The sequence below is a fragment of the Gossypium arboreum genome, chromosome 5 (genome assembly GCF_025698485.1).
Source record: "Gossypium arboreum isolate Shixiya-1 chromosome 5, ASM2569848v2, whole genome shotgun sequence".
Taxonomy (NCBI): Eukaryota; Viridiplantae; Streptophyta; class Magnoliopsida; order Malvales; family Malvaceae; genus Gossypium; species Gossypium arboreum.
This window is the reverse complement of record NC_069074.1, coordinates 12148403-12219727: the sequence shown is the minus strand read 5'-3', so window position 1 is coordinate 12219727 and position 71325 is coordinate 12148403. Positions and strand designations below refer to the sequence as shown.

Here is a 71325-nt window from a genome sequence, read left to right as displayed (position 1 = left end):
GAAACGGAAATTTGTGAATTTGTGGCAAAATGTTTAATCATCAATGGTAAAAGTTGAACATCAAGTGCCTACTGTGTTTGTTACAACCCGTAATGATTCCGAATGGAAGTGGGAACATGTGACGATGGATTTTGTATCTGGATTGCCGGTGACTCAAGAAAAAGATTCGATTTGGGTGATAGTAAATGATTCACTAAATCAGTAGCATTTTATTCCGGTCGTAATGATTTTTCACTTGATAAGTTAGCGGAATTATATGTGTCGAAATTGTGAGATTACATGGGGTGCCGACATCAATTATTTCGATCGAGATCCGAGGTTTACTTAGATTTTGGAATAAACTACAGGAAGCCTTAGGTACTAAGTTAAAATTTAGTCTGACTTTTACCTCGCATGATGGACAATCGAGCGAGTGATTCAGATTTTGGAAGATATGTTAAGGTGTTGTATACTGAGTTCGGTGGCGGTGGAAAGGTACTTACCTTTATTGAATTTGCTTATAATAACAGTTATCAAGCTAGTATCAAAATGGCACCGCTTGAAGCTCAGATGGAAGGAAGTGCAGAACCCGTTGTATTGGTCGAATTAAGTGAATCGAAATTAGTCGAGTGGATTTAATTCGAAACCAAGAGAAAGTTTAGATTATTCGAAAGTTTGAAAGTCGCCCGATCGTCAAAAGTCGATGCAGATTTGAAAAGAAGAGATATAGAGTTCAATGTGGGTGATCGTGTATTCTTTAAAGTTTCTCCGTGGAAGAAAGTTTTACGGTTTGGTAGAAAAGGAAAGCTTAGTCCACGATTTATCGGACCATACGAAATCATTGAGAGGATCGGTCCGGTAGCTTATAGATTGGCCTTGCCTCCAGAACTTGAGAAGATCCATAATGTATTTCATGTATCTATGTTGAGATGATATAGATCAGACCCTTCACATGTGATTCATCATACTGAGATAGAGCTACAATCAAATATGACTTACTCGGAGGAACCAGTGAAAATATTAGCTCGGAAAGTTAAAGAACTACGGAATAAACGAGTACCGTTAGTAAAAGTGTTATGGCATCGACATGGATTGAAGGAGGCAACCTGGGAAACAGAGGAGTCAATGAGATCACAAGTATCAAATCTGTTGTGTAACAAATTTCGAGGACGAAATTTTTAAAGGGGGAGAGTAGTAATTACTAATTTTCAATTGGTGTCGAAATGGTGATTTGAGATCACTAAATTCGACAAATAAGATTGAACAAGATAGTAATTTAATATTTATGAGTCAAGTAAGAATTTAGAAGAATTTGTGAAATGGTGAAATTAGTGAATTAAAAGAATTTATTAGGTCAAACGGGTCAAAAATGAGGTATCGAGACCTAAAAGTTGAAAATCGAGCTATAAATATTTTTATAAATATTTATGGAGTGTTATTGAGTTAGTATTAAAGTTTCGTTAAAAAATTTTAACGTTTGGATGGCTAATTAATTAAAAAGGACTAAATTGAAAATAGCGCAAAATTTGTTAAATTGTGAGTAAATAGCTTAAGTATTTAAAAAGATGGATTTAAAGAGCAATTAGACCCAAAGGTTAATGGCTGGACGGTTTGGGTATGAAATAAGCAAGAAAACAATGTGAACAAGGGGCAAAATTGGAAATAGCATAAAAGTTAATAGTTAAATAATGATGTAATTGAAAAATCTAGACATTTCTTCATATTTTCTCAGCCAAAACGCCATAGAAGGTCTGGAGAAAGCTGGTTTTTCATATTTTTACATCATGTGAGTTTAATTCTTACTTTTCTTGATAATTTTTATGTTTTTATGACTTTTACAATTAGGTCCACTTGTAGAATTCATTAGTTTTTGATTTTATGGGTGAAATTGGAAGTTACCCTGGATGGATAAGGGAATTTTGTGATGAATTATTATGAAATTTAAGTTCTAATTTCATATTAAGGTGGTTTTATTAAGTGATTTTGATAGGAAATGATATTTAGGACCTAATTGTGAAAAAGTTGTGAATTGAAGGTTTCTGTTGAAATTAAGAATATAAAAGGTTTTTAAATAGTTTATAATGATAAAATAAAGTGTTAATTGAGAAAAATTAGTTCAATTTATGGGTGAATTGAGCAGGGACTAAATTTTGAAAACTGTAAATTTTGGGGTAAAAGTGTAATTTTGAAATTTGAACAGCATAAATTGTGAAGTGAAATAGAATTGAAATGGATGCTAATGAAGGAATGATTTTATAATTATAGATCAAGAAAACGAACTGAATCGTGGAAAGGAGAAAATTCAAGAATAGTCCCAATTTCTACGACTTTTGCAAATTAGTCCAGTAAGTTCATATGGCAAAGTTCAATGTTTTGATATGAAAATCTTATGATTGTTAAAGTATTTTATTGTTGATGAATACTATCAATTTGCATTAACTAATGAATAATGTGTAACTAAAAGTACAAATTAGTAGGAACAATGGATTTGAGTGCTTCTCTCGTGACCTCGATGAATTGACGAAAAATATGTGATAAGTGTGCTGTTTAAGACCATAGCTGGGCTATGGCATCGGTGCAATGTGATAATGTGACTCAGATAAGACCATAGTGGGCTATGGCATCGATATAATGTGATAATGTGATTCCGTATAAGACCATGTCTGGGATATGGCTTTGGTATGATATGTGAACCGTGTAAGACCATGGCAAGGCTATGGCTTCGGTGTGTGATGCGTAACAATGTGAAAGTCCATAGTTTACTATGGCAATGTGATAATGAAGCACTCAATTCCCTTATTGTTCCTTAATTTGACAATGAAGTAAATGAGAAATGGGCCTAATAGAGTTAAATTGTGAGTAGCCATATGGAAATTATTCCAATGAGTTATTAATGAAATTGTGATTTGGAGGATGAAATAGTTAAACTAATAGATATATGATTGTGTACGATATTTGATATGATTTGTGTTTATATGCCTATGAGCTTACTAAGCTTCAATAAGCTTACTTGTGTGTGTTTAATATTTTTATGTAGATTGACTTGAAGTGAAGTGGGTAGATCGGATCAACACAACAGGGCACACTATTCAGATCAATTCTGGTAGTTTTTGTTTTATGTTTAAAGATTTATATGGCATGTGTAGAGTTTGAATGAATTGAAGTAAAGATGTTATGAACTAGTTAACAATATTTGTACTAAAACAGTTTTTGGTAAGTAGCAGTAGTTTGACTTTGAAAATTCACCATAAATTGTGGAAATTGAGTTAAGGGCTGGGAAAAGAATGAGATTAAAGCCTAATGAGTCTAGTTTCATATAGAGGAAACGGTGCATGCAATTGGATTTTATGTTATGAGATATTTAAATTGTGGTGAGATAGAGTCTGAATGACTTCGAGTTCCCCTGTTCTGATTTTATAAAATCATTAAAAATTGCACAAAAATAATTATGAGTCATACTGTATATGTATGGATTCCTCATTGGGTCTATTTTTAGGAGAAACAAACGGCATGGTTATTTGAATTTTGTACAGAGATAAATTTGGTTCGTAGTGCATAGGGGTCAAAGTAGCCAAACCCTAAAACAGGGGAGGATTTAACTAATAAACTGTACTAATTGGACCAACCAAAAATTATAAAAAAAATTGGTAAGTAGATATATGAGTATAAATTAGGGGAAAATTTACGGATTTGGGTTTCGAGTTTTATAACTCGAGATATGAATTATTTAGCAACTATGACGCAGTTGGACAGCTTGTCTAAAAAGTATGATATAAATTATCTAAATTTGGTTAAGTGCTCAAATAAGTTTAGTAGTGCCTTGTGCTCGACTCCGGAAACGGTCTCGGGTAAGGGGCGTTACAAGTCGGATATAGTTGGCATGCCATAGGATATGGAAGAGTACGGGTTTTTTCTGGCTTACTAATCAGGCATTTATTTGCCGACTACTGTTACTATTACTGTTACCGTTACAGTTATCGATTCGACACTTTGTGTGTCGAATCATCGTTATCGTTATCTTATACATGATTCAGCACTTTTGTGTTGAATATATTATCATATCGCTACCGGTAATGATTACTGTTGAGGTATTGTGTACCGTTAAGGCACAATATACCGTACTGGTGTGTTGGTTGGAATCCGTGTATCCGTCGAGTCTGAGTCAAGTTAATAGTGACAAATGAAATAAATTTATTGATAAAACTAAATTTGAATGATATGGCATATGTGAAAGTTGAGAATTGAAATAAAGAAATAAGAATGGTATATATAACCAAAAGATAGCATAAAAAGATTGAATTGTTCATTAAGTGATGATAATTGTAATGTAAAAGTATGTGTGTGATTTAATGTATTTAATTATAAATTGAATTATAGTGATACCACTGAGTATATGTATACTCAGTGTACTGTTGTTTCCGTGCGCAGGTTATAGTAGTCAAGTGCTGAACCAACATCCAAAGCCAGACCCGACTTCAGCAAACTTTTGGTGATGCATATTTTCTTTTGGTAATGTGGCATGTACATAGGATGTGTATAAAGGTTATTATGTTTTGAATATAAATGGTTAAAAATGTTAGTATTACAAGTCTAAGAATTATAATGAAAGAAGTTTATCCATTTCAATTTAATTTAGTACATTGATAAATTTAAATTGATATTATATTGATTGAGTTTGATTAGAAGATATTTAGAATAGAAAATGAGTATGTGAAATGAGTTGGTTAAATTGGTTACGTTTGAAATGGATACGGTTTTAATTACAGGGGATTTTATGTAAAAATAAGCAGAAATGCTATCGAAATTTATAATAATAAAAAATTCTGGAGTACTTGAACGAGTCCCGTTTCACTTTTAATACATGTTTTAGACTTCGAGAGTTCATTAGAGGGACTTAGTTATTAAATTATATTATGAATGTTAGTTTATTTGTGAATTACTCGTAAGTTGTTTGATATATCCGATAATGCCTCATAACTCTGTTTCGACAACGGTTTGGGATTAGGGGGTGTTACAGTACCAACAACTGAAATTAAAGTTTTAAATTTAAAAAATTAAAATAACAAAACTCTTTAAAAATATATTGGAATTGAATATTAAATGCACAAATATTAAAGCATATTAACCTAACACAAAAATATGAAATAAAAGCGTAATCCCAGGCTCAACCAAATGCGGAGTTGAGAACTTAACTCAGTCACTTAAAAAAATGACATGAGCAACATTATTATAGTTAAATTATTATTATAAATACCGCTGACCCATTGGCTGGCAACCCCAATAGCTGCACCATGTCCATTATTGAAGAGCAATTAATCTGAGAAGAGCACCGCCATATTTCTCCCCTCTACATGCTACTATTACTTTAATTCCAAACTTTTTGTTGTAATTCGAGACTTAAACAAATAAAAAGAGTGTGATGTTTTTAAGGTTGATTATTATTTTTATCAAACTTCAATTAAAAACTCTTTTGTCTCGATAAGAATTTAGGATTGATGTAACCTAATTAGACGTCCTATGCAAATACATTAAGAATAATAACGTAAAATACTATCACTTCCAACCTTCATAATTAAGAACCATAACAACATCCAAAGGAACGAACGACCAATAAGGTTATTCCTTTGAAATATTAAATTTAAAATTAAAAAAAAAGAAGAAATGTTATTCCTCTGAATCTAAGAGTTCAGTTTAATTAATTAATATAATTATTCTTAAAATATAATATTTTGTAAGTTTAATAGTGGAAACATATCAGCTACATTTTCCCTATCTGTAAAAGAATATATATGTATAATTTAATTACCTCTACAATTTTGATCCCTTAATCAAAGGGAATAAGAATAGAAGTTAAGACGAATTACATCATTTGATGAAATTTTGTCAATTAATCATGAATTAACTGACGTGAATACTAGACATAGAAATTATTATATCCAGTTTTCTTCCAAAATGTCACAACCAGCCCTCAATCTTCAACCTCTCTTTCTTTTTAAGTTCCTTTTGATACTTGTTGAATACCTAATTCAAAACCTTTTTCCTAGATTTTTCTATTTGTATGAAAAAGAAAATGACTGTATCAATAAAAACCTAACAGCCAATAAGTTACACATATAAGCTAGTAAGGCATGAACCAAACCAAATATAAAAACAACAACAATAATAAAAGTAGCGACCCACCAAAAATTGAATCATTTAAAACGTGAACCATACTTTTGAGTTAGCTTAGCTAATAGCTAGAGTGAAGGCTCCAATAACTCGAGAGTGCTTCAAATCAAAGTGGCAACCAAATCCTCCAACCAAAGACATATATATATATATATATATATATATTAAACTAGTATCCAATGAATCCAATAACTAAAAGCAAAAGCATTAGGAATGTCTCAAAGATGATGGCCTCCATTATTTCTGCACTGAGTACGAACCCATTTTTTTGTCCATATAAAAATGATGGGTAGGGCATGGAAGTTGGTTATTTAATTAAGCAAAGGTCACATGCGTTGGTATTGGATTTGATAAATTAATTAATTTTAAACCTTATGATATATGGGGATTAAGGAAAGAAATGATGATTCTGGTTGTACCATAATTCTCATCCATTTCGTAGTTGATGTCCCCCTCCCCTCCCCTCCCAATATCAAAAACCAAAATAATATTATAATATTGTTACTAATGAGGCAAAATGAAAATTCGTACCCGCAGACGTGTTCCTCGCAATCCAATGTCGGTTAAAAAGGAGCCAACCCTTAATCTAATCACCCTAGCAGTAGCAGAGAGCCACTCTCTCATAATTACATCATTTTAAAAGACTGTCTACGTTTTAATGTATATTTACATTAAATTAAGAAAGTAAAAGTGTAATGTTCGAGTAGTTCAATAGAAAAAGACTGGGAAAGAAGCAAAGGCACGTGTCATGGTTACAGAGGGCGTGCAATCTAGCTAATATCAATGCATTTGGCTGACTTCTCGATGCCACATTCTGAAAACGAAAACAGAAACAAATAACACAGTCATGTTATTATTATTGTTTTCTAGTTTGATGAGTCTCTGTCTCTCCACCACTTTCTACTCCGTTTGCAAGTGTCATGGTCTTGATGAAGAAGATGTAAAAAAAAAAAAAAAAAAGCAGTAGTCCAGAGCTTTTAGCTTCCTTTCACTCAGGGTTTTCACTTTTAGCTCAAGTTTTTACAGTTTTTTGTTTTACCTGCCTGCCTTGGTCAACACTTAATACCGCTCTGACATCCCATGACACCATGGGCTAATATTTGCTAAGATTTATGCTTAAAATGTACCAGATAGCAAGGACGAAGCACTAAAATAGATTGGGATAAAAATACAATTATACTATAATTTTATTAAAAATTAAGAGATTAATAGTAAGTTTATTATTTTTAGGAGCTAAGGTTATTATTTACCCTTTATTATTTCCTTATCATATCAATCTTAAATCAATATAAAAATAATATTTCCTACCATAAATTGAAGGCATGATATTTAGCCATGGTTGAAATCCGATCCACAATAATGAATTAATCATCATTTGATATAACTTGTGTGTTGTGACCATCGTTTAATTTTGAGAAAAAAGGTTGAGGGAATTGTCGAATGATACTATATCATCGAGGTCGTCGATGCATTTGGGCAAACGAGAAGTTCATGTTCTTTATGAACATATCAGGCTTTGCTAATGAATCCATTACAATATTGTTATTTTATTGATCACTACATACCATCATCTCAGACATCATCATTATCATCAAAAACAACTACATAATACTCACCTTAGTAAATAAAAAAAATCTACTTCAAACTAAATATTCTCTTAATATCCCTAGCCTAAATTTACTTATGAATCCTATTTCTTCATTTTATTCAACCTGACATTATTCCTAAACATTATGTTAATAGAATATTACGATGGAAAGATTATTTGGTCATCTTAATTGGATTGGTTTGAAAAATTATTGAGTCATTGTATAATGGATTGGTTTGAAAAACTATTTGGTCATCTTGTTAATTGAGAATATAAGATATTAAAATTATGAGCAATAGTAACAAATTTAAGAATTTTTAATAACATATCATAAAAAAAACACTAATTTTATACTATGACAATAAAAATAACATAACATGTAACATCTCAAAAATATTAATTTTTACTTGATGATAGTTTAAATTTAAATTTAAATTTTATTTAATTAAAAATGTTATATTTCATATATTGGTTAAAAGTGTTAGAGTTAGCGATTAGTACCTAAAGTAGTACAGAATAAAACTTTAGATACTTAAATGAAAAAGAAATTATATTTAAATACTTATTTTCATATAAACCCTAAATAAAAGCTCAGCCAAAACAAATACAACGAAAACATGAATGGTTTTGATATATATATTTAAATGAATCTCTTCCAAACAAGAACTAAAATTTAAAAGGAACTTTCTACTTTGAGGAAGGATAGTAAACGTTAAACTGGGAGAAAATATAAAATTGTTGATTACTCAACAAACACCCTAGCTTCAGACTCTAAAATAAGAGCAGAATCAAAGATCTTTATATAATGTTAATCATCAGGGGATGTAGCTCAAAGGGGTAGAGAGCTCGTTTTGCATGTGAGAGGCATTGGCTTCAATCCCCTGCATTTTCATTGTATTTTATTTTTCTATTAACAAATATTAATTGGATGTGAATAAGTGTTTGATATATTATATTTTGGTGCAATAACAAGAAGAATTGTATTATTAAAAAAATTATTTTAATTTAATCTTTAAAGATAATATTATTAAAAGAGATAACTACGAATTTTGAAAATTATTAATAATTTTATTAAGAGAATTTGGACATTAGAGGTATAGTGTGTTTGGTGTTGGCTTTTGCTGTGAAAGAATGAAAGATTTATGCTCACTTTTTAATTCAAAAATGATGATTTGAAATATATATATTTATGCACCCAATTTATTTGTTTAATGTGTAATTAGATGGCATTGGGAGTTCAAACTGAGATTAACAGACTTTTTCCTGTTGTTTTGAACAATCATTTGTTAATTTGCAGGCAGGGGTATCTGGGAGAGGTAGCCACTTGCTGGCTTTGGTTGAATGGTATAATTTAATTTAAGTACTTCTCAAATACATATTATTTAATTTAAACGCTCTTAGATTATATTTAAATGGACAAATTGCAATTTTGGTCTTTCTTATAAGTTTACAATTCAATTTAAAACATTTAAATGTAATCTTTTTAGCTTTGACCCCAATTTTTTTAAATTTTATCTCGACACTATCATATAATTCCTGAATTTGACTTTGTTTACGAGCTTCTGCGTGTTATAATTTTGTATGGAGAAATGAAAATTATATGTTGATAACTTAGTAGTTTGGATGGTGTTCCCAGGCTGAAGAAATTGTTTTAAAGTTAAAAAACATATTTATATTTATTTACCTAAGTCGAATCACTAACATTGCGGGGAACTTCACACACACTTGAAGCTTACAATTAGAAATGGGTAATAAATATTGTTTCCTGGTGGTGGGTGGGGAGGAAAGCTAAAATTGACAAGTGTGGGTAGCTATGCTATCCGCCACAACTGTAACAGTGTAACTCCATCAAAAACTCTATAGGTTTTTTTAATCTTTGCCCACTTGCCCACTTCTTTGCATGAGTAATTTATGATGTCGACAAACTTTGATGACGTAAGTCAGTGAGTGCAGGGTTTTGATTTCGTAAGAATGTTCATATCTAATTCAAAATCAAGAATTTGTTTTTATTTTCATTGATAGACTGTTCAGCGAAAAGGGGAAACCTTTTTATTTGAAGTAATTATATATAATGTGTTGGGCTAGTCCTACTTAAGCTTGAGCCCAAACCCAATCTCCTTCTTCCTTCAAGTCCCGACTTCATAGTCCTAGGGTTCTAATTTTTTCACTCATTTTCCTCTTTCCCTTGTTTAAGGCTGTCGAATTAAGTAAAAAGCGGAAGATGGCTGCAAGCTTAGCTTCCAGATGCTCCAGGGGTATGTCATGTGATTTTTTCCTGGTGTGGGCGTTTTTAGTTTTTTTCTAAGGGTTTTTGTTGTCCTTTCTTTCTGTTAATGGACATTTTCAGATTACCACCTCTTCTATGAATAGCTTACAGAGCATTCCGATCCAACTACGTCCATATGCATATAGTTTAAGTTTTTATTGTGTAAGTTTTTCTTTGATTGATATAGAGGAAAAATTCTTCTAGTTAGCTATAAGTTTGGACCGAAATGAATAAAGGTTTTTAACCATTGAACCCTGGAAATTCAACGATATTATTTTTTGGAGGGGTTGAGATGGGGTTTGCTGGAACTTATTGAAGCTTATCTAGTCTCAATAGTGTTGCTTCTTGCACATCTTCATATGGAAGTCTACAATTCTGTGTTTGAAACTTTTTTCACTGTGTTTTATGATTCTTTTAGTCACTTATGTTTCGTTTGATGAGGATAGCTTTAAGAAGACTCTTACTATGTGGGATTTTAGGATGACCTGTTTATGAATTTTGTTTGTATCTATTCTATCATGCTGGGTTTTTCTTTTTCCCCTCTTCTTACCTGTTTACGTCTTCTAGATAAGTGCCGGGAACCATTGGTTAGGTTCTTAATGCTTTTAATCTGACTATCCGCTGAACTACATTGGTTTTGTTCCTCCCACAATTGATGTAAATATGTTTTTTTATCATAAGATTAAGAGACCTATATGTTCATAATTCATTTTGTATCTAGTCTTGTTTCTCTAGCTTTTGTTTGACTCTATGGTATATGCAGTGGGACGTTCATTGATGGATGGCCTTCGAAACAACTTCTCTAATTTACCAATCACATCAAGAGAGACAACATTTGGCAGTTTCCTGTATCAGGTCAGCAAGGTTTTCTAGCATGATGTTTCTTTTTAAGCTTGTACTGCAATTGATGGAATCATTCACGTGGAGCACTTGCTAGTGTTCATCCTATATTAATATTATCCTTGGAAATTTAGATCAAGTTTCCCAAATCTCCGGGAATAGACAAGCCTGTGGGAACAGCTTTGACAAGGTTGGTCATGATGTCACTTTTTATGGGCTAGTCTGAAGTTATGCATGTCTCATTAGCCTAAATGGTTCAAAGGGATGAACATATTGTTAATGAGCATCAAATTTTTACTAAAGTTTTCCCTTACTTCCTATCTGTTTCTTAAGCATCAAACGTGTATAAGAAGTAAGAACCATTGAGACAGCTTTTGAAGAGCTGCATATGAGCCCGATAGGATGGCAGCCTGAACTACTTAAATATGATTTCATGATGTTGATAGGAGTTGAACCTATTGTTAACGAAAGTTATATTTTGAGTCTTATGTTAGGATCCACATAGCTTATTGGAATAGGATAATTATTCTTGTAGCTTGATGTGAGAGTGAAGAGAATTTTGTTGAATGTTCAATATTGTAAGTGTATGGTTTAAGTCCTGACAATATTCCATGGTTCTATGATAATTGCCTTCGTGATATTTTCTTTGATAGGTAACCTTTATATTTCATTTCATTCTGCAGCAACAAAGGACTTTCATACAGATGAGAACTGTTCTCAAAGTAGTGGACAACTCAGGGGCAAAAAAGGTAATGTGTATACAAGCATTGAAGGGGAAGAAAGGGGCAAGATTGGGAGACACCATAATTGCATCTGTAAAGGAAGCCATGCCTAATGGAAAGGTGAAGAAAGGAAAGGTGGTATATGGTGTGGTTGTGCGTGCTGCCATGCAGCGGGGTCGTTGTGACGGGAGTGAGGTCAAGTTCGATGACAATGCAGTTGTTCTTGTTGACAAGCAAGGCCAACCAATAGGGACCAGAGTTTTTGGGCCAGTTCCGCATGAGCTGAGGCAGAAAAAGCATGTCAAGATCCTCACTTTGGCAGGGCACATTGCCTGAGGCATGGATCCATAATATTTTTCCCCCGAACACAAGTTTTTTTTAGCAATCCAAGCATTTAGATATTTTCATGTTGTCCCAATAGCAGGAAAAAAATGGGAAGAGGGAAGAACTAATCTGTTGTTTCTATCACAATCCTGGGCAATGATTAGTAGATGTTTGCCTTATCTTTAATGAGAATGCAATATATCTGATGAGACAAAATTGCATTGATGACCTCATGCTGTTCATACCTGGTTGAATAATTAGGAGATGCTCAGAAGTCTTTTTGTAGAAAAAAAAATTATGATATTGGAAAGTAGTTCGCAGTTACATTTGACAGTTAATTCATGCCCTTGAAGTACTGCTATTTACCGTATAAAATACTTTATACTTAGAAATGCCTTAAAGAAGAAGCTTGGTACAGAACATGTATGGCCATTTTCTCACACTGAGATCAGTTCTGTGGAGAGAAAAGAGAGGAAAATAGCAGCTTTATTATCAAACTAATTGAAGATGCAATGCCCAAATTCAAGTAGCTTGGCTCTTCTCATGTGGTTTAGTACCTTTCTCCCAGAACTTGTAGTGTAAAGCTCTACCCTCCAACATCTTCTCAATCTCCTCGATAGGCAGCCCTTTTGTTTCTGGCACATAGATGATCACAAAGAGTAAAGCCACCACGGAGATTACCCCAAATATTAGGAATGTCCAAGATGTTCCTATTGCTTCTGTAAGTGATAGAAAGGACTGGGCCACTATGAGATTCGAGATCCAATTAGCTGTTGCAGCAATTCCCCCACATAATCCTCTGAACCTGAGTGGATAAATCTCAGAGTTCATTATCCATGGGACACTTCCCATTCCAGGTGAGAAGAATATGATGTAGAGAGCCAGACCGATCAGCGCGAGCCATCCATATTTGCTTGGACATCCCCTTGTGTACCATAGCCTAGTTTCTTTATGGCACATATCCTTCGCTGCGTCATTTGAGATCAGACAAGCTCCTGGCAGCAACTGAAATAACGAGAACTGATTAATGAAGGCAAAACATGCGACTTTATCAAAAGTTATATTTGGATTTTTTGTTTTTCCATGTGATTTACCTTGTTTGTTGGTGAAGAACAGAAACCACAATCTGGAAATGAAGCCTTCAAACACGTCATGCAATCCCAAGCACCGGAGTTTAAAGCTGAACTATAATCCGGACATGTAATGTTTGAAAAGTGAGATGTTTCAACCCTGCTAACCATTGGAGAATGTGTTGTGGTCTCATGGAAAACTCCTGATAATACACCAAGTGAAACCACCACTCCAATTAAACTAATTATTAGCAGCTTCTTCCTCCCTGTCCTGTCAATAAAGTAAATGCTGACAATGGAGCCAAAGGCATTGAGGCCTGCAGTGACAAGGGAAAGGAGGAGAGCTGTCCGGTTAGAGGCAAAACCAGCTAACTGAACTATGGTCGGACTGTAATACATGACTGTGTTTATGCCAACAAATTGTTGGAAAACTTGGAGTCCTACGCCAGCAGTGAGCCCTCGCCTCACTGCTTTGGTTTTCAACAGTTTAATAATGTTAATCGTTTCGGAAGACCCTTCTTCCTTGATTTCAGCCTCCACGGATTCCTTTAAATCTTGAATTTCTTGTTCCACTTCATGAGCTGGGTAAATTTTCCTCATTATCACTTTGGCTGCTTCTTCTCTTCCCTGTATTTTTTATTAAGACGACAAATAATCAATATTTAGAAGCTTGAAGACCAAACACATGCAACATTAGAATTCAGGGAACCTTGCGGTATAGCCAACGGGGTGATTCTGGAAGAAGTAACATTAGAATGAACTGCAAAAGTGCTGGAAATCCTGCAACTCCAACCATCCACCTCCATGTCCCTGGTGCCTGAACAAAAACATTTATTCAGTTTTTTGGGGGCGAGGGCTATCATTTGCTAACATGTTTTGGTAGCTTACTTTGGTAAAAGCCAAGTTGATAAGGTAGGACAGGAACTGGCCACCAGTGATAAGAAATCCGTTGGTACTAACAAGGGCACCACGGATTTTGACCGGGGATGCTTCTGAAATATAAAGAGGAGAAGTCATTGACGCCATTCCGACACCGAGTCCAACAAAAATTCGGCCGACAATCAAAAAAGCAGCACCAGGAGCAGAGGCCATGATTACAGCTCCAACAAAAAACAAGAAATCAGCAATGATAAGTACTCTTCTCCTTCCAAATCGATCATTCATCCACCCACCCACTGCAGCTCCAATGATGGCTCCAGCAACTGCCATGCTCACTATGCTCTCCTGTTACATGTATACATCGAAAAAACTGGTCATGTAATCAAAATGGCTTAAGTAGCTAGTAGTAAATTAGTTGCTACATGGCGATGGAAGGACCCAGAATTCGTTTCTGCCAAGTTGCCTCGGCGCTTGAACGAAATTCCCTGATAGTAAACTGTTCCAGTTTCAAGGGTGTCTGGGTTTTGAGAACATTCTCTTTTGTATTGAACAAAAGCCCAATCTCAAACAGCCCAAGTCATGTCTTTTATATATATAGTTTTATTGTATATCTGCAAGTGAACTTTTCAAGACAACAATAATCAATTCAAGTCACGCGAACTGCAGAAATTTGTTGAAAAGGTTCAAATGTCAATTTTTTGTAAAGGCAAAAATGATTATAAAAGAAAATATTTCTGATGAAATCCAAGAAAACGTTGACGACAAACAGTTTTGCCAAATCAGAATAAACAAGCTTGGGACAAGGACTTTAAACGAAACCAGAGGCCCCAAAGACTTGTACTTAGCTATAGAGAGTTTACAGTGTTTAAGCCAACAATCCAGTGGGATTATCACCAATTTACCAGCATTTTTAGATGAAACAATGGTAACCGATTGCTTAGCCAAAGGCTAGTTTAGCCATTTCAAGGGTCTACGTAAGAGCGGTTGGTGTTGTATCTACTTGGGATAAGTAAAGACAGATCCATTAAACGGACAATCATTGTCCAAAAATGGACAGATAGACCAAGAAATTTAGACAAGAACCTGGAAACATTTACATCAAAAATTTCATAACATGAAAGTAGAAGCAAAATATGTAAAGTTATGTGACCTGTAGAACAGTCTCTCTATCCACAGACTTGAAATCATCTCTAATGTAAAGGAGAGCACCAGATATCACACCTGCAAGAAATATATCTATATATATATTTCCAGTGTCGTAGAAAGAAAAAGGAAAAATTATATCAAAGAGATGCATAAAAAAAAAAGGAAGAAAAAGAACCAGTGTCGTAGCCAAAGAGAAGGCCACCAATTCCAGCAGAGAAAGCAAGGCGAAGAACATAAGGGTTTCTCCATGGTAGAGAGAGACATTCCTTGAAAGCTGAGGTATCAGTGCTTGTATGTATCCCTCCTTCCATTTTCTCCCCTACAAAGGCTAAAAGATTTCGCAAATTACTTGAATATTCTAGCTCCCAAAAACACACCAATATATATATAGCTTATAATTTCCAATGGAATTGTTTAGATGGGCAATAGAAAGATAGAGGGAGTCAAACAACGGGGTTTAGTTTTGTTTCTGGTTTCCTAGAAAATTAGAGAGAAAGAGAGGGTGAGTGAAGAAGCAAAGAGAAAAATGAGGGAAATCGGGGAGATAAGAAGGATTTGTGTATTTGAACATCTCAGCCTAAGTGAAGACTGAAGAGTCGACCAACTTTTTCGTCTGCTTGCTTAAGTGCATGATCCCTGTGAAAACAATTATAAACGCTAAGTAAACAAGATTAAGAAACACGCCCTTAATTGTTATACAATTTATTTTTAGAACAAATTTCACCAACCGTCCCTAAACTATGTCTCATGTTTTAAATTGGTCTTCAAACTTTAAAATATTCTAATTACATCTCAAAACTTGGAGGTTATAGCAGTCAAGTCCTTCCGTTACTAAAACCATTAATTCACCATTAAGTGACACCTCCTATCCTATGTGGAATAATTTGAAATTAAAAAATTAAATTTATTATCCAAGAAAATAATTTTTTAATTAATCATTTTTAAAGAGAATTAAAAGTTCACTTGTTTTCTATCGATTAAAACAAAGTAAAGTGAACCATCCCAATCAACATGATTGACAAATATTTTGGGAGACAGCAAACTCAAAATTAGGATATTCTAAACATTAACATCTCGAATATAAACTTCAATCGTCTTTTTCTTTTTCTTCAAAAACCAATTATATATAATCCCAGCTTTTATATGGAAAGCATATTTTAGAATATTAATATATTTCTATAATTAAATTTAGATAATTAATATTTTTATTAATTAGATGATGATCATAGTTGAACCTTGCTCTGGAATATCATGTTTAAGATCAATCATTGAGTTTTCAGCCTTTTTTTTAGTATGACTAGGTATTAAGATCATTAGGTCCATATATTGAATAAATTGAATTATCGATGGCATTATTACGAAATAAAGCTTCCTAGTATTTTCCCACAAAATAAGATTATGAAAAAGAAATTCACTTTCCATCTTCGAGCTTTAAAAAGAATCTACCAAGGGATAAAATTTCTGTACTATATATAGTATATTTTTGTTCGTTCATTAAGTAACATCAGCAGCACGTAGTGTGAAGGAACTTTGTAATGCGGTCCTTGGATGTTCAAAATGGACGTATGCTATTAAACTACATATTATTATCATCATTCAACTTTAGCTATGAAAAATAGCAAATGACATTGGTTCATCATCCAACCCCAGTTGCCATGTATTGACCTAACAGTAGCAAATGGCAAGTTGGATTTTGCAGTTTAATGGAAGAAAAATATCGAAGTCCCAGATTCCTCTGCCTTCTTTTCTTAGCGTGCTGGTATTCAACTTTTAAGGGACGGATCAAAGTTTCAGTCCTAAAACCTTTTTAATTTGTAAGACAAAACATGTCCCTTTCATTTGCCTTACTTTTTATAAAATGACTTTTCAGCTATTATCATGAAATATACATTTTATACACTGAAAAGTGGGATTTATGGGAACTTTTGCCTTGTATTGTTCTATGACCACAGAGACAGATCAAAGTTGCTAAGCACTTGCGGGAAAAAATGGATCAATCAGGCATACATAGAAATAAAACTAAACAAAACAAGAATCATATCATTATTTGCTAAAAACCCATGCATGTTAACTTGCATTTGATTTGAGTAAATCCCAAGCAATAATTCATTTATAACGATTAAAATTCAAGCCTTTTAAAAGGAATTGGATAGACAATTCAAAAGGATGAAAAAGCAAAAAGGAAAAAGAACAAAAAAAAAAACCATTTCATTTTGAGGATTATATATTCTTATGCAATTCATCTGGACTTTAAAAGCATGTAAATATACTTGGGAAATGTTTTCCTATGAAATTAAGCCTCTCTCAAAGAGATTCTTCAACACAATCATGGTGGGTCACTTTCAATAATATTTTCTTAGCACATGCCGATGTCTAAAAGAGGAATGGGAACCAACACAGCTTTATATAATTACATGAGCTTTGACAGTTCTTATGTATGGATATGATATGATATGATTCAGGAGTACTGACAAGAAGTTTCCTTAATTTCTCCTAAACCATATGGGTATCCTACCATCTCACATCTTTCTCTTAATCTATTCATTTAATGTTTATTAATTTTTGCATGTTTGTTGCACGTGAATGATTTAAAACATTAGTATTGTTTAGATTTAAAATACTTAATTCTCTAAAATCATGTCTTTTATATGTGCTTTTTAGTTTTATAATGCAAAATTAATTTTTTTTATCGTATAAACTGACTATTCAAATAATCATACAATCCAGACTAAAGTTGATGAACTGAACTAATTAGTAATTAGACTAAAACCTACAAATAATAACTATACGTCATAAAAACTCGAATAGATGTGTATATATATATATATATATATATATTATTATACATAATAAATTTCAAACTTAAATATTCAAGTTACATAAAATAGTTAAAATTTTAAATCACCTTTCTTTACCATACAATAAATGGAGGCCAATTATGTTGAGAAGTAATTTACGGGACAAATTAAGTTATATGGCTATAGTCTTCAAGATTATAAAGGTCGGGATACTAAAATGTAATTATATTAAACTTGTTTTGGTATATTATCAAAAGGAAATTATTTTGGTATTTTTTTATTTTGATTTTTTTATATTGTAGTCATTGATTTTAGGTTTCAATCTGAAATATAACACATCCAAAGTTATATTCAATATTTCTATTATATATATATTTTTGAAGAATCATTCTCGAAATTACTTTCAAATATGTAAAAAATTAATTTTGTTTATTAAAAGAAGAAACATAAAGTGAGAGAAAAGATAAAAGAGTGTCTAAAGTTGATTCTTTTCCTGAATCTATCCACTACTATTTTAGTAATGTTTTCCTTAAATTTATGATGCGATATTGTGGACAATTCTTAACCTTGAAGTGTCAATATCAATTAACTTTGTTTACTTAAATAATTTTCCTCCGCTCTTTATGCCGTCATTTCTTTTTTACATATAAAAAGGAATCTCTCTTTTGAACAATCAAGCTTTTAAGATAATAATTTTAATTATTCTAAGACTACAAACTAATCCATATAGATGCTTATATCCAGTCATTTCAATGTGAGGTGTAGCCCATGACCCAGAAAAACAACACAGGCTAGCTCACTAGACCCAAGAACTTTTTAGAGATCTACTGTAGAATATAACTTTCATTTGTATGGGATAACCACCATTTATACTACAAAAATTAATTAATAATGTATATATATATATTTTATGCTTATAAATAAAGATAAATCTATATTAATGTTAGCGTACATAGGATTAGTATGCATAAAGTTGTTAATATTATATAACAAAACAAATTATTGTAGTTCTACATCGACAGTTTTAAAATCTAGACTTTAAGTCCCTACAAGGTCATTCATCTTTGCTTACAAGGATAAATAAATAAACTATTTATATATCAGAAATTTAGTATAAACAACCTGCGCTTTATATGTTTTCTAACGTCAACATAATTTTATGTAATTGTGTAATAAAATATTACGTATCAAAGAAAGAAATTTTTTATGCAATATCTATCAACCATTTTTATCTGAGTTTGAATACATTTTGTATATCGTAGTATTAACTCATTAACGGTTCTTCAAAATAAATTTTTATAGAGAATTTTGGGTCCAAAATCATAGAGTGCAGCGACAACTAGTTTTAGATAAAGGTACAAAATTTACTTTTCCATGTAGATGAAAAGTAAAAATATACTACTAATGTAAAATTATCATTATTTTATTTTAATTCTGAATATTAATTTATTCAACCCTATCTAACAATTTAATTCTTTTACATAAATACATGGTTATATTTAAAAACATATGCAAGAAAATAAGAGATTAATACAAAAATGTTGAAAGAAGTTCTATATAATTATTTCTCCCTTATTGACTTAGTATTCATATTCGTCCTTGCAAAAACAAAAACTTTTAAAAATACATTTATATTATTAATTATTTATTATATATTAAACAATATATTTAATTGATTGGGGTGCATTTTGAGCCATAAATTGATTTAGAATCCATACATGACCAAATGATGGAAAAAAAACTACTACCCTATGTGAGGAAATGTTTTCAATTTAGTTTTAACCTATAATAAATAAAATTTCATATATATAATATTATAATATTTAAATAAAAGGATCATAAATTTTATTTTTATCTCATTTAATAATATTAACTTTAAAATATTCATTATTAATTAAATATTAAAATAAAAAACCCTAACAAGGTTATAGGTAGGTTGTTTATTAATTGGGTCGGATTTTGATTAATCCTAACCATAATATCAATATTATATATAATTGCTTAGATCTAGCGTGAAATATAGGTCTAAAATTTTACTTAAATTTGTCTGTATTTTTAATTAATTAATTCAAGTTCGTTTAGACCCTCCCATGTTATTTATACTTGTATGGTTCCATGCTTCACAATGGGTTTAATCAATTTTTTTTAAAATCTGACTGATAGTTGAACCTGTCAGGCCACCAATTCATTAGTCCAATTAAAAAATTACTAAAATTAAAAAAATTTAAAATTTTTTGTTCAATCAGTTCGTACCAATTCTTAGTCTAGCCAATTCAAAGCCACTTTTTGGACTGCCCCCTCAGTCGGATCTCGGTCCAACTGGTCCGATTGACCGGTCCGATCGTGTTCAAACAACATTGACAATTACAAATAAAAACTTGAATGTTAGTGTAATATCCCGAAAATTTTTACAGTAAAATATTATCCTTAATATAGTAAAATAAAGAAATAAAGTGACAAAAAGGGAAAATTCTAAGTTATGTCAACATTGGGAAGTATATTATGATATATTAATTCAAGAAAGGACTAAATTGTAAAACTGAGAAATGTTTTCTTGCACAAGAGTAAATACTCAAAATTTGAAGGGTTAAAATGTAAATATGAAAAAGTTGAAGGACTAACAGTGAAAATATTTTAAGGGTGGAATGATCTAAAAACTAAGAAAATGGATGAATTAAGACTAAATTGAATAGGAAAAGAATTATGAGGGACTAAATCATAATTTTACCAAATTATGTGATAATTCAATGATGGAATTTTAAAAGATTACAAAGGGAATGGTCAATTGGAAGAGAAAAATCTAGAAAGTAATGATGATGTTGATGATATTTTATAATTATTAATTAGATAAATATTATTTTATTAATATTTTAATAAGATATTTTATTATTTTATTATTATTTATTAAGTATAAAAGGAAGGAAAAATGAAAAATTTTCATCATCTTTCCCATGCAAACCAACGTGAGAAGAAGAGAGAAAGAAAGAACGAAAGTTTCGCTTTCTTTACAATTTGGTCCTTTCACTAAAAATCCACCATTTTCACTTAGAAATCAAAAGAATTTCCATAGCCATTAAGAGAGAAAGATCACAAGGAGATTATGGGGAGCTAGAATATAAGTTAGATTCAATAAATAGAAGCTGTAAGAGAGAGAAAATTAAGTTAAAGATTGAAATCAATGGAACATGGTAAGAACATCAAGATTTCAATATATTTTTAAGATTAATATTATTGAAAAAGCATGGAATTGATGTTAATGTAGAGCTTTCTTATATATGGTTTTATGTTCTTGATATGTTAGTGAAGAGAAAATAAGAGAAAGTAATGAGAAATAATGTAGAGAAAGAAAATAAGGGTGGTATAAACATAGTAAATAAACATTTTGCACTAAAATAGTTTTGGATAGCAGCAGTAGGCTAACTTTGAAAAATCGCCATAAATTGTGGAAATCGAATTAGAGGATGAATAAATATGTAATTAAAGCTTATTTAGTCTAGTTTCGTATAGAAGAAACAGTATAAGAAATAGAATTGTGAATTGTGAGATATAATAAATTTAGTGAGACAATGTCAGAATGATTTCGGGTTCCCCTGTTCTGACTTTGGAAAATCATCAAAAATTGGAGAAAAATAATTAAGGGCTTGAATTTATATGTTTAAAATACTTAATGAGTCTATTTTCAAGAGAAATAAGTGGTAATCTTGTACAATGAGATAATTAATTCTTAGTGAAGAAGGGTCGGAACTATCAGACAGCAGAACATGGGTAACTTTAAAGAATAAACTGTACTTATTGGCTAAACCAAAAATTCTGAAAATTTTATGGTAAGAAGATATGTGAGTATAGTTTCAGGGAAAATTAGTGAATCTTAATTTGGAGTTCTGTATCTTAAGATAAAAATAATTTAGTGACTATGATATGGATGGATAGCTTTGAATATACATATAAGTCAATAATGAAATTATAGACAATGTTACTTATAAGCATGATATATACATCAAGGATGTGGAATGGAGAGGAGGAGGAGGAGGAGGAAAATATATATGAATATTCAGCTAGCATGGCTAATTTGCATGTTTTAAGCTTAGGGACTAAATTGAATAAAAGTAAAACTTTATGGGTAATTTTGTAAAAATTTCAGAAGTGACTAAATTGCATGAAATGGATTATCTTATTATTTAAATTACAAAATTGAATGAAATTATTAATTTAGATCAAGATCGGGTGAAAACATGTTTTAGGGATTAAATTGAAAAGTGTTGAAATTATGGAAAATTTTGTTATTTTATAGAATTCATGGGCTGTCATCAATATATAAGAATAATTAGGCTCGAAAAAGGATTAAATTGCAAGAACTTTATTTTTCTGAGCCTAAGGATGAAATTGTCATTAATCAAAAGTTTAGGGGTAAAGTGGTAATCTTGCCTAGAGCATTAATTGAATGTATCAAAATATGAAATAAATAAAAATGATGATCAAATTTATTTATGAAAATCCGGGCAGCTCAAATATGAGACTTGAACGTGGAAAAAAAAAGTTTTCAGATTAGTGAAATTATAAACACGAACAAGCAACGAAGTAAGTTCGTGCAACTTGAATTGAATTATTGAACGTCTGAATTGTATATTTATGTGAATTGAATGTTTAATGTATGTTTTGGGCTTCGAGGGCCCATTGAAGGACGTTATGATTATTTTCAAATATATGAATAATAAATGATTCAGAATTATCTGAAAATGTTCAGTAAACTCCGGTAATGCCTCGTACCCTATTCCGACAACGGATACGGGTAGGAGGTGTTACAGTTAGAATACGCTCTAAGTCTCTATACACTTTGTCATTTGAAATTTAACCCCTTTACTTTTATTTTTAGTAAACTAGTCTCCATACTTCTCAAATTTAAAAATTAAAGTCTAGCTATTACTACCATTAAACTTCTTTTATTAAATTCACTGTTCTACAATTTTAAAATTAAAAAACTTGGTGGTGATATAACAAAAAAAATTTGCATTGAAAATGTCGATTTAATTTTGTTGGAATAATGTTAAGAAAAATGACTTGACATTAACAATATTAATCATTTAAACTAACTAATCACATTATAAAAGTAGAATGACCAAATTTTGTAAAAATTAGAGTTTATGTATTCAATCCAAATTTCAGCATAGAATAAATGTTAATGTTAGAAATTTGATTATTGTCTTATAATGTAAAAAAAAGCAAAAGAAAAAGCAATGTAAACTCGAACGATATGTCAATCTCTAAAACCTTTGGAGCATTCAAATTATATATAGTCATATAATATTTTAATAAAAATGCAACAATATTAATTACTTGGACTAGCTAACAACATTACAAAAATATAAGAATCAAATTATGTTAGAAATTAAAATATAAAAATCAAATCTTAAATTCATACAAAATAGTGAGACTAAAACTACAATGTAACACTGTCTTATAATGTAAAAAAAAAATCACTTAATTTTATATATAGTATATAGATTTATTTAAAAATATAATTATTTTTATTTGATTCTATCTATATATTTGTTAAGATTTCAAACCTAAACAATTTAATTTATTTTTAATATTTATGTCATAGTATATTTAATTTTGAAGGCTAGTATTATATATTTAATTTAATATAATATAAGTTATAACATATATATAATTAAATTAGATAGAATTTAAATTTCAAATATTTAAATACGAGCTCAATCTATATTAGAAACCTATTTATTTTTGCTCGTTAAATATTTTTTACCTAAACATTTCCAAAAATCTCAAACACGATTTGAAGAACAAAAAAAGAAAAATATTATGGCATAAAATAACTTTTAAAAAACCATTAGAAAAAAGTAAAAATGACAAAGGTAGAAATTAGTTGCATGTTAAAAAAATGTAGGATTCGGAAGGGCAGGCCCAGGGGTAGGGGTAGCGAATCAGAGCCGTAGGGATGATGTTAAAATAACAGACAGGGCATAATCTGACGGCGCCACTGCAAGCAAAGGACAAACCCCTCCTCCTGCGGCTGCCACTGCGTATAAGGAAAGCGACGTACTGGCCGCCCCTACGACGGCGTTTCAGTCGTTCCTTGTCGGCTTGTCGGTTTTCCCTACATGTTTCTACAGTTTTAAAACGCACCTCCCAAGCCTTTCTTTCATTTATATCCGTTCATTTATTTTTCCTAAAACTGAAAATTGAAATTCTTCCCATAAAAGAAAATAGAAAAATTCCCGTACTTTGTACTATAGGACACGAGTTTAAAGAGAAAAAAAAAATATATATATATATTATTAAAGAAACATGAGTTTTATTTAATGTTTTCTTAAAGGAGAGTGTTCTGTTCTTTGTCTGAAATTGGCGTGAACAACAATCCTTTTTCTGTTGGGATATTTTGGAAGTGTTTCATATATGAAGGGTCCCACTACCATCCTGGCCCCACCCTCATCCATTTCACACTACTTAATGTATTTGATCTTCTTCGTTGTTTGACTGCAGGCGGGTTTTACTTTGAAATATCTAACAAGGTTTTTTTTTTCATTTAAAAAATAATCAATTGAAAGTGGAAACTCAAGTAGTATAATATTATTTATTATATAGTTTGCTATTTGGGTCTGCACGTCAAAGAAAGCAAGGCATGCCTCAAAAGTTGGATGAGTAGAGGAGGAAGGGTTACTGAGTGACAGACTGTTGTCCGTACACTGTTTAGAAGGTAAACAAAAAACCTTTGGCAGAGCTTAAGCCCTCCCCGTCAGGTTTTGCCGGGCGTACCTACTCAGTTTCAGGTTCGACCTCTCTCTTCTCAGGTTTTATCATATTCTCTTTTTATTTCATATCTTTGATTCTCTCTCTAGGTCTCTCTTTCTTTCACGTTTTTGCACCCCTAGCATGGTAGAATGTTTCATTTTACCCTAAAGAAAAAGTATTTCTTTGGCCTAATCTAGAGGTGTTTCTTCGGCTTAATCTTGATGTGTGCATGGTCCCGGACCGGCTCAACTTAAATTTTAAGCCCGTTTGCTACGTTCAGGTCCAGCACAGTCAAAAAATGAGAAATTTTGTCTAAATTAGACTCGGATAAAAATGTTAAAATTTGGGTTCGACTTGATCCGCCTATATTAATTTTTATATTATCTTTTATATAATTTTAAAACATATATAATACATCAAAATATTAAAAACATCAAAATAAATATTTTTAACAAATTAAAAATAAAATTTAAAAAATATGTATACTTAAATAACACTAAGATAGATGCAACTTAATAAGCAAATGTCTCTAAAATAATAACAAAATTAACAAATGTCTATCAAATAATAACAAAATTAACAATAAAATAAGTTTTATACAATATCCAAACAATAACAACAAAATAGTAACAATATAATAGTAAAATGGTAACAAAATAGGGAGAAAACAATAAGAAAGTAATGTTAAAGAAAAAACAATTTTTTTTTTATTTAGTGAATTCTAGCTGGTCTGAGGTTGGGCCCGGGCCAAAAATACCTTAACCGAGACCTGGCTTGTTTTCCAAAAGGCCTTTATTTTTTTATCCATACCTATTTTTCGTATCTATATTTTTTCCCAAACCTTTTTACGTTTTATTTATTTATTTATTTTAATACTTCTATATTATATTATATATATGTACACAGTGTAAAAGCGATCAGAGTCAATTGTCACTGTTTCGTTTTATCTTTCTATTCTCAGCTTCAAAATATATACCTACAAGAAAGCTCTTCATTTCACATTCCATTTTCACCACTCTTCTCATTTATTACTGGTTTTCATCATCCCCTTCCTCTCTTCAACCTGTAAAAACTCTTTTGTTTTTTTTCCCTTCAAAAGTTTGTTCACATATTTATTCGTGTTCTGCTATTATCTTTTGTTGTTGTGATCGAACCCAAAGATGCAGGTGACAAACAAAACTGGGATTCGGATGGCAAGCAACATAGGGATAGAAACCGAGGCATCAGCAACAACGATGATGCTTGACAATCCATACAAGATAGTGAGGCAGCTGGCTTCCACAAACGCAGTAGTTCTGTTCAGCATGAGTGGCTGTTGCATGTGCACTGTGGCTAAACGCCTCCTCTTCGGCCTCGGCGTTGGTCCCACCATCATCGAGCTTGATCACCATGGAGCCGGTCCTGATATCCAAGCCGTCCTCTTCCAGCTCGTCGCTGATGGTCGACAGCCTGTCCCTGCCGTGTTTGTGGGTGGCAAGTTCCTTGGTGGCATTGAAACCCTCATGGCTTGCCACATCAATGGCACATTGGTCCCTCTCCTCAAAGAAGCTGGCGCACTTTGGCTCTGATTCTCTTGTTTAACACTCCAATGTTTAACAACAGTTTACCGGAATATTCTGGTCTACCTAGGCCTAGCTAACTCTTAATTATTATATGAATTAACTTTTACGTTTATATTTTATCAGATTTATATATGAATTATGATTTGCAATCTGTTTTACTTTTTCGTTTTTTTAATTAAAATACAAGGTTTTAAAATAGTGTAAGCTTTCTTTTTCAACAATAACTGGCTAGCTAGGGTTACCGTGCAGAGTACGGAGTGACGCCAATGTGAGCTGAGCTTATTTCGTGCTTGTCAGCTTTTTTTTACTAAGCATTAACTTACAGATTTTCTCATCTTATTATTATTCACAACTTTAATTCTTCTTTACAGAAATCTATGACTTCTAGTATCAAAATTTTCTTTAGCTTGGTATATGTGATCATCATCATCCAAGAAAGAAGAAATAATCTTATACTACTATTCTTTTTTCTTTCCATTTTACAAAGAAAAAAAAACCCATCAAGCTTGCCGGAATATATGATGAAGTGATCGCCGGCCACATAAAGAAAGAAGAAAAAGAAGAAAAGCCATGTGGAAAGTGGGGGGAACAAAATAGGGATATATGATATATCATAATATTGCTTAGGATAAATGGTTAATGTGGAATGCATGGCATGCATGCATATCATGAGGAATTGTGAATCCCTGGGTTGACAAGCGAAATTTCCCCAGGAAAATGATGGACTGTTGTTATTAATTCTTCAAGAAAAAAAGGAAAAAAACCTCTCAATCGGCTATCTAGGTTGTCAGTGATAGTCAGATGGCGTGAAATAAAAGGAGTACTATGTGATTTCTTTCTTGCTTACTTTTGCAGCGCTTCTTTCTTGCTTACTTTTGCAGCGCACTCCTTACTTACACAAGTTTCCCTCTAATTAAAGCAATTTGTAATGTAAAATAGCACTGATTTTTGAAGTTGCAAAGATGGTTACAGAGAAAAATTAGCGTGAATTGAAATACAAATTATATAAATGGCATGCAGCGAGCGGATATGAAGAAGAAAATTAGATGGTCATAATAATTATTTTCCAAATGTGAAAGCTTTCACTGTCTCAACTACGTAGTCTGTAGTGATGAAGAAAATAAAAGCGGTGAAATTCGTGGCAGTAAATTAATGATTACACTGTCGATTTACCAATCATTTTCTAATATTCTTCCGGGGATTTATGACACATATTTGACCATGATTGTATATAATAAGGGAAAAATACAAGCAGACCATGATTTTCTCATTTCCTGAGACAGAACAGAATCATGATGAATGACGCCCCCCAATTCTGTTTGGAATTTTTGTTTTAATTTTGTTAATTAATTTCTCCACATTGACTGCTTGTCAAACTTTGTCTGACAGTGATTGTTATATCCAACGGTACATTGATGCTATAATTTTGTTTTCCTTCGTACTTTTGTTTTTTTCTATTTGAGAGCCAACCAAAGTATGCGAAAATATTCGATCAAAAACAAAAATATGCGAAAAATAAGAACCTTATTTTAACCTACATAGATGATTAGAACCCTAACAAATCTAATTATGCCAAATAACAAATAATTTAGATAATTTTTTTAAAAGATAAATTATAATATGATAGAGTCAGGCGAGTGTTACTGGTTCAAAACCCGGGTCCTGTTCACTTGAATCTTCTAAAAGCAATCCATTAATAGGCCCAACTTTTAAACTAACAATATTTTGAAGGTTTTTTCCCCTTAAATATCAGCCCAGTCAAGTCTCTTATTATTAATGATGAGTAAAATTCGGTTTGATTTAAAAATTTTGATAAAAAAATTAAAATTTTTAATTAAATAGTTTGAGTTATTCAAGTTAATCGAGTTATTCGGATTAGCTCAAATAAAAAAAATCAAAATTTTCGATTTAACTCAAATATGAATTACTCAATTCGAGTTATCCGAAAATCTAAATAAGAAAAGACAAAACTATGTCGTTTTGATAAATATTTACCTTTTCTAAAGTTAAAAGTTAAAACTACTTCGTTTTTTTAAATGTTTACCCATTAAGTTAAAAAATAAAACCATTATATTGTTTATGTAGTTAAATAATCTTGTACTTCGTCTACCCAGTTAAATAATCGATTCATGCAAACGTAACATTGAGTACAAATAATAAGATTCGTTAACTCGACTCGAATCAACTAAAATTTTTTTGATTCGATTCGACTCGATTGAATACTCACCTCTACATATTATTTAACAATTTAAAATTTAGTCCCTTATTTTAATTTTGAGAAATTAGGTTATTATTTATTTATTTAATAATTTGATCCTTTCGCTAACATCCATGTAGTTTTGCTATTAGTTGATGACATGTTAATTGTAAAAAGTGGCGGAATCATTTACAATTTTTGTTAATTTTATCTTTGTTCCTTTAAAATTCATTTCAAATTCTAATGAATAGAATTTTTTTACATTTTGTTAAAAATCCTAGAAATTTGAAGATATATTTTAAAAATCTAAAGATTATGAAAGCTATTAAAAATTTTTAAAATCTAAAAAAAAAAATTTAATCTTTCAATTTTGGTAAGTTTTCAATTTAGGCATCTAAAATAAAAAAAATTGTAAATTGGGCACTCTTATTGACATCTATTTTATTATTTTAATCATTTAACTTTATTAAATTTTCATTTTAGGCATCTAAGTTTGTTATTTATATATAAATCACAATAATTTAAGTATAGTAAAAATATCCTTAGAATTCATTAACTCAAAATGTTAAGATTTGTAATTGTTTTTTTATTTGGATAAATAATTAATTTAAAAAATAAGTTATTGAAATTTTACAAATTAAAAATAATTATATTATAAATAAATAATATAAAATATATTTAATATCGATATTATTAAATTTATAAAATTTTATAAATAGTTTTAATAAAATAAAATATTAAAATATATATTATAATTAAATAAAAATGATTTTTATATATTTCGTTGTATGAATAATGAATGTGTTTTTAAATTAATACCACATCTACGAAAAATAATTATAAATTTAAAATTAGAAAAAAATGAATATTTATGAAAATCCGAATATGTTATATCTGTTTCTTACACACAAAGGTTCTTGTTCCTGTTTTTATTTCTGAGGTACTACATTAAATTGGGTGCACCCTCAAGCACCATATCGCCCCCTTCCATTTTCTCCGTGTTCCCATGGTTTGAAACGGTACAGACTACAAAGAAATAAAACCAGAGACCAAAACACCAAGAGATTTCTTAGATCATCTCTCTCTTCTCTTTGATCCCCTTCAAATCCCAGATTTTCACCGTCTTCTAACCCCAAAACCTACTCTTGCAAAAAACACAACCCAAAGCACGAAATTCCATCACCTTCATCACGACTATATTCTAACAGAATTAGTATCGTTACCATTTTTTCTTGTTTTCTATTGAATTGCAGGACACAAAACAAGGGTTTCGGAGTTTTGGTGCTCTGGATCCTTTTTCTTTTACTTTGTCGAAAAGGTGGTAGATGGTGGAATCAGAAGTAAAGAAGATCAAGAAGGGGGATAAAATGAAGTGGAGATGGGTGATCGGAGCTTTCACTACGATTCTCCTTGCTATCGCTTTGGCTTCAAGAAGTACACCAAAGATCCCTTTTAAATCTGGACAGTTTAGCAAGTCTTGTCATTGTCCTCAGGTTTCTCTTTTCTCCCCTCTTTTTCTTCTTTCCAATTTGTTAAATTGGAAGACGTGGTTGGAATGAAATGAAAAAAGAATTTTATGTTATTTCACTTTTCACTTTGATTTTTATTAAATTGGCGCCAAATTCAACTACTCATTCCCGTATTCTTGTGATCTTATCCTTCTGTTTGTAAGCTTTTAGTAGTGTTTAGATGAATTCATTGGGTACTAAAAATGTAGTCTCTTTCACATTTATGTGTCTAATTGATACAAATTCAAGTACTCTGTTTCACTTTTATGTATTTCTAGTGAACCTAACTTCTGGCTTACGAATATCTTAGTTGCTTTTACATGAATTTCTTGAAAAGTTGTTGCCTTTGTTGAACCCCTCTTTTCTGTTTAGGTTGAATGATGAGATAGTTGATTTTTTTTTTTTTTTTTGGTATGGCAATGACTCTTCTTGAATTTGTGCAGGACAAACACAGGTATAGTGGGATTGTAGAGGATTGTTGTTGTGATTATGAGACTGTTGACCATCTTAACGAGGAAGTATTACATCCATTACTTCAGGATCTTGTTAAAACCCCATTTTTTCGGTATTTCAAGGTTAGATTAATGCCCAATACCCATTCTATGATTGAAATATTATGTGAATATTTTAGTTTGTTATTTTAGAGATAATGTTCACAATGTTGATGCTGGGACCTGAAAGCTTTCCAATAGAAATGTTTATATATTGCAGTTAATTACAAGAAATTATCAGATAAATGGTGTGGTAAATGGCGTGTTCCGCAGTTATAAAATTCTGTTCAGTAATTATAGTATTCTGTCTATGTAGTTTGAGCTTCCATTTTCATTTGTCTGATATTATTTTCAATGCAATATTCATACTTGCCGTACTTGTAGAGTGCAAAGGAAGTGATCATAGGACTTGTGCAAGTTTTGAAATCTAACATGTTTATAAAATGAAAAATGCACACTAGTTTAAGTTGTTGAGAAGTCTAATTATTATGATGCAAACATGGAATGAATTAAGGAATAAGAACAGATTGCTCCCATTTGAAAATCATGCTCTATATAGATCCCTTACCTGATTTTTTTTTTTTTTTTGAATCCTAGTTTTTTCTATTGCCTTGGGCAGGTTAAATTGTGGTGTAACTGTCCATTTTGGCCCGATGATGGTATGTGCCGTTTGCGGGATTGTAGTGTTTGTGAATGTCCAGAAAATGAATTCCCTGAATTATTTAAGAAGCCCTACCATCATGGCCTTCCATCAGATGACCTTAAGTGCCAAGAAGGAAAGCCGCAGGCTGCTGTTGACCGCACACTAGATAGTAAAGCTTTTAGAGGGTGGACAGAAACAGATAACCCCTGGACATATGATGATGAGACTGATAATTGTGAGTCCGAATCTGTTCTTGACAGTTCAGACTAATTTAAGTTTTTTTGCCAGTTTTTATGTATTGGATGCTCTCAAGCTCCATGTTTGTGTCCTTGAGATTAATAGTTAAATTGATGTTTTGCAATGAGTTAAGATTCAGTGTTGCTCTCTTGGCAATGCTAGTTACAAAAAGACTTGCAGTGAGAATGGTGGTGTTTTAATATATTCCAAAAAATTGAACTTGCCCATTATTAAACAATTTCAATTTTGCAGCTGAGATGACATATGTGAACCTTCAACTGAACCCGGAGCGCTACACTGGCTACACTGGTCCATCAGCCAGAAGAATATGGGATGCTGTGTACTCGGAGAACTGTCCCAAATGTGAGTTCTCACTTGTTATTCTGTAAAGCGTGAGTGAATGCAGGTCACCTAAGCATTTTTTGTACATTTAGAGGCGTTAGGCCCTTACTCCTTAAAAATTTGATTTTTGAGTAATAACTAATATTGTATTTCCTTTTATTAATTCTGTACTTGATTGGCTTAAGGAGCTTGCTGTGAGTTTTGATCTCCTGATCAGAACCTGATACATAGTCTTTATTAGTGTTAATATATTTGCGACCAGGCTTGTCTCATAATACTGGTGTTTCTGGCTTTTGATTCCATCTTCCCGATTCTCTAGATCTGGCATTTATGTATTCAGATTGTCATGTTTGTGTGTTTTTACACATTATAATCATGTTTAATGTATTATAAAATTATATAAAATTTTATATATTTTTACCACTTGTCTTATAAATTTGCCACAACCATGATTGTATTCGTGTTGTCACATTAGTGTTGTGTAATCATATCATGTCTGAAATTACCATCTCTCTCTGACATACACAAACAAGCTCGCAAATGTTCATGTATTGGATTCTTTTGCTATTTGAAGAATTTATTAATTACCACGATTGGCATGATTTATGTTCTTTCATGTCCACTTTGTTACAATTGTCCTTACTGGAAGATAGGAATATACTGATGAGTCACTTTTTTTTATTCCCTCCACAGAAGTTACTTTTAAAATTTTTCTCTGCTATGCAGATCCAGCTGAAGAATTGTGCCAAGAGGAAAAAATACTTTACAAATTGATTTCTGGACTTCACTCATCTATTTCGATCCATATAGCTTCTGATTATCTACTTGATGAAGCCACAAACTTGGTATAAATTCTTAATTTTGTGTATCTTTATTCGTAGGTGCATCATAGTTCTATGGATATTTAACTTATTTGTTTTTATTTTCTTATTTCAGTGGGGCCATAATCTTGACTTAATGTATAATCGGGTTTTAAGATATCCAAATCGTGTGCAGAACTTATACTTCACATTCCTCTTTGTGCTCCGAGCTGTGACAAAGGTGAGTAGCATGAGTCCAAGTACTTAATAAATCTATTTTTACTAGTCAAGTATTTATTATTTCTGGAGTCAGTTATTTTACTAGAGGTTGCTTGATGCATTGCAGGCAGCTGATTACTTGGAACAAGCTGAATACGATACCGGTAATCCAACCGAGGACCTGAAAACACATTCCCTAATGAGACAGCTACTTTATAATCCAAAATTGCAAGCTGCATGCCCACTTCCATTTGATGAAGCTAAATTATGGAAAGGACAAAGAGGACCTGAACTGAAGCAGAAAATACAAGCTCAGTTCAAAAATATCAGGTTTCTCTAACTTCCTTGTTGGCAATGCATTTAAAAAGCGACAATTTCTTATTTCTATATTATGCATTGGAAGTTGGAACATATAAAATGAGAAACCATATTTACTTAAATCGTACTTGCGTCAACACATTAAGATGGCTGAATTCATTGAAAACTTCGACATTCTCAAGAGGAAATGAAATCTGAAATTGTATATTTTAACTTTCATTAGGTTCTTAGTAACCCTCACTTGCAGAAGAACTTTAATGTACTGTTTCATCTTTCTCTTTGATTTCTGACGTTTGATATCTGTGCCACTGATTTAATTTGTGTAGCTATGATGTAATAATTGCATTTGGTTTGCAGTGCGTTGATGGACTGTGTAGGGTGTGAGAAATGTCGACTTTGGGGAAAGCTTCAGGTTCTTGGTCTTGGAACTGCATTGAAGATACTTTTCTCTGTTAATGGTGAAGATCACTCGCATCAGACAGTAAGGAGTTCCTACTTTTCCAACTCTACGAGCTAGAATTTTGCTTATGGAACTTTTGAAGCCATTAAAATTATGAATTCCTGTCTACAAGATGATGTCTTGTATAATGTCTTCATTCTCTGTTGCAGTTAATAGGGTGTTGCTAATTATTCATCTTTTGATTGTATTTTTGTATCGTGAGATTTATCTAGGTTGCCGTTGGCAACTAGTTTATGTGTTCTCTTTGCATGGGTGTACAACTTTTCATTTGGACTAAAGTTTGGTTCATTGACCCATAGTTGGAGTTGCAACGGAACGAAGTGATTGCCCTGATTAATCTACTCAATCGACTATCCGAGTCTATAAAATTTGTCCATGAAATGGGAGCAGCAGCTGAAAAACTCAATGAAGGAACAGTAACTTCTACTAGGTTGAACAGCCTGGTGCAACAGGCATGGGCGTCGATCGTTAAGACATAGGTAAGATGTTATTGACATCCTGGCTTGTTTCGTACATGAACATACATGTTCGACTTTTGGTTTTGCCTTACCACACGCATTCTGTTGCTTGCAGGTGATGATCCAACTCCAAAGAACTGCATCGTTCTTCCAAAAGCTAGATTAGGGTTTTGAAGAAATATAAGCATGGCAAGTGTAGAACCAGCAGTTTTGCTATAGTTGCATATTTTGAAATCTCATGTAAAACAAGAACTATAAAAAGGTAACAGAGAAATTAAAATTATCCCGAGTCAGAATCTGTATAACAGATTATATGGTATATGAACAATAGTTTACATATGAAATGAACCCTTTCTTCTAGAACCAAATTTTTGGTACTGAAAGAAGTTACAATCTTGAGATGGACTGAAAATGTTGTAGATGTTGGTTTCGAATGTCAGATAATTTATCTTTTGACCTTTTCAGGGGTGGTTAATACAACAAAAACTGGAAATAAAATTAGAAAACACACCTAAATTCCTATCTTTAAATAATTGTCTTGTTTTGGTCCAAATTGCCAGCCAAATTCGTCTTTTTTCCCCCTCCCGATCTTTCTTCTATTTTAAGTCAGTGGAATGCGTCTATATAACAATCTCCTGAAACCATCAAATGTCATCGTCAAAAGAAAAGCCGAGCTGAAGCAACTTCATTTTCATCAAGTGAAAGAAAAACCCAATCTTGGATCAGCTTTTGAAGTTAATAATGAAGGAGGTGGGATACAAGCGACACTGGTGCGAAGTAGCTACTTCCCCTCTTATTACTCCAAGAAGATCATCATCTTGTCCACGGCTAGAGACCATTCTTGAAGAAGGGAGTGAAAACAAAGGTGTTTCCATTCCTTCAAAGAAAGTCTTCCTTCTTGTCCCGGTCGTCTTGTCTACGGTTTTCTATTTCTTGCTTAAAAAGGATGTCAACTTTTCTGCATGAACCTTCCTTGTTTCTGCGTGACACCAACTATCTGTGCATGGAGGAACTTAAGAAACGCTTAAGAAACGCTTGAAAGATAATGATCAGAAGCATGGTTATGGAGAAGAAAAAGGAAATCAATGCTTTGTTCAATAAGTTTTTAGCATTGTAATATGTGAGAATATGAGATGGAGTGTTTGGAGAAGAAATTTGGTCAACTTTTTTTGCAATGTTCCAAATTTATAAACCATGTTTTATTACATCAATCCAAACATCTCCTTGTCTCTGTTTTCTCAAAATTTATGATTGCAAGATGTTTCTGTATTTCAACGACCAGTATCAAAGTGCATTTGTTATATGAACTCCTGAGAAATTTAAAGAAATGGATTGTGTTAGCAAGAAATTAACTATATATGAAATTGAATGCTCTCCATAAGTGAATTTCATAAATTTGGTTTTGGCCGTTATGATTAGAAAGCATATGACAAAGCTGGTTTAGGTCAGACATTTTCTTCTGTGAAATCAGTGTTTGAAAATCATACATGTCACTTGTTCACTCAAGTAACAGATCCTGAAACTGATTTGTTTTCTTGCAGATTGCACTATCGGTGCGAGCTGTTCAATGTTCTTCAACTTCAAACAATTTAGAGTGTGTTTTCTCTGATTTTTAACTTTATGATTAAGGCTTCCTTTGGTTCACCGTTTAAAGCCAGTGAGGTGCAGTTGGACTCCCAACCTCACTGGGAAGCTGTTTGGTTGAGTGTTTCAATGCAACCAAAATCAATTTTCACCACACTGCTATTTCAAAAATTAACTGGAGCTTTCAGCAGCAGTAAGCTCAATGGTTGAACTTCCATTTATTATTTTACCATTTTATCTTTAAAGTTTCTTTATCAATCTGTTTTTTTTTTCAGATTTGGCGGCCAAATTCTGCTGATAACGGGGAAAGAAATACCTCTGCTGCAAGCTGTGTCAACTCCTCCTCAATCGAAGACTGATAAGCCTGTGATTGTAAGTGTTAAGCTCAAATTTATCCCTTTAGAGTCTTCTTGATGCTTTCTGTGTGCCATTTCTTTTCATTTCTGGGTGTATTTGTGCATTTTTCTCTCCCACGCCCTGTCACTATCCCCAAACCTCCCTTGTCTCCCAATCTGCTTTCCCCCCTATGGCTTATGCCTTTAATAAAAATCCCTCATTTTTTCCATTCTTAAGACAGACTTCATTCATTGACCCAACTTTATCATCATTCTTTGACCATGGCATCGGTTAGTTCTTGTTTTCTTTTCCTTTCTTTTTTTAATTGATTTCTCCATTTGCAATATGATTTTTGTTCATAGTTTTTTTTCTGCTATTTCTTTTGTTTCAAACTTTGGGTTTTCTTCATTTCTTTGTTGATCCAACAATTGGTGTAACTTTCTGCTTATTTGAGGTTAATTGGATCCTTGGGAAGTACTTTAGTCTTTGAATTTTTCTTCTGAATGTTTGTGCTTATAGTAAGCAATAGATTATATATCTTAATTTTTTTTTGTTTAAGGGACTGAATTTTACCAATTTCTTGTTTAGTTTGGATAATGCAAATAAACTGAAGAAATTCACACCTTACTCTTTCCTGATTTTGATGTGGAAAATCCCTTTATTGCATTAATTTTATATATTAGCAGATGTAGTTCTTGTTATGTATTTCTAAAAAACAATGTTGGAAGTGTATCTACCTTTGGTTCATTTTGACTTTGTGGATTGTTGCATTCAATAAGCCATTTTTACTGAAACACGGTCCTAGGAACTTGAATCTCTTTATACGTAACTTAACTGATGATAAATCTGATCTTTTTAAACATTGGTTTCATATGACAAAGAGTATTGCTCTGTAATATGATTGGTTTGTCTTGCACTTTTGTCATTCTATTTTCTGGATTTTATGATTCAGTTTATGTTCCTTTGTTCACCTCTTGCAAATTCCAGTACTCAAAAGATGGAAATGTCACTGCATTGATATGGGGAGCATCACCACAATCACGATCTGATCGGCAGAAGGACCGAGTTGAGACAAATCCTGAACAGTTGGCAGCTGCATCAGGTCAAGCTGATATATCTTTAAAACTTTGTGCATTTTTTCTTTGTTGTTAATGAATTGACATTTGATTTTGTGTTCATTACAGTATAAAAGAAAATTAGTTCTCTGGTCACTAGTGTTGGCCTTTCCAGTGATTCCTAGTGATGATTTAAATCTTGTAAATCATGGTAAGTGTCTAGAAGAGACTAGTTTTTTGTGTTCGTTAGCAATTGCCTTATTATCTAAAGCTTTAGTTTTTATAAATGTGCTTGCACTGTGTTTAATTTGAAATGATAATTTTTTCTGCTTAGCTGCTTTCACCAAAAGCCATTTTTAGAGCTAACTTGAATTTGTTAATTTCTGCAACTTACACCAAATGTCATCGGCATAAAAACGTAGAGCTAGTATAACTTTTACTAGAAATATCTTTCATGTGTTCTGATTTAGTGACATGTTCAAGATTCTTAGCTTTGTTGTGAAATTAACTTCAAGATACAGAATGACTGCATCGAGGCAGAACAACACGAGTTATTGGGTGGTACCATTCACATCCCCATATTACTGTTATTCCTTCTCATGTTGATAAGTTTTGAACATTAGTTTTGTTTTTGCGTTAACTTTCTCACTGAGGTGGCCAAAGTTAATTTCGCAATTACTATGCTCTTGTTCCAGGTACTTCTAGCATTTTATTAACCTTCAACTTTCGAATAGGAGGTGTTTTTTCACCCATATAGTTAAAATGGGGTTTAAGAACTCCACAAACAGGTTCATATGCCTGTCAAGTGTTCATTTAGCTATAAATAAGTCAACATTGAAGGATTGAGTCAGCATATATAGTTTGTTAGACATATCACATTCAGCATGCAGATAAACCCTCTTGTGAAATTTTGAACTCTTTTACTAAGTATTGCTGCCATTTATTCTTTGTTTTTTCTGCTTTAATTATCATAAAGTTTGTGAGGCTTAGACCATTTTCTCCTATTGAATCCCTATTCTTCACTAAATCAAGTTTGGTGTCTAGTGCATGACTCTTTTGTCCTTTTGGAGTTGTATTCTCAATTGAGTTTTGGTTTTACCTGTTGAATTTAAGGTTGATTTAGATTTGTTTTCTATACTAGGTTAGATAAGTCAAAGTAAACAGGAGGGGTCTGAAAGAGGGACGGGATTACAAAATTCGTCAACTATTTCTGTAAGCTCACAAATTCTCCTTGTATAAGACAATAGAAATTATATTTAGTGGGGACACTCCTGACATGCAGGAACAAATAGATTATGTTCGTTTCTAACCATTATCAGATAATTTAGAGGTGTCAAGGACATAGAGATCTGCTGCATTAGTTGTGGAAATTAGAGGGATTGCTAAGATAAAAATTGTTTGTGCTGATTGACGTACAGTGTTAGAAAAAGTTACTAAGCAGAGCCTGTATAAGATCGGTGTGCTTGCTATTAGCATTCAGTAGGAATAGGAACAGTTGAATTTCAAAGATTAGTGGAAGTACAAGTCCATCAATTATATCTTATGAAATGTTCAGATTCTTTTTATTATATCGTTTGTTAGATGTAACTGTTGTTCTTATTTAACTCTTTCTCTCTTTAAAGGCTCAACATAAGAAAGTTGGTGAGAAATCTCTTCTTTCAATTTCTTCATTAGTGCAGGTAAGAAATTTACTTCCACAACTCTATGATTCTGATTCCAATTGTATCATTAGTTTTTGTATCACTAATTTCACTATTGATTCTCAGTAATATTAATAATCTTGATGGTTTTATGTTGTATCTCATTAAGCTTCTGATAAAGAAGGAAACTACTCCAAGCTTGAGTTAAATATGTGTTGCAACAAGTGATTAGAACTTGTAGGCTACGCTGAAGACCAACGATTGGGTTTATTAGTGGTTTAATGTTAATCTTTTAGGTTTCTTCTGATGAAATGGGATCACTTTGTATTGAGTGTTAAATTGTGTGACTGATTAAGAAACTGACTTAACCATACATGCTTTCTGGTAATACCAACATGGTTAGTCATTGTGATCCTAGTTGATGCTTTTTAGATATTTTGGGTAAAAAATGTAGGGAAGTTAGAAGAATTCCAGTTGCCATGCTGAAAGTAGAGATGCAGCAGGTTGGTGAAATGTTTTTAATTTCACATAGATTTGGCTTCTTTATACGTTTTCTTGATCTTTTGCAGTAAATTTTGTGGGACACAGCACTATGCAGTGTTCAACTTTGATGAGACTAATGTTAGATGAGCCATCAATTTTGTTTTATCTTTCCATAGTGAAGTTATGTTCCTAGCCTTCTTTTATTTTTGAGTGGCTGCATTTTTTATGCTTCACTTGTGCGTCTACTGGTGTGTGTGTCTGTGTTATAGCTGAACCATAAAAAAGTTGTTCCTTTAATTTTCTTAATAGTTTATATAATTTGAACTCTATTCATATTATGGGTTTTCTGGCAAAATGCTTCCAATTATGCATCCTTTTGGTTGACAAAAATGTGTTTGGGTTGCATTCTATAAACTAAATATCTGTACTACTATTATGTGGTATATCTCCACTGAGATTATTATTGAGCATGCTAGGTTGTTTGCATTCCTATTGTTTTCATACCTTTAGGTATATCACTACCTTGTAGGTATATCATTAATATCATGCTCGGAATAATTCAACGGCACTTAGCCTGCTAGATTTAACCTGAATTCATTTCAACGGCAACTAGCCTGCTAGGCTCTTAGCCTGAATATCACATATAGTAATTTCATTCACTTTATAGCATTGACTAATATCCAATTTCATAATGCATTCGGTCATTACATGATACAATATATTTAAGTTACCGTTCACTTATATTAATTCATAGCACATTCGGCTATCACACTTAGCCATTACTAGATTCATACTCATATCATTTACCCTTGCTTCTCCAAAATACAATTGTCATTTATCATTCTCTATAAACTCTTAACATATAATTCATTGCCATCCACAATTCAATTAAACATGTTAGCCTTTTCGGTTCATAACGTAAATAAATTTAAATATGATTGGTAATCTTAATGCTTGAGTTACTTTTCTGTTGTAGGTACATCATTTTGAGCTGCAATTTTGATAGAGGTGAATCGAGTTCTTCTAACAGTAAAAGTGACCTTGAAATTGCAATGTTAAGGGAAACCATTGCAAATAGTTTAATGAATCAATATTTGTAAAAACAAATTTATATCAAAACCTAATTTCTAGTAATAATGAAACTTGTTATGTCTTATGTTAATATATATATTTTTTTATTGAAAATCATTCGCTTAGATACTTCAAAATTTGATCCAAGTATAATGTTACTATTTATGAAAATAATATTTATCATTGTTATAAAAGAATATTTAACTATAAAAATTAAAATTATTATCATTTTATCTAATAAATAATTTAAATTGATTATATAATTCATTAAAATATTTATAATAAAATATTAAAAGATACATTTTAATATTTTATTAAATAAATTTATAAATTCACATATTTTAATAATTTTATATACGTAAAATAATTTAAAATTTCTATTATATATCAATTCTAATATGATGTCCTTAATAGTCATTTTTCATTTTCACCTCACCGCTACAGCTGCGTTTGAATCCAAACACACACTCCACCGCTGTTTCTAATCTCATCGCTACAGTATCCAATCTCACCGCTACAGTAACTAATCTCATTGCCACCGCTGTTTTTAACCTCACCGGAGGTAAACACACCGCCCATCCAAACTAAGCCTAAGTTTGCCACCTCTACTTGAGATGGTTCACTTCTGATTTCTTAGCATATGGTAAAAATCTAACAAGCCATACCAATGCATGCTGTTGATGCATGTAAAAACTTATTATTAGCTGCTACATGGAAACTCTTCCCTTCCAGAAATGGCTACGATATGAGTATCAAAGACAATAGTTTAATATCTCCTCATCTCAAACAAGACAAGTTTCTAACATGTCCCCAAGATTAGCATCTCCTTTTTTACATCCATCGCAATCAAAACTTTTCAACATGCCAAATGGCAGCTTTAACACGATGCTAACGGGATTGACATTGTAAAAATATCATCCAGTAACTTGATGCCGATGGAACAAAATCTTACGAAATGCTGTCAGGAAAAAATCTAGACCAGAATTATGGATCTTCCAGCTTGGGAAACAAGGACACCAATAAAAATTACCAGCTACTGCTGCTGCTTTGAATTGAGAGCAAGATGGAGACCCTACCAAAACCATGAATGACAAATTCCATTGGATATATGAAACCAAGAAAGTGCGAGTATAGATGGTGTAATTAACAGTATAGATGGTGTAATTAACCCAAATCCTGATTATAATCATTAATTTCAGAACCCTTTTATCTGTTTTAATTTAGTTTCTCCATTTCCATCGAGTTTGACATTTTTGAAACTTCCTTGGAGCTTAAAGATCATTGTAGGCCGAAATATGTAATTGCCAACTATAAAAATTGTCGTGGAGACAACATGAAATCTCCATTATATTGATACCAAAATAATTCATTTTGGAGTGAAATTTCTTAGCATTCGACTTTTCCTTTGAATTTCAAGTTTTAAAATTCAGTTCTTGTTAAAGTTTAATACTCCTTCCAGGGGATTAATCTGCCTTTTTTTGGACTGATAAATAAGACGAAGAACAAAAGTTGTAGCATTCCAGGCAAATCGGTTTTCAAAGGAAACAATAAGAAAACAAAACCTCGAGAAATGAAAATAATCATTTTAATATCAAGTGTATAACAAGGGAACTGTAACATAATATCGGCTATTCGTTTCCCAAATGAAACCTTGTTTAATGTTCCCCGTCCTTCAGATTCCTCCCTTTGAATGTTGTAATGTCAAGCAATGTATCTATACAACAAAGCATACAAGGACAGGGAAAGCAAAATCGGAAGAACAACAATGACCCTCTTCGGCACACGTACTCCACCACGTTCCTCTTCGACGATGGTCTCCAATCGCGGACTGCTCGAAGATCTCTGGCGAGATATCAAGAGGGCGGGTGCCACTTCGCCCCATGTTTGCATGTATCGAATGTCCTTTGCCATTTCTTGCGTGCGTACGACGGAAGCTCTCAAGAAAGCTTGTATTTGAGGAATGGTGAAAAATCAAATGTTGTTGCTCAAAATTCCTGGGGAGAATCATCTGTGAAAAACTTGAAATTATATAAAGTTTTACGTTATGAGTTATCGAAGCTGAAGGGGGTAATTGGTAACAACTAACAACGTTAGACTAAACTATAATTAGTGCGAAAGACAGGCCAGACACTGTCTTGAAAAGTGCAAGGACAGTTTTAAATATTCTACCTGATAGAAAATAGAAAATGGAGATTGGGTGCTAAAATTAGGGCAACCAAATGAGTTAGAATAGGATGAATGTGGTAAATTAAATTAGAACATGAACTGCTTTTGATAATCTTATCCCTATGTAGGGAAACATTAGTTTTAGTTGGAATTGAGTCCCAATAGTTGGCACTTGTTCAATACACATGATCATTGAGGAAGGATTTGTCATTAATGGAATTATTACAAGATTTTTTTTTATTGCATGTGATTTGAAGGATATTTTTTTTAATATCAATTGAAGGATATTAATGTGTTTAACAAAGGAGTAAAAACAATCACATCATATTTTAATATCAATTTCTAATATCTATCAAATATAAATATTTTTAAAATAATTAAATAACTAGTGAAATAATAATTAAACAAAATATCCAAAACCTTCTGTCACCCGAATTGGGAATTAGTCCAACTAAGCTAATTCTTAAAATATGTAATAATGTAAGTTAAGAAAAATTGAAGTAAATCTACCACAATGTTTAATTCAGACCTTCCTTCAAAAATGGTTTCAAGAAATTTCTCCGACCAAAATAGTGAATGTAAATGTGACAAAACCAGTTTTGGTCATCAAGGCAAAGGGGAACAAATTTGGACCATTCAATCAATATAGAAAAATCAAGATGACAGATGTCAGAAAACTGGTTGGTGCCGGTTAAGCTCAGAAAAGTGAAAATTTGGAAGCTATTGATTCCAACAAAACTCGTATCTCATTTTTCCATTCAAACTTCGACACATAAAGGATAAAAAGGTCCCACTCCCGCCGCGTAGTTATCTCTTGGATCTGCTATTGCAAACATCTAATACCGTAATACTCGTGCAGATTAATATCAACAGCAAGTGGCGGCACTAGGTGTTAAATATTTTGATTAAGACTCATTGACTAAGACCACTCGCTCATTTTATGCCTAACGATGTTGTTATAAAATCTTGCTCATACCTTCACTCTGTGCTCATATAAAACCAGGATGTTTCATTTGTAAATCCTTGTTCCTTCCTACGGTTTTCACGTTTCAGCCTTTTTCCTTCTTATCAGAGATGGCCAATTCACGTATCCCCAGGTTCGTTATGGAGGTTGCTCCACCACAGTTTATTACTGTGATGAGGCATAGAACAAGGAAGATGTTGGACACTATAAGTGAAGAGGATAAAGATGGTAGCAGCTACAATGACTCTCTTTCTGCTGCTTCCAAGGCCTCAGCAACTGTGCCTGTGGGTGCCATGCCTGCTGCTGCCAATACTATGACGGCTAACTCCAACTATATTCTCAAAGGGTTGTCGAGTTTTTCAAATTTCGATAATTAGAGAGCGAGTTGCTTTTGGTGAAATTGAAGATGCATGTACTTGGTCATATTGTAACCTGTGTTATGATAAGCCGAGTAAAATTGTTTGCATGGATGCTGTAAAGTAATGGGAAATTTGCATGAATAAAAACTTTTATTGATACTTATATTTTTACTATATTGAGATCGAGGAGATTCGGTTGTTATGAATGCTCAATGCCTAGCAATTCGGAGCACTGTTACGTTTTGAATCCATAACTTTAGACATCTAGCCCATTGTTTTGTATTTGAATTATATAAATCTTAACATCTTTTTGGACATCAAGACATTAATAGCTAGTTTTTCACTATTTCAGTATATTCTCAGATGTAGTCTATCGCTGGCAACTGAACAATAATATTAATATCTATGGAGAAGTTATCCCTTGGTTTTAGGCCATTCAGATGACCAACTTTAAGTTCAAGTTGCTCTAATGATGTTCCCTAACTTTGTTAGAAGTGGGAACCTCTTTAAGCTCTAAAAAATTCCATTTTTTTTTTTTTTGGTACCAAATCTGGATTTGTATGTGATAGTTTTCAGTATCTTGGGTCTGAACAACACTAGGGTATTGAGAAAAAGTAATTACTGCTCATTATCAGCTTATAAGCAAGAGTGGCCATTATGCCCATGTAGTTTTAACATAATAAGAAAATCCCATCCAATCCAAATTTGCTTAAAAAGTCAAAAGACGTGAGCCTGATAAAATTTGAGTACCAACAATTCAAGCTTAAAAAAATCTAATATGAAATAAAATTAAGTCGTAAAATTTGAGACGGCTTTAATGTAAACCCGTGATTCAAAATATGGAAAAGTCTAAATTAATAATTAAAAAGCAAAAACAAAAATATAAATATTATTATATGATGAAACTTAAAATATAATTAAATTACAATTTTTATTTATAAACATTATATAATTACTCATAGTTGAAATATACAAAATTTAGATTTAATAAATGTATTAAAATTTTAAACGATCTCTCCAACTGATCCAAAGTTAAAACTAATTTAATTAAATTAATTTGACCAAAACGGCTTAGGTAAGTCAATTTCAATTAACTTTAGTTCACCTTTAGGATGTGTTTGGTTCAATGTTAGGCAATATGAGATTCCAAAATGACATCCTCTCATTTGGGTTTTAAATATTATATTTTCAAAAACGTCAAAGATTTTAAAATATATGGAATTTTCTCATTACCACTAGATGATTTAAGATGCTTGAGGAACTGATATTTTTAGGAGGTGTTTGATTTACAAAATGTGATATTTCTTTTAGTAATAGGGTTGTCAAAATTTAAAATTACTTAACACATAGCTTAAAAAAAAAAAAAACTTAACACATTATTGGATAGGTTTAGTTATCATGTTTATTCTTCTCTTTAAAACATGTATAAATAAAAAGTTGAAACTATAAATTATTAGCATGAAAACTATTTCTTTTTAGAATTTACAATATAACTAACAAAATATATTATAAATTGCATAAAATTAAAATAAAATAAAGTAGGAAATTACTAAAAAATGAATACATAAACTAAATACAATAATAGATAAAACGAGATGCGACTTCCCTAGATATTTTACACTTTCTCCCACAAAAAAACTTGTAATGCCTATTCCATTTGTAATTCCATCGATTACTCGCCTATCAAAAAAATGAGTTAATTCGGCCAATCCTCTTATACCTTTTGTTAATGATATTGAATAAAATATATCTATGTAACCACGATTATATGACCAATCATATATCAAATATATCATTTTATCCAATAAAATTCTTTTAGGACCCTTTTCACAAATGAATTTAGTAAGTTTAAATTTTGTACAGATGAATAAAAAGGTTTATATAAAAGGAATCTGTAAATATTCAAACAAGCTATACTCATTGAAAAAGTTGCATTTTTAAAAATTGATACGAATCCTTAAAATCATTTGAATTTTGATGTAAAAGATTTATATTTATTTTTAAAAACATTAACTATACTTATGAAATTAAAAAAAATGATAAATATATATATTTAACCCAAATGTGAAACAATACTAAGGTAAATTATTGGATAAAATTTTGTGTAATTGAAGTCGATCCATTTTGACAAATAAGTCTTATGCAATCTAATTATTAAAGTAGTTCATTAATTCCATCTAATTTAAAAATGGTTAAATTATCTCAAATGATAAAAAAAAGACAAAAATAAAAATAAAAATTAGAGAATAAGTTGCATATAACACTCAGATATTATATTAGTGATGTAGTATATAACATATTATACAATTCGTATATATAACTATTAATTATAGTATTGTACGTATAGATTGATATAATATAATATATATTATTTTATAATTTTGTAAAATTTGAGCTAAATTCAACTAAATTAATAAGATAATGAATTGTTTAGTATAAATATATTATAAAATAAAATATATATAACTCACAAAGTTTAGAGCCTAGTTTTTTGGTGGGGCTGAATTGTTGCTTCGTCTATGATACTAAATTATTAATCAAGCTCACAAAATTGATATACATATTACTTCATATATGCTTTATTAATCATAAGTATATGCTATAACCAGATGACGTACGTATAGCATATGGTTGATGGTTGTATACTCAGTATAATATTATATACACATTATAACATTGATAGTTTATTATAATACTAGATGTGTATATAGTTTAATAATATATAAAATATGTAATCTTTTAATTTGTTTACAATATTATATTATATTTTTATTTAGGTTTTAAATTTTACAAATTTTATTTATGTATTGGATTTATTTTATTTTTGTAATATATTTGTGTTTGGATATAAATATTTTTATGATATGAGTTTAACTTATTTTTAGAATACAAGCATTGAGCTTATAAATTTTAAAAAAATATTTTCTCATTTAAAATGAATAATAAAAATAAAAATCATGTGAATGAAATAATTTAGCAACAAAAATATATATTTTTCTCCTTTTAATGTTTTTTAAACTCGTAATTTTATATACATTATAAATAATCATTTAGATATACAAAATTCATATACATATATAATCATAAATATTAAATATAATTATATGATAAACACTTTCTGTCATATTATATAAAATATTTCTATTATATGTTATAATAATAAAAAACATCAAAATAAATTTTCAAAACAATTTGAATTGTATTATCATTATATAAACATATAATTAATTATTACAATTGAAATAAAAAAAATATTTATGGATATGAAACTTCAAAATTATTTGTATCAGATTATGCGCAACCGACCTAAATTGATCCGAATTAAAAATAATCTGAATCTCAGAAAAAAAACCAAAACTAAAAAGATCCAAATCCAAAAAATTCTAAGCGCGGCAATCCAAGCTTAAAATAATCCAAATCCGTGAACAACCTTCTGAACTGCTCCAACCCACTTGGTCGTCACCTCTATGCACCCAAGCATGAGAGTATTATATTTGTGTCTTCATATCAAGACAGGGATTTTTTTGCCTGTGTTACAATAGATCATCCCTTCCGACGGTCTGTTGGCTTGGTCCTGCTCAATTTCGAAAACTTGGAACCAAATTTTCTCTTGCGAGACGCTTCTGATTCAACCGTCTCTTTCAGTTTTCCTAGGGCTGATGATACATTATAAACAATGAAAACCTTTAGTTTTAAGGCTTAAGAAAAACCCTCTATCTCACTTTCTAATATGTCAAATCATTTTCAAGCAGAGGCATGTAAGTCAGTGGAATAGCCATGGATAAGGGACCAAGAAATTACCAGAGTTATAAGCAGCACGCAATGACTCAATTGAACTAGAAGGAACAGAATAATGAGGAACCGACTCATTGTCTGCTTTCTGCAACATCTTCTTGAAACGTTTCACCTGAAACAAGTAAAACAACAAATAATTTCACAGCTCAAATTTTACCAGAAGAAACCCAACGGTCTTTGTTTACATGTTTCAAATCGAGCAAACATTTGCCTCGCTGAAAAAGGACAAAAAGGTTAACGACAACAAAGCTAGAAGACAAGTCTTATCCACGTATGCTCATTGACATATAATAACCACCACGGTTTGAAGCAATAACAAATTCACATACCTCGTATTTATGTAGCAATGTGAAGCAACGCCCAGCTTGACCTGCTCTAGCAGTTCGACCAGCTCGATGAATATAGGTCTTTATATATGCAGGAATGTCATAATTAATGACATTTCTCACCCCTTGAACATCCATTCCACGAGTCATTGCATCAGAGGATACAAGTACTTGCACCTTTCCTTCTCGAAATGATTTCAACGTCTTGCTGCAGCACAAAGTTTCATTTCGTTAAAACTCATCGAGCATATATATAATCGCCTCACAGACATTATCAAAACGTTGTGAATGATTGTTATCAATATGATATAAAGTGGGTGAAAATAATCCAGGCATTACCTTCTTCGAGACTGATGTTGAAGGCCTGAATACTCCTTTATTTTTATACCTAAATCACCAAAAAGGTTCAGCAACATACAAAGGCGGTGAGTTGACTCAGTGGATGAGGTGAAAACAATACACTTCTCTTCTCCTAATTCTTGTAGAAGGGCAACCAAATACAGTGGCCTCAGGTTCGATTCACAAATCTGTAGAATACATAGAAATTTAATAAAACCAGGAAAAAAAAAAAAGGCACCTGCAATAGAAACTAAATTTCAAAAAAAATTCATAATTCAAAGCAGGAAAAAGGACAGCACATGAATTGCTAAAACTTGTAACACATTTGGTTATTGTCTTGACATTTCACAACAAACTGATGAAGAACTTTAAGTTGGCTTTGGCCAAAGGAAAACAATTAAGATTCAACTTTCCTTGCAATTAAGTTTAAACCCCATATTTTAATCAAGCTGGAAAAAAAAGAACTTGACAATGTTTGAGCTCAAGAGGTTGTTGAAACACTAATAGACTCATGAAGAACACGCCATATATATTCGCAAGAGTTTTGAAGCATACGAGTTTGTATGATTCCAATTTTTCAGGAAGCTGGTAACGTCTTTTCCCTGTTGTCATCAGCAAAGGGTGATGAAGATTAAGCTGAGCAAGCTTGCTTGGATCTTGGGTTAAGGTGGCAGATAAAACCATCTTCACAAGCCTAGGGTGAGGTTTACCCTTGAACCCCCTTTCCACACCACTGCATCAAATATGCAAACCATATAAAATATCTTGGGATATATTTTGAACATATCATTATTCCGAGGATGATAAACTTTCAAGAATTTGGTAAAGGAACTCAGTTACTATTCTTGACACTCAACAGTTCCAAAGACACCAAAGGAGGTAGTTTCAAGCATTTATAGATCAATATGCAAGAGAAGACTATTTTACACAATTTTACTAAATACTATATGAAACCCATATGATTAAAGAAAAAGGCAAATCGTTTATACTAGACCATGCTATTTGTCAAAAGAAAAAAAAGATGAAAAATCTGATGAATGGTTAAAGCAATCAAACATCCACCCCTGCAAGAAGGCTACTTCCAGTATGTATACATACACAATTACACGTATCCAAGCCTGTCTAAATATGCATGTAAATGCTTCTAAACAAAAATGCACATCTTACAAATAAAAATGTACAAACAAATGAGAAACTAAGTTCAGATAATTTTGTGCTGAGGCTCATTGCTAAATAGTAAACATCAAAGATTAAGAAATGAAAAAGAGCATAGAACTTACCATCTCCTTATGGTTTTTAAGGAACCAAAGGTAGATGAAAGAAAAGAATTAGCAAGAGGAAAGAGGCTTTCTTCATTAGATTGAGTAAATTGAAGTACAGTTGGTAGCCAAGACTGATATGCTTCTCTGAGCAGTCGATCTGTTTCATCAACTACCTGAAATAATTTACCATAGGAAGTCAAGTTAGGATAGAGAAATTATCAAGTCTCGAACAGACAGATCTCAGGTAAAATGTTTCAATCCCATGGACAATGTTTAGGAACAAACATTCTAAAAATACTATTGGAAATGGAGTCAAGGCCCAATAGTAGTTGCAATGCATACAAGTAGGCAACCACTTACAAGGTAACAGAGATGCTCCAGTGTAAATCCCTTTGTAGAGTTAATATGGTCCATAAGCCTCCCTGGGGTTGCCACTAATATATCAACTGAACTTTGCAATTCACATGTTACATCTTCTGGGTCATAACATATGCCTGCCTCAAGCTTAGGTCTCTTTATAAGCTCTGATATTTCATCAGCAATCGAAGATTGACCCACCGCTAAACCAACAGATAAACCTACTGCAGGTGCAATGGCTGCAAAAACTTCCTTAACCTGAACAAGATGAACCAAAAACCGACATGTTAATCCCTCCTAGCAGCGAGACAAAACAGAACTAACTTGTAAAAGGAGGATACAAATGACCAAAGAAAAAGCATATGAGATAGTTCAGGCCATTGTAAAGATTTCATAAGAGGGATTTGAGTCACTTTACAAACAGTTCACCTGCAAGGCCAAGTCGCGTGTAGGCAAGACCACCAAAGCCCGTAGACATTTAACAGAACGAGTAGACAGCTTCTGTACGATCGGCAAAGCGTACGCTAAAGTCTTCCCACTTCCTGTTGGTGAATTTATGCAGAGATCTCGCTCGAAAGCCCCAGGCCCTATTGTCTCTTGCCAAACAGCAACTTGCACTGGGAAGAGTGAAGAGAAGCCCATTTTGTCTAAAGCCACCTCCAACCTAACTTGAAAGAAATCGATAATCAAAATTGTCAACCTTCAAAAATGATTCAATATTCAAAGTCAAAATGGGAAACCAAGTTAAAGCTTAAAGGGTGAAAAAAGAAAGAACTTCTAACCTGGGGTCAAGACAAGGGACAAGATTGAGAGCACAAGCTTCAAACTGATTCACGTCAACTGGGCTTCGCATCCATGGAAGAATTGGGGTACTTCTTTTCTTCACTTCCATCGTTCTTTTTTCCTTTCTGATTCAAGCTTGAAACATTAAGAAAAAAAAACCTTAAACCCTAAACTGTTAAATCTCAGAACAACGGTTTTAGACGCGGGAGAAAGAAGAGGACTTGGCTCAATGCTCTATCGGGCCTTGTAATGACATTTAAATTCTACAAGTGTGGATTTTCCACTCGCTAATCTTAATTACCTCCTGGTTTGCTTCAAGTCTATAACTTGAAGGCCCTGTCTGAAAAGAATAGAAAAAAGTGAAGAAGACAATGACAAGGAAGCAAGGCCTGGGAGGCCCGAATACCTGGAAAAAAGCCCGACCCAGGAACAATATAATACTGATATTTCAAAAGATTTCATAGGTCAAGTGGAGGGAAATCGCTTCAACGAGGGAAGAGGTTATTAGCTCTGTTGGATCATAGGTCCCACCCTGCTTCGAGGTACCAACTCTCCCTCTCTCGGGCTCCTCTCCTTTTTCATATATTTTTTTTGTGAAGATAGGGCTTTTATTTGCTGTTTTTCTGTATGAATGTTTGTGTTAGGTTTAGTTGGGTGCATTTGGCAGCTGGGGAAAACAAGAAGAGAAAAAGATTGAGAGTTCAACTGTTTTGGAGGTCAAAAGTGATTCAGAGCAAGTTAAAATCCAAGAATTTTTATTTTTTTTTTTGGGGGGGGGGGGAGAGGGAGAGGGAGAGGAAGAAGGAATAGGAAAAATTGAAAACAATGAATAAGTTGATGTATATCTGCACACACGCTTAATCATGGATTTCGTTGGAAATGAATCGGTTGCACCCACTTTTATCCCTTCCGCCTTGCTCTTTTATTATTATTATTATTGGTTGGGTTGTTCACTTTTATCTCTAAAATTATCAATCTTGAAGGAATTCGTGCCCCTTGGTAATAAGCAATAATGTAAGAAGGCAGAAATTGCTGCTTGAATTTTGAGTGATTAAAACAACAGAAGAGTGAAAAGCCATGATTATCTAGAAAACATAATGACGTGCCTAATCCTTTATATTCATTCATCCATTTTATACGAGAAGTCATATTCACGATGTTTCATTAAAAATTCAAAAGCAGTTTCTCTATCTTGTGTTGGATCCCCACACCACGGATTTCACTTAACAGTAGTGCCGGTGGATCGTCAATAACTTTGTTTTGATCCTGGGGAAGAGGGGATCGTGATCGTCAATAACGCTTGAATAGAAATGTACTAGTGGATACACTTTGGGTAGTTTGGCTCTATTTTTTATTCACTAAGCTCCAATGACACATGAATAAGACAACAAAAATCGCTCATTAGAAAACTGGCTGTCAACGAAATAGTAACATTCCCCTCTTGGACTATCAGGTGTGCACAAAATAATTCTATATTTTATGATATTCGTAAATTCTCTATCTGTGCTGGATATCTCTTGCATTTAATGTAAATGAGCTCCATGGTTCTCTGTCTCTTGTTTCCTTTTACTAGTTGAGTAATGACATTGCATTCCTGAAATCTAACCATGTGACTTGCGAGTGTAATTGTTTGAAACAGCTTTTTGAGAACTTTCTGAGACAACAATCTGTTGTCACTGAATTGATACGATGCAACTTCAGATTGTCATTCGCTTTCTGTAGTGGTAAACCGTAGTATGGCTTGAATCGCTTTCATTCAGCATGCTGGAGCAGTAAAACTAGGTATTCTCAGGATCATAAATATTTGTGTCTTCTGGGCGAGGGTTAATTCTATTGAGTGCTAAGTCATAGGCAATTCTAACTGACATTACCTTTATCACTTGACTGACTTAAAATCATCTCAGACTTTAGTTTGCGTTGAAACTATTTGTTTCATTTAACTGCATGAAATATCGAAGGTGGCACTTATTTGTTTGTTTTCAGGTTAGAGAAGAGGACAAAACCAAGAAACATTAAAGTCTTACAAAGTGGGGTTAAATTGCCTGTGGCTAACATGCTAAAGACCACTGGTGAAGGCAATAGCTGATGATTTGTGGTTTTCTTCTTTGTTTGAACATTGTGACATATGTAAATTTTGCCAATTTCTTATATTGCATTGTAAATGAAAGACACAAAACAGCAAGATTACCTTGTGCTGTTTTTTAACTCTTTTTTCCCTCAATCCACATATGGAAAATTACCATATGTTTGTGCAATTAGGCAACAAATGGACTATGTTATCTTTATGGACAAAAGATTAAAGGCTCAAGCCTCAAGGCTTCGGTTTTTACTTTTTACAAACACTTATGAAATCTTTTAAAAGGAAAAAAAAAAAATAGAAAACCACAATTGTCCTCTTTGACTGATAAAGGCACAAAGATAATGTAACCAAATCAATGACCCACATCTAACAATGTTATTCTGTGTTGCTGTAAGACTTTAAATATTTCTCGGGTAGTTTCTAGGATTTCTGGGACTTAAAGAAAAAAACCTTGTTCTCTTGTCTTTAGCACTTTCGTTTATTCTCCCTGTACTGTACTGAAGATTGAACTTGGCTTACAATCATTCATTCACATTTGTGTCAATGCTTTTTGCAGAACAAGACCCTCATTTACTCAATCAGATTGAACTTGTCTTATAAATAATTCATTCACATCCGTGTCAGTGTTTTTTGCAGAACAAGTCCCTCATTTACTCTATCCAGTTCGATTCATTTTCTATATAATTTATGAGTATAAATAGGTCCTTGTTTTTTATCGTTATTTCCAAAATTTGTTTCTGATTAAAAAAACATGGTGTACCATTGGTGGGCATAGTTGCATGATAGTTCAGGTTTTAATTCAGATAGGTCCGTTAGTGGGCATAATTGCATTATACTTCAGTTTTAATTCTGATAGGTTAGAACTCATAAAGATCAACCCTCGATCAGAGAGACTGAGTTAGCTTGGGAGTATCGAAGGTGTGCATAGTTGCATTATAGTTCAGTTTTAATTCAGATAGGTTAGAACACAGAAAGATCAACCCTCGATCAGAGAGACTGAGTTAGCTTGGGAATATCAAAGAACACTTTTAGATATTTTTTTCTCTGGCAAATTTGTCTACTGAGTCATCATGGTTAAATCAAAGGCATAGAGTATATATATATTATAATCCTTAACATTATTTTCAAACAGCATTTTGATTGATTTTCCGGTTATTGGGTCTTCCTGGATGAATGAGAAATGTAGAATGTAGGCATCTTCACAAAACATCAAACCACCAGACAAAATTCTTGCATATATGGTCTAATTTCAGTTCTTACCATATCTACCAAATTAACATAATAGATACTTCTTGCACATTCCCATAGTTTTTAGCCTTTTAAACAGACCTCCTCAATCCTCTGAGTCCAAGGACTGTTTGTTTGTTACAAGCTTCCTGGAAAGGTTCCGAAATCCCCTGGGGTCTTCGACTAGTTGAAGAAGACATCTTGGGAGATGAAAGCAGCCCATGCATCCTACAGTGTCATATAGCATCAAATTAAAACCTGAATTTCGATTGAATTTCACAATGAGTCACTTCTATTTCCTTAAAATTCAAAGCGGAACCCTCTTTGTGTTACCTGGAGGATGGAAAAGACCTTCTCTGCAACATATTTTTGCGAAAGGGATGCACCTCTTTGTTGCAGTTTGTCTGGGTGAAGACATAGCCTAGCTTTCTGATAAGCTTTTTTCACTTGTGAGCTTTCTTTAAGACTTGTTAACGGGATCATGTTCCAACCGCTATTAGGCCACAGAATCTGAATACATTTTCAATTAACCAACCAATAAAAAAATTACATGTTATAATCTCGCCTGGAAAAAAAATGAAATCCTTAAAACAAGGTAAAGGTTACTTAAACATCTTACATGATGAAGTGTTGAAAGGAGCAATTGGATGTTATTTTCTTTCCCAGATGACCAAAGCTTGACATCATCATCCAAAATCCCCATTTTAATCTGCAGTTGCATCAAAGGAAAAAGTACATGTTGATCAAATCTTGCTCATAAACCAGTCAACAGAAAGAATCTATAATGGCTCTAACTTACATGCTCTTCTGTTCTGTCTAGTTCTTCTTTTACTTTCAATTTCTTTTCTTCATCTTCCTGCAAATTAAGAAGTAAAAGCAAAAACATGTTTTATAATTCGTCTGTGACACTAAAACTTTGCTTCTGAAGAGGAGAGAGAGAATTTACCATTGGAGATTGCATTGTTCCATGGCCATCCATTTGCAGGTCAAATGATTCATGGGAATTAGACCTTGCTGCAAACCATATATGAAGATCATGTTATTTTATCCATCCAGCTTAACTTTGATCACAAAAATTCATAATTCACAATCTCACCTTCTGTTTCAGTTGACTGGGTTTTTTCAGAACTTTGTGAATTGTATCTTTCCTTTGCCCAAGCAATCGCTTCATCAATTGAAACTGCTTCACCATTACTCTCTCTAACATCAGAGTTGATCTCAATAACATAAGAACTCATAACTTCTTCCTCGTCTTCATCTTCATCTTCATCATCTTCTTTTTGGTGCATTGAATCACTTGGGACACTGACTGGTTCATGACAAAGTGAAGAGGCAGGAGATGAAGGGGAATTGAACTCAAAATCATCAGCTGATATTTTGACACTTCGAAAAGAATGCGGTTCCAAGCTTATGATTTCTGGAGAAGTGGCACGCCGACTGAATCCATAGTTGTACGATGAGCTTCTCATCAAGTTGTCGACCACATTGTTATTGTATTCATTTTCCATGTAAAGATTTTCGTTGTAGAAAGTACGACTTCTTGGAAATGCTGGCATCCCTTGTTGTTGCTTTGCTGCTTCCTCATCTGCCGCCGTTCTCGTTGAGTTCCATCTGCTTGGTACATTGATTGGCCTGCACCTCCGAATTTACATGTTTTTCAAATCAATAGCTTCTGATATATGCTGAAGACTTGAAATGGTATAAAAACATACCCAGAAATGGCTAAATTATGGCCTAATTAGTGATACTTTGGAGTGATCAAATCCTAATTAGTTGTTGGAGAACGTTAAATCTGACCTAAACCCCTATTTAATTCTAACGAAAAAACGTTGAATAAAAGAAAAAAGGAAATGAACTTTGAAATTAGCTCAAAATTTTTAAACCTGACTTAAATTTACCCGATTCACTAAATACACCTGAGTAGACTGGGATATAAACGTCAGAAGTATACGACAAAGGCAAAACAGTTGAAATTTGAATAACAGTTATTAAACAACTGGACAATTTTTTTTTCTTTTTTATATACTTATTAGACTACCTGAGCTTTGAAGCAATAGACGACAAACCGACATCATCTCCGATCACCGGCCGGAGAGGGCTCAGCTCCTCCGAACTCAGCACCGACGATGAGTTTGACTTCGCTTTTGAATTTGACCTTGACCTCTCCCTAGACCGCCAGTGATCGTCAACCGGCCCAAAAATGTCACTGTAGAACCCTTCCTCCCTCGACGGAATCTTAAACGCCGGCAAACTCCGGCCATCCTTCATCGAACGAGATGAGATGAACTCCGGTTGCCGGAAAACCTCTTCGTAAAAGGATGCCGACCGGGTGAAGTCGCCAGATAACTTCCGGCAAAGCACACTCCGCGGAGGACCGCCGAAGACATCGGAAAATTCATCCACGTCAAGATTATGATCTGGCACCACCATAGTGACATGGTTCAACGAAAAAATGGAATTTTCCATAGATTTCCGTCGAGGAAGATGATGAGTAGTTGACATTCCCATGCACATTCGCCAAGACTCGTCCATTTAACTTGGAGAAAAGCCTTTGCAAGACCCCCCCCAAAAAAAAAAAAAAGAGATGAAGAAATTTCAATTCTGGGTTTGCAAAAGAAAAGATGATTACTTGTATATATATAAAAGAAATGAAAGTAGCAAGAGCTGGGGAAAGTGGCTTTTAAAAAAGTTAATAAATTTAATTTAGTTATATGTTTTTTTTAAGCTTTTATGATGATGAAAGTAGACGCACATACAGGCCTGCTTGCCTGGAAAAGCTTCTTTTTTTAATTGTGGTTTTTGAGTCCCCACTATGAAATTATCCTTTTTATTTTTCCTCTTTTTGTTGTAAAGTTGTTGCATTTTGATCCAGAAATAAAGGAAAAGGAGGATTAAAATTTTTGAGGCTGTTCGTTATATATATAAACAAAAATAAAAATGGGAAACGTACAAATTACCTTTTTATATATATATATATATATATATATATATATATTTTAAAATTTTATTTTATTTGAAATGATGAGAAATTGAAACTAAAAGTTAAACATTTTATTATTGAAGTATTTTGGTTAAAAAGAATGAAGTTATACATATAGGGGTAATTTTAGATTGAAATGATTTCACTAATTATTGCATCTATTTGTGGAAATTTTTTTAAGGTGGAACTATCGCCTGATGTAAGCTTTGATTATATTACAATGTAAAAAGAAACGAAAATTATGATGGTGAAGTGAGGGTTGATAACTGGATAGCAGACAATGCATGCTCTTAAGTTGATTACTATCAATTGCTTTTTGCCTCAAAACCACTTACTTTTCAACACAAGTCATCATCAAAATCTTCAAACCCAAAGCATAAAATTATTAATCACCCTCCTTAAAATAACACCGTTTGGCGTTAAACCAAAAAGGGTAAAGCAAGAAATAGAATACAAGGTGACAAGCCAATGAAGATAAAACAAAAAAGAGAGGTTAAATTAAAATCAATAAACCCCATCAAATGATGAAATGGCACAAAGTTAGATCAATGTCTTAATCTAATACAATAATCCAAGTAACTTACCAACAAATACAATACTCTGGGTTTGCTTTCAGTGTCGAGCTGGTGTGGTCCAAATACATGGCCTAACACAATGTAAGCCAACTCCGCTGCAAGTAAGTGTGGTGGGGGAAGGGAACATCTCTATTCCAAAACACTGAAAAAGTGAAAATAAATAATAACAGGAAAAGAAGGAAGTGAGATTACATTACATTAATCGTTGATAGATAAAAACAAATCAATGGGTTTCTTTCAACATTGTACCAAATTGAGCACTGAAAAGGTGTGAGCTAAGTTGAATAAAGTAAGTTCAAAGCTTGTTGGGTTCCATGAACATTTGCTAGGTTCCGCCATGGTTTTACATCTATCTCTAATTTTGTTTTCATAATGTTTATATACCTTGAAACTATTTTGAATATTATATCTTCTCGTAGTAGGATATGTTAGAGTTTATTGGTACAACATAATAATAAAATGAGATCACTTTACGATCATTATACTAAAAAATGCTCATTTCCTATTTTATTTATAAAAATAAGTCATTTTAAATTTTATTTACCGTAGTGGACCAAAAAATTTAAAACGAGCCTATGTGAAAGCATTTTAATGGGAAATTTCATAAAAACATGTTGACAGCTCTTTACATTGTGTTAGCAAAAACGTGCCAACGTGGACACACTTTTACCTGTTCTTAGACTAAATTTTTAAAAAAAAAGTCATTTTTAATAAAATTATAAAATAAACCAATTTTTTTGAAAATAAAATTTACAAAATATATTTTATATAAGCTCAAAATTTCATTTCCTTGTTTTCTTAAGTAATATGTAATGTGAGATATGTGTATATATAGAGCCATGAATAGGTTTGCAACTTGTTTCTAAACAATGTGAGATTCTTTCCTCTTTTAACTAACAACATAAAATTAAAGGTTACACTATATTTTATAAATTTTTACAAAACAATTTCTATTTTTTATATTTTGTTAACATTTTCTCATATTATAAAATTATCTTTTGATATATTTAATATTGTTGCATTTTAGAATTATTAGGATATTCAAAAGGACTATTAAAAAATAAATAAATTAGCATATGAAACTTGTACATGCAATAATCTTCTATTCAATTTTAAATGTTTGAAGCTAATATCTATGTAATTCTAATTTTTAAAATAATTTTCCATTATTTAAATTTCAAATTATACTTTTAATTTTTATTATTTATTTTATTTTATATTATGAATGTTTGATTAATAAATAAATGGGGAGTATTTGGTACTCAAATAGTAAAATTTTGATATATCTTTTTAAATATTTATTTATTTTAATATTTTAATATACTCATTAATTTTTTAATCCTAATTTTATTTTAATTTTCATCACCCAAAAAAGCTAATAAATTTATTTCAGATTTATTTTGACTAGATAGATAATCTATTTAAACATAGTATATAATTATGTTAAATAAGTTTTTTTTATAGAAATATAAAATATACATAAAATATAATAATTATTTTTCATATTTTATATCTAGATTAAATTACATTAGTAGTCACTTAACTATGATTTTTGGCCATCGAATTATAAATCTTACAAAATGATCATTCAAACTATTACTAATTTTTAAATATTTATTTTTAATATTTTACCATACTCATTTTATATTTTATAATTTTTTACTTATAGAGTTTAAAAGTTTTATTTATAATGTAACAAATGTTAACTTTTGTAAAAAAAAATTAAACTCTGTAAGTAAAAAATATAAAATATAGTGTAGCTTTTAATCTTATGTTATTAGTTAAAAGAGGAAAGAATATCACATTGTTTAGAACAAGTTGCAAACCTATTCATGAGTCTATATATACACATATCTCATATCTCACATTGCTTAAGAAAATAAGGGAAATGAGAGTTTGGGTCTATATAAAGATTTGCTTTGTAAGTTTTATTTTCATATTAATTAGTGGCACCTTAAAATAAAAAAATAATAATATTGCCATTTTAGGTCTTTATAAAGGCTTGTTCTTGTAAATTTTTTAAAAAATTAGTCTATTTTATAATATTTAAAAAATAATTTTTTTTGAAAATTTAATCCGAGAATGGGCAAAAGTTTGCCCATGTCAGCATGTTTTTGCTGACACGGATTAAAATACGTCCTTGTCAGCGTGCTTACATGAAATTTTCTTTTAAAATGCTTTCACGTAGACGCGTTTTGAGTTTTTTTCCCCATTTTTATAAATAAAGTAGGAAATAGGCTTTTTTTTTTTTTTTGTTTAGTAAAATGGTCTCACTTTACAAACCAATTACAGAGTACAAACTTTAACCTCCCATAATTTATCTTCATCTTGCAGGAATCTAACATAACTCAATTTCCTCTTAAAATTCAATATTTTCAAACTGTACCCAAGATATTTGCAAATGAAAAAAAGCATGCAAAATTTTCCAAAATCTTCCAAACCAAATAGAGACATGGGAATGTAACCTTGTTTAAAGTGACTAAACATGAAATAGGGGGATGAGTTTGGTCATCCTTGTACCCAAAAAAGTTCGTGTAAATTAGGAGATGAAGATGATGCGATGACAAAATGTCCATGCATATAATTGCATACTTCGAATAAAATAGTATAACAGAAGTCAAAAAATAATGCATTATATATAAAGATGCATGTGACTTCTTATTGCAAGGAATTAAGACATGGATTGGTTCATTGTAAACATCCCATTTATGATCTTTCATATTTGGCGGCCTCCTTTGTGAATTAATAGGACGTTGTTGCTGAATTCATGAATGAAATTATTGGGATGGGTTTTGTTTTGGCCTTCATAAAATTGACGACAGAGGAGAGTGTTGTTTCGATCTTTCTGGACTTAGTTAATTACCTTTCTAGCTTGTGCTTTCGGAATTGTAAGAAGCTCCTTGGCCGTTTCTCAATTCCGTCACGCTTCTATTTAAAATATCTAAAATTTCCGATAACAATTAAAGTTTTAAAAAGAAATTCGAGGAGTTTTTGGATTTTACATGGACAAAAATTCAAGCTTCAAGTCCTCTAAATTTGAGTTTTTTTTTTAATAATATAAAACTCAAATTAATTTAATTTAATTACATATTTATGAAATTTCATTTATAATACTCTATTCTAATTCGTAACTATTTTTCTTTATCATTTTATCTTTAAGATTCAAACTCACTACTACATCATGCGTTTGTTCGGATAAACCAAACAATTAAACTGCCAAAAGAGCACGGTCCAGTCGTGTCACAACTCAGGGGAATGAAATTCACAAGGGAAATAGAATTTTATTAAAACACTCAAAAGGACATGAACAGTAGAATCTATGGCAGGTGGATGGGTCGGCCATGAAGTAGACATGTTAGAAGGTTCCATATGGTGCCTTTCGACATAAGATACCCTCTTTTTCGATCAACCCAATCGAAATGCTACAGCAAAAGGCATGAAGGCCCCCACCTTTTCTTATTGTATTTCTACTTATTATTATTATTATTTCATCTTTCCAGATTGTTTGACTCCCTTTCAGCAGGGAGGACGTGCCTTCAAAGTGTAGTTCTTTTGCAAACAACGAAGCCTTGTTAAGTATTTTAGTGTGATATTATGATAAGTTACAATATATCACTGACAGGTCAAGAGTGGAACAATATCAGTCCCCTGAAAAACAAATCCACTGCAAATCTCTAAAAGTAGGGTTTGCCTAGTTGTATGGATGATGGATCCCTCATGACAAAGCTTTGAGTACTTTGTCATGTTTGTGGCCACAAATAATGAAGGGGATTCGCATGGACATCTGAAGATCAAGAGACGTCATTTTGTTATATCCCAAGACGGAAATGAAAACATTATACTTACACATGAGGTCGCAGATAGGTAATTATGGTGGGAGTTTTAAGTTATTATGTGTTATGCTGATGATTTTCGTTCATAATTAATCATGAGTCCACACCAGCAGCAACGCAGAAAATTCACCAGTTTTGCTTATCAATTGAGTAATCAGTATTGTTGGATAAAAGTTGAACAATTAACATTATTGTATAATTGCATTGAATCTCCTCTTCATGCATCTCTGTTACTGTTCAGCTCTTGCATATTTTTCAAAGTAACTTGGGTAGAAAATGGTTCGTATATATAGGTATGTTAGGTGAAAGTACTGTTAAGTTTTCTATTATAGAGGCTGGATCAAAATTAAAATGTATTAATTTAATTTTATATTATTAAAAAATTGAACAATATTAAATTGTAATAGAGTTAACATTTAATATTAATTAAATGATGTGATTTCTTTTTCATTTATAATTTAACTCCAAATAAATTATTTCATTTATTCCATAAAAAGCTTTCAAAATATTAACTCGCTAATAGTAAACGACATTTTTATAGAGTATATTTTAATTCTATTGAAATTTAGACTTAGTTTATTCCTTTTATACTACATGGCCAAAGTTGATCTATTTAATAATAAAGAGACTAATTTAATTTGATTCTCGTAATATAGGGCTTATCAAGTACATTTACTCATTTCATTAAATAATTTTGGATTCCACTTTTTATAAATTTTGTTTGTTCTTTATATACACAAAAAAATCTAGATTTTTTAATAAAAGAATAGATTGAAGAATTATATAATAAGTAAATGTAAAACTAGTTTCTAAGTACAATCTAAAGGATAATACAATCTTAAAAGAAATTGTAATAATTCGGTTTCAGTGGTGACAAAAAATGTGGTTTTGAAATCTTGTTTTCATAAATTGAGTCCTTAAATATTAGATAACGAAATTTACAGAGTTATTGTATAGTTGAATTGAAATTTAGATAAGTAATTTAGCCAAAATTGTGAGTAATTAGTGCTCAGGGATTAAACCGTAAAAGTTTAATCGCTATAAATTTTTAATTAAGAAAAGGTTAGGAGACTTGAATTGCAATTATCCAAAGGGTCAAAATGATTATAAATCATTATAAAAATATTTTAGTGGGAGGTATTGATAATTGATGATTAAACTAATTAATTTTAGTTAAAACTATAAGAAATGATTAATTAAAGGTTAATTTAGATTAGTAAAGCTTAATTATTCATATAAAAATGAGCTTAGTGGAAGGAGAGATGGTACTTCATCTTCTTCAACCGGCCAAAGAAAAAAATTTAAGAGAAAAACACCATTTTTTGTAGTTTGAAGCTTTCGGGACCTAATTCCAAGTAAGTCCCTAGCCATTTTTCATTAATTTTTATAGATTTGATGTCATGGGAACTTGATTTAGTTAGCCCATGTACTAATTTGTAAAACTATTAAAGTTTTGAAATTTTTCATTCTTGAGAATTGAATGAAATTGGTGTAAAATTGTTTGAAATTGTTAGAAATTAAGTTTAGTATATGAAAAGGACTAAATTATAAAGCTAAATTGCTAGTTTAGTACATTAGGGATCAAATAGAATTAAATGCAAAGTTGCCATGAATTGTTGGTAAGGATAGAAAATAGAAAGCCCTAATCGTCATGGTGAAATCAGATTTTAATTCAAGGTCTTAAATTGAAAATTATGTTTGTCCCGGTTTTAGCGACTAAATTGAATAAATTACAAAAATATGTTTAATTGGGTCTTTGATTCTGATTTGGCTAGAAATTTATTGTATGATATTTTTTATGATTATTTTTAGCTAATGACAACACCCAATAGTCGAGAGGAAAAGGAAAAGCGAATATCGTTGATAACACCGTACAAAACCCCAGTTTGTACTTTTATGATTCAGGATAAAAATATTTGATCGTATATGCATTTATTGATTTGTGAGTCATTGGGATCCTTTTATTGCGATGATATGAAATGTTTTTATTGAATTGTTATGGTCGATATTGAATATCGAAATAGGGATTAAATTGAATAGAATAAAAAGTAGTATAATCTAATTGATATATGATAATTGGTATGAAATTGAGTTGAAATATCTATGTTACATGATAGATTGATGATGAATTGTACATAATGTAATGTGAATTAAACACTAATACCCTTAACTAGTTGGGTTGAGTCAGATATAGTTGGCATGCCATAGGATTGGATTGTTTACTAGTTTATATGTTTATGCACCAAGATGCACTTCTCCAATATGCATTTTACGTGTCTATTTCCCTTATTTGAATGGTGTGTTGGTTAGACGACCCATGTATCCGTCCAAATTCGAGTTAGGTTAATAAAGGTCATCAATAGTAAGTTTGATAACTTATACTGAAATGAATTGATATGATGCTTGAGATTTTGAATATGTTCATATATGAATTGAAGTGAGAAGTATGTATCTTATTATGCAAAGCAAGTGAAAACAAGCCCTAAGGGTCAAAACGATTGTGAACGAGTCAATAGACTCCAGAAACAAATTGAGCGATAAGTATAAAGTAAATGAATTGATCATGATAAATTGATTGAAGTAATGTAACAACCCGTTTCTAGTGAAGTCGGAACAGTGATTGCAGTACTATAAATCCGAGCCCAAAATGTAACGGCCCAAATTTTAGTCATATCGAAACAGTGATTTGAAATCACTAAATCTGACATGTGAGTTTAGATATTAGTAAGTAAATGTTAAGTGTGGTTTTAGAAATAATTTTGAATTAAATGAAATTATGTAGTATAGGAAGTTGTAGATAAAACAGAATAAAAACGAGGTATCGAGACCTCGAATTCATAAATCAAGCCATAAATATTTTTAAAAATATTTATGGAGTGTAAATAAGTTAGTATTAAGTTTTCGTTAGAAAATTTTAACGTTTGGATAGTCAATTAATTAAAAATGACTAAATTGAAAAAGGTACAAAACTTGATAAAATGATTAAATGGCTCAAGTGTTAAATGAGGGAGGACTTAAAAGGCAAATTAGCCTAAAGGGAATGGATGAGGCGGCATAAGCAAGAAAAAAAATCTGGAATCAGGTGAACTAAAGGTAAAATGGTAAATTTTACAAAATTAAACAAATAAATTGAAATTGAAAGAGATTTCTAGGCCATTCTTCTCATAATTTCGGCCAGACAGCCATGGGAGAGAGCTTTTAAGCTGGTTTTGCACAATTTCACTACATGTGAGTTTATTTCTTGCCCTTTCCCTTTTCTTATATTTTTTGTATTTTTAAGACTTTTGCAATTAGGTCCAATCATCTAATTCATTAGTTTTTGATTTGGTGGGTGAAATTGGAAGTTACCCTGGCTGAGTAAGAGCAGTATATGATGAATTATTATGAAATTGAAGTTCTAATTTCATATTAAGGTTGTTTTATTAAGTCATTTTGATAGAAAATGGTATTTAGGACCTAATTGTGAAAAAGTTGTGAATTAAATGTTAGTGTTGAAATTCAGAATATCAAAGGTTGTGAAATAATTTATAATGATAAAATAAAATGTTAATTGAGAAAAAAATTAGTTCAATTGATGGGTGAAATGAGCAGGGACTAAATTGTAAAAACTGTAAATTTTGGGGTAAAAGTGTAATTTTGAAATTTGAACAGCATAAATTGTGAAGTGAAATAGAAGTCAAATAAATGCTAATGAGTAGAAATACTTTATATTATAGATCAAGAATCCAAAGAAGAACGAGAAAAAGAAAAAGTTGCGGAATAGTCCCTAAATTTCAATATCTTCTACAAATCAGCCAGGTAAGTTCATATGTAAATGTTGGTAACATAGTTATTATTTTAAATATTTTTATGCTATTTAAATGATATGATAATTATTATGAAATATTATACTCGTGATAATTGTTTGATAATATGACAAATTATGTGATATACTTGGAAAATGTGAAATACTATCGAGTATCGGTATCAGCATTCCGTAGGAGATGGTTGAGACACATGATTGGGAAAAAGGTCCCGTTGAACCTTAGGAATGGATTAGGATACAAGTGACATGTCACTAGGATATTTGGGCATCCGAACTCGTTGAGTTGAGTCCGAGTTCACTTATGGATGCGAATGTCTGAACTCGTTGAGTTGAGTCCGAGTTCACTTATGGATGCGAACGCCCGAGCTCGTTGAGTTGAGTCCGAGTTCACTTATGGATGCAAACGCCCGAGCTCGTTGAGTTGAGTCCGAGTTCGCTTATGGGCAGGTTACATGGTAGCTTGGCTACATATGTGGCACTTATGTGCAAACTTTCCATGTATCCGAATTATATTCCAATGTGTTCAATGGGTAAAATTCTACTCAAATGGAGGAATACTAGAGATGAAAGGGACGTATTGGTAAGTGTCGTGAAATGAATACTTTGAACAGGTTTGTACTTAACCCTCGGTATCAGCATTCCGTAGGAGATGGTTGAGACACATGATTGGGAAAAAGGTCCCGTTGAACCTTAGGAATGGATTAGGATACAAGTGACATGTCACTAGGATATTTGGGCATCCGAACTCATTGAGTTGAGTCCGAGTTCACTTATGGATGCGAATGTCTGAACTCGTTGAGTTGAGTCCGAGTTCGAGAGATGTAACTAGGCATCCGAGCTCGTTGAGTTGAGTCCGAGTTCACTTATGGATGCGAACGCCCGAGCTCGTTAAGTTGAGTCCGAGTTCACTTATGGATGCAAACGCCCGAGCTCGTTGAGTTGAGTCCGAGTTCACTTATGGATGCAAACGCCCGAGCTCGTTGAGTTGAGTCCGAGTTCGCTTATGGGCAGGTTACATGGTAGCTTGGCTACATATGTGGCACTTATGTGCAAACTTTCCATGTATCCGAATAATATTCCAATGTGTTCAACGGGTAAAATTCTACTCAAATGGAGGAATACTAGAGATGAAAGGGACGTATTGGTAAGTGTCGTGAAATGAATACTTTGAACAGGTTTGTACTTAACCCTCGGTATCAGCATTCCGTAGGAGATGGTTGAGACACATGATTGGGAAAAAGGTCCCGTTGAACCTTAGGAATGGATTAGGATACAAGTGACATGTCACTAGGATATTTGGGCATCCGAACTCGTTGAGTTGAGTCCGAGTTCACTTATGGATGCGAATGTCTGAACTCGTTGAGTTGAGTCCGAGTTCGAGAGATGTAACTAGGCATCCGAGCTCGTTGAGTTGAGTCCGAGTTCACTTATGGATGCGAACGCCCGAGCTCGTTGAGTTGAGTCTGAGTTCACTTATGGATGCAAACGCCCGAGCTCGTTGAGTTGAGTCCGAGTTCGCTTATGGGCAGGTTACATGGTAGCTTGGCTACATATGTGGCACTTATGTGCAAACTTTCCATGTATCCGAATTATATTCCAATGTGTTCAACGGGTAAAATTCTACTCAAATGGAGGAATACTAGAGATGAAAGGGACGTATTGGTAAGTGTCGTGAAATGAATACTTTGAATAGGTTTGTACTTAACCCTCGGGTTGAAAACTCGACATAACAACAATATGGTAAGATTGTAAATGAAAATGTGATATGAATGTCTCGGTGATGATTATGAAAATGATGTTTTATGTTTGCTTATATAGTTGTGTTACTTGCTATTTGCATGTGAACTTACTAAGCATTTATGCTTACTCCCTCCTTTTCATTCCTTGTAGTTTTGACAAGCCAGCTCGGAAATCAGGAACGGTCGGAGGCTTGCTCACACTATCCGTGTATCATCTTGGTATAACGGTTTGTATATTTTGAGCATGGCATGTATAGCATTATAATCATTTTGTGTATATAGTCTTATGATATGGTTATTGAGTGGTATGGAAATGCTTGATAATGATTAGCTGTTGGAATGGTTAATCAAAGACATATTTGGCGTTATGTATACCTAAATGCTAGTTATTCCATGGAAATCATGAAATAGGTAAAATTTACCATAAAATAGATTAAGATAGCAGCAGTGACGTGAGTTTGAAAAATCATTAAAAATAGTAGAGATATAATTAGATGATGAATAAAATATGGAATTAAATAATTATGAGTCTATTTTCATATGAATGGAACAAAACAGGTATATGAGTTATATTTTATGAGATGTTTAAATTTTTGTGAAACAGGGCCACAGCGATTTCTGGATCCCCTGTTCTGACTTTGGAAACTCACCATAAATTGTACAAAGATAATTAGAAGTCATGCTTTATATGTACAGATTCCTTATTGAGTCTAGTTTTATTAGAAATAAACGGCATATTCATTGAAACTCTGTATAGGGAGATATCTGATTCATAATACACAGAGGTCAGAGCAGTCAAACCCTGAGACAGGGGATACTTTAATTAATAAACTGTACTAATTGGCCTGACCAAAAATTCTTGAAAAAAATTAGTAAATAGATATATGAGTCTAGTTTAAGGAAAAATTTACGGAATTGGATTTTGAGTTTCATAACTCGAGATATGAATTTTTAAGCAACTGTGACGCAGTTGGACAGCTTGTCCGAATTTGTTTAAGTGCTCAAATAAGTTTAGTAATGCCTCGTGCTCGACTCCGGCGACGGTCTCGGGTAAGGGGGCGTTACACAAAACAAATTTTATTTTAATATTATTTTATGGTCTACTATATGATAGGAATATCGTATAAATATTTCATTAAGAAAATTTTACCGATTACATGATTAATTGAGAAAAATGACCAAATTGCATAAAATGCAAAAGTTGAATTCTAATAGCTAAAGGTATCAAATAGCTATGGAATTCAAAATTAGAGGTCTTTATATGACAAATAGACCATTAATAGGAGTTAGTAGATAAGTATAACGATTCATCCATGGAAAATTAATTAAAGAAAATGACTAAATTGGAAAGTAAAAATAATAAAAGATGATAAGTAATTAAATAATGAAAAAATCATCTTTTTCATCATCTTTCCCAAATTTTTGTCATGGAAACCCTAGCTAAGAGAAGAGAACGCAAGCAAGCTTATTTGGCTTAATTTGGTAAGTAATCTTGTCCCGTTTTTAGTAATTTTTATATTTTCGAGATCGTAATAGCTTAATTTAGCTATCTCGGGGATTAATTTGTAAAGTTATCAAAGTATTAGGGTTTTTCAATGGATGAATATGCATGAATTCTGAAGTTTTATGGTAGAAAATGAAAGGTTGTTGATAGATAAACAACTTTTGCAAAGTGAATTTTGATGAAATTGTGATTTAGGGACTAAATTGAAAAGTTGTAAAATTCATGGAAAAATTATAAATTTTATGAAATACATGGGCTGTTAATGTTACATGTAAAAATTGGTTAGGCTTGGAATAAGGTTTAAATTGCACGAATTTCATTTTCCAAGCTTAGGGATGAAATCGTCATTAATTAAAAGTATAGGGGCAAAATGATAATTTTATCTAAGACGTGAATTGAATTGAATTGAATATGAATAGTATTAAATTGAGCTAAATTTACTCGTATGGATCTAGATAGACCGAACATGGAACTAGACCGAGGTAAAGAAAAAATAACGAATTAGTAGCATACAAGTTCACGAACATTGTCGAGGTAAGTTCGTGTAACTAAATCAAGAACTTATAGGTGTTAAATTGAATTGTTTGTATGTGATTGTATTATTGTCATGTATATGAAAGTATTTACATATCCGACAAAGATCGATAAATATAAAGTCCCATTTGAATAGATGAAATTCAATTGGATACAGGGTTCCTGCATTGGTTGTGATTCTGTATGTGTTGAGGACACACCACAGCTTGAAAGAACGTCCTGTTATTAGCCCTCTCGAGCTTCCCGTTATATGGTTCTTGCGAGCTTCTCGTTAATAGTTCTTCGGAGCATCCCGATTGGTTGTGATTCTGCTTGTGTTGTAGACACACTACAGTTCTTATGAGTGTCCCGATATAGGGCTCTTTGTGAGCTTCCCGATTAAAGGCTCTTTGTGAGCTTCCTAATTAATGGCTCGCTTGAAATTCCCGATATATGGCTATCCGGAGCTTCCTGATTAATGGCTTTTTGGAGCTACCCATTATTGGCTCGCAAGAGCTTCCCGATTACGGCTCTTATGAGCTTCCTATTATACAGCCCGGATAAGCTTCCGGTACATGGCTCACACGAGCTTCCCGTTATATGGCTTGAGAAAGAGCTTCATGTTTATGTGCTCTAATGAGCACCCCCAAATATGAATTGACGGATTTCAAATTCGTACATTTCAAGTGTATTACCCTTGTATCCATCGATATTTTAAATGATTCAACGGGTAAAGTTTTGACATGAGATGATATGAATTCAAGATGAATTACTATGAGAAATACTTGAAATACAAAGATATGATATGTACATGTTCATGGATTTTTGAAATGATAAATACATGTATGTGGAAATTAAATATTGATGAGCTCATACATGTTTCTTGATATTCAAGTGAATTACATGACTAACATGCTTGATAAGGATATGTGTTTAGGCAAGTGGTCAATGTGCTTTGGATGTATTTAGTATGTTTACCTTAAATGTAAATGAATGGTAAGTTAAATTCCCATTATACGAATTTACTAAGCTTTAAAGCTTACTCTGTTTTATTTCCTCTATTTTATAGTACTCTAGAAGCTCGTTGAGTTGGAGGCTTGGCGGAGATATCTCACACTATCCATCAGCACATTTTGGTATGAATAGTAAGTTAAATTTCAGGTTATAATGGTATGTATAGACTAAAAGTGGTCAAGAATGGCATGTATGTGTTTGGTTGAAATTAGTCATTGGTATGGCTTATAATTGGTATGTTTTGGTATGTAAATAGTGGCCTTAATATGATGATGTGTGTTTGAAATGGATAAATGATGGAAATCATATAGGCATGTTGAAGATTGGTGATAAAGGGTGAGAAGGATGAACGCGAAAGCGGATCGTAAAGTTTGTCAAAGTCGCGGATTTGACTTAGGGCTCTAGACGTTCGAAAAGAAACTTAGATTTTTTTTTTTGACACAACGTGGCTTGTAGAAGTCCTAAGAAGCCTTGGAAACACGAAGAATCCACAACCCCCTTCAAGCGGCTCTAATTTCCCCTCCAAGATAAAAAAACCTTGGCAAGAAAAAGTTTGAAGATGATCCCCACAATCTAAAAAGATTGTTAAAACTCTTCTAAAAGAAACTCAAGAGAAATTCTTGAAAAGAAAAACTCAGAGAGAATTTATTAACTCAAAAGAGAAATAGAATAATAATGAATTGTCTGTTTTGTGTACAATGCGAAGGCCTATATATAGGATAGCTAAATAAATCTAAATAAAACTCCTAAGTATACTAGGACTCTAATTTAATCTAAACAAGAACTCTAATTTAATCTAAACAAGAAGTAGTTTTAAATTAAACTTTCTTGTTAACATAAAATTCCTAAATAACTTAAAATGCTTAATAATTATCAAAAATTCGGAATAAAACAATAATAAAATAATAAGAGCTGATAAATAAAATATTGGGCTCATATATAATAAAAATTAAGCCTAAAACCCAAACCCAATATGATTTAAACTCGAGTTAAAAGCCGAAACTCGTAATTCCCGTCTCAGAAATTCTGTTCGCGCAGTCTTCACTAAAATGGTCATAACTTGAGCTCCCGAACTCAAAATCGAGTGATTCAAAATGCGTTTCGAAGCTAGGAGATAGATCTTAAAACGCCATGAGACATCTCAACCCAGAAATGTCAGGATCAAATCCAAAAAGTCATTGAAAGTCTACTAATTTCCCAAGCCTGAAAATTGGCAATTTTGATGATTGGAATCTAATAAATTTCACCCCATCTGTGCATGTATCAATTGGTTTTAAGATAGTATAAATTTGGTAAAATATGCCTATATGTATGTATGGTGGTTTTGGTAAGTTTGGATAATTGAATATATGAGTTGATATGTCATGCATAAGACTTGGTTTTAGTTTGATTCAAATGTTTTATATTAGATTGAGAATATGTTTAAGTGTTAATGTAGGTGGAAGACATGTTTGGGTGAGAAATAAAGCTTGGAAATGACCTTATTTTGTCCACACGGGCAGAGACACGGGCATGTGTCTCAGCCATGTGTGACACATGGCCTAGCACATAGGCGTGTGTTTTGGTCGTGTGTCCCCTGCATATTTAAAATTTCAAAACAGAATACTCAAAATTGGTCACACGGCTTGACACACTGGCGTGTGACTTGGCCGTGTGAGCCACATGGCCTGACCACATAGGCGTGTACCCTGCACCTAGGAAAAATTTTAAAATTTCACGAAAAATTCTTTGAATACCCGGATTAGTCCCGACTTATTTCTATTGTATATT

The 71325-nt window shown here is 32.3% G+C and overlaps 6 protein-coding genes and 3 long non-coding RNA genes across 10 annotated transcripts; 6 read left to right on the top strand and 3 right to left on the bottom strand.

The window, feature by feature from the left end:
* The first annotated feature begins 9802 nt into the window (after window positions 1-9802).
* On the top strand, window positions 9803-12225 carry LOC108453562 (50S ribosomal protein HLP, mitochondrial-like). Its single transcript, XM_017751730.2, has 3 exons — window positions 9803-9990; window positions 10765-10856; window positions 11525-12225. The coding sequence occupies exons 1-3, from the start codon at window positions 9957-9959 to the stop codon at window positions 11897-11899; spliced, it is 501 nt and encodes a 166-aa protein (XP_017607219.1). The 5' UTR covers window positions 9803-9956; the 3' UTR covers window positions 11900-12225.
* Window positions 12165-15709, bottom strand: LOC108453561 (probable inositol transporter 2). Its single transcript, XM_017751728.2, has 6 exons — window positions 15158-15709; window positions 14987-15057; window positions 13846-14181; window positions 13667-13774; window positions 12982-13584; window positions 12165-12892 (listed from the first exon to the last, which is right to left on the bottom strand). The coding sequence occupies exons 1-6, from the start codon at window positions 15291-15293 to the stop codon at window positions 12410-12412; spliced, it is 1737 nt and encodes a 578-aa protein (XP_017607217.1). The 5' UTR covers window positions 15294-15709; the 3' UTR covers window positions 12165-12409.
* A 9746-nt stretch (window positions 15710-25455) lies between these two features.
* On the top strand, window positions 25456-26274 carry LOC108450936 (glutaredoxin-C9-like). Its single transcript, XM_017748700.2, has one exon. The coding sequence runs from the start codon at window positions 25691-25693 to the stop codon at window positions 26096-26098; it is 408 nt and encodes a 135-aa protein (XP_017604189.1). The 5' UTR covers window positions 25456-25690; the 3' UTR covers window positions 26099-26274.
* Window positions 26275-29198: 2924 nt separating this feature from the next.
* LOC108489901 (endoplasmic reticulum oxidoreductin-1-like) lies at window positions 29199-34133 on the top strand. Its single transcript, XM_017794626.2, has 10 exons — window positions 29199-29782; window positions 30241-30372; window positions 30908-31166; window positions 31421-31531; window positions 32237-32355; window positions 32447-32551; window positions 32657-32859; window positions 33205-33328; window positions 33607-33786; window positions 33881-34133. Exons 1-9 carry the CDS (start codon window positions 29615-29617, stop codon window positions 33784-33786), a joined length of 1401 nt encoding a protein of 466 aa, XP_017650115.1. The 5' UTR covers window positions 29199-29614; the 3' UTR covers window positions 33881-34133.
* A 1118-nt stretch (window positions 34134-35251) lies between these two features.
* LOC108451759 (uncharacterized) lies at window positions 35252-40048 on the top strand. The gene is made up of 7 exons (XR_008283305.1): window positions 35252-35542; window positions 35625-35721; window positions 36673-36787; window positions 36870-36951; window positions 37882-37952; window positions 38363-38419; window positions 39840-40048. It is a non-coding gene; the product is annotated as an uncharacterized LOC108451759 (long non-coding RNA).
* A 6554-nt stretch (window positions 40049-46602) lies between these two features.
* Window positions 46603-50575, bottom strand: LOC108450677 (DEAD-box ATP-dependent RNA helicase 1). Of its 2 annotated transcripts, none has more exons than XM_017748402.2 (9): window positions 50285-50575; window positions 49932-50166; window positions 49506-49760; window positions 49164-49318; window positions 48439-48616; window positions 47884-48071; window positions 47548-47752; window positions 47225-47330; window positions 46603-47079 (listed from the first exon to the last, which is right to left on the bottom strand). In XM_017748402.2, the coding sequence occupies exons 1-9, from the start codon at window positions 50392-50394 to the stop codon at window positions 46967-46969; spliced, it is 1545 nt and encodes a 514-aa protein (XP_017603891.1). In that variant the 5' UTR covers window positions 50395-50575; the 3' UTR covers window positions 46603-46966. The 2 variants fall into 2 exon arrangements, with proteins under 2 accessions (XP_017603891.1, XP_017603892.1); XM_017748403.2 differs by having other exon boundaries at window positions 49932-50170; window positions 50285-50411.
* Window positions 50576-50607: 32 nt separating this feature from the next.
* On the top strand, window positions 50608-50968 carry LOC128293161 (uncharacterized). The gene is made up of 2 exons (XR_008283245.1): window positions 50608-50827; window positions 50930-50968. It is a non-coding gene; the product is annotated as an uncharacterized LOC128293161 (long non-coding RNA).
* A 936-nt stretch (window positions 50969-51904) lies between these two features.
* Window positions 51905-52586, top strand: LOC128293162 (uncharacterized). Its single transcript, XR_008283246.1, has 2 exons — window positions 51905-52067; window positions 52269-52586. It is a non-coding gene; the product is annotated as an uncharacterized LOC128293162 (long non-coding RNA).
* Window positions 52587-53439: 853 nt separating this feature from the next.
* Window positions 53440-56353, bottom strand: LOC108450739 (auxilin-related protein 2). Its single transcript, XM_017748491.2, has 7 exons — window positions 55631-56353; window positions 54689-55224; window positions 54539-54606; window positions 54392-54448; window positions 54212-54301; window positions 53926-54102; window positions 53440-53820 (listed from the first exon to the last, which is right to left on the bottom strand). Exons 1-7 carry the CDS (start codon window positions 56122-56124, stop codon window positions 53776-53778), a joined length of 1467 nt encoding a protein of 488 aa, XP_017603980.1. The 5' UTR covers window positions 56125-56353; the 3' UTR covers window positions 53440-53775.
* Between the last annotated feature and the right edge of the window lie 14972 nt (window positions 56354-71325).

Coding starts and splice junctions, on each gene's coding strand:
- LOC108453562 (XM_017751730.2), top strand. CDS start 9,957: ATGGCTGCAAGCTTAGCTTCCAGATGCTCCAGGG. Junction 9,991..10,764: donor AGCTTCCAGATGCTCCAGGG/GTATGTCATGTG, acceptor TGGTATATGCAG/TGGGACGTTCATTGATGGAT. Junction 10,857..11,524: donor TTGGCAGTTTCCTGTATCAG/GTCAGCAAGGTT, acceptor TTCATTCTGCAG/CAACAAAGGACTTTCATACA.
- LOC108453561 (XM_017751728.2), bottom strand. CDS start 15,293: ATGGAAGGAGGGATACATACAAGCACTGATACCTCAGCTTTCAAGGAA. Junction 13,775..13,845: donor TCAACTTGGCTTTTACCAAA/GTAAGCTACCAA, acceptor GTTTTTGTTCAG/GCACCAGGGACATGGAGGTG. Junction 12,893..12,981: donor GTTCTTCACCAACAAACAAG/GTAAATCACATG, acceptor TCGTTATTTCAG/TTGCTGCCAGGAGCTTGTCT.
- LOC108450936 (XM_017748700.2), top strand. CDS start 25,691: ATGCAGGTGACAAACAAAACTGGGATTCGGATGGCAAGCAACATAGGG.
- LOC108489901 (XM_017794626.2), top strand. CDS start 29,615: ATGGTGGAATCAGAAGTAAAGAAGATCAAGAAGGGGGATAAAATGAAG. Junction 31,532..32,236: donor CTCGGAGAACTGTCCCAAAT/GTGAGTTCTCAC, acceptor TCTGCTATGCAG/ATCCAGCTGAAGAATTGTGC. Junction 32,552..32,656: donor TGCTCCGAGCTGTGACAAAG/GTGAGTAGCATG, acceptor GATGCATTGCAG/GCAGCTGATTACTTGGAACA.
- LOC108450677 (XM_017748402.2), bottom strand. CDS start 50,394: ATGGAAGTGAAGAAAAGAAGTACCCCAATTCTTCCATGGATGCGAAGC. Junction 49,761..49,931: donor CACGCGACTTGGCCTTGCAG/GTGAACTGTTTG, acceptor CATCTTGTTCAG/GTTAAGGAAGTTTTTGCAGC. Junction 49,319..49,505: donor TGGAGCATCTCTGTTACCTT/GTAAGTGGTTGC, acceptor AAATTATTTCAG/GTAGTTGATGAAACAGATCG.
- LOC108450739 (XM_017748491.2), bottom strand. CDS start 56,124: ATGGACGAGTCTTGGCGAATGTGCATGGGAATGTCAACTACTCATCAT. Junction 54,449..54,538: donor GAACAATGCAATCTCCAATG/GTAAATTCTCTC, acceptor CTTAATTTGCAG/GAAGATGAAGAAAAGAAATT. Junction 54,302..54,391: donor TAGACAGAACAGAAGAGCAT/GTAAGTTAGAGC, acceptor ATGCAACTGCAG/ATTAAAATGGGGATTTTGGA.